At 42.3% G+C, this 61940-nt stretch overlaps 1 protein-coding gene across 1 annotated transcript; it reads left to right on the top strand.

Moving 5' to 3' along the window:
• Positions 1-27748: 27748 nt before the first annotated feature.
• LOC147434706 (E3 ubiquitin-protein ligase At4g11680-like) lies at positions 27749-47747 on the top strand. The gene is made up of 5 exons (XM_086491154.1): positions 27749-28629; positions 45043-45156; positions 45265-45397; positions 46720-46890; positions 47313-47747. The coding sequence occupies exons 1-5, from the start codon at positions 28052-28054 to the stop codon at positions 47463-47465; spliced, it is 1149 nt and encodes a 382-aa protein (XP_086347280.1). The 5' UTR covers positions 27749-28051; the 3' UTR covers positions 47466-47747.
• The last annotated feature ends 14193 nt before the right edge of the window (positions 47748-61940 follow it).

The raw sequence follows: 61940 nt of genomic DNA on the forward strand, positions 1-61940 counted from the left end.
ATTAGAAAGACGTGAAGCAGGAGTAGGAAGAGAGTGACCATATATAACTTCAAATGGAGATTTACCCGTGACAGTGTGAGTGGTGTTGTTATATGCAAATTGTAGAATATGCAGGTAATCATCCCATTTCTTAGGTTGAGAAGAAACATAAGCCTTTAACAAATCAATGATTGTGCCATTGGTTACTTCGGTTTGACCATTAGATTCAGGATGAAATGCAGAAGTGAAGTCAAGTGTAGTGCCAAGATTTTCAAATACAGTAGTCCAAAAAGCACTACAAAATTTTGAGTCTCGATCGGAAATAATCACTTTAGGCAAACCATGATGTGGAAAAACAGTCTTCAGAAACAAAAGTGCAGCTTGATGTGCCGTGAGTGTTTTCTTACACGGAACAAAATACGCTTGTTTAGAGAAACGATCAATAATAGTCCATATCATGTCATGTTTGTGCATTGTGAGTGGGAAACCAGTAACAAAATCCATGGAAATAAGTTCCCAAGGTCTTTCAGGAATGGGGAGAGGGTGTAAAAGTCCCAATTTCTTACCTGTAGCTGCTTTGATTTTTTGACAAATCAAACAAGTTGACACATACTGTTTAACATCCATTCTCATAGCAGGCCAATAGAAATCACGACATAAATTTTGAAAAGTTGCAGCAAATCCTCTATGTCTAGCATAAGGTGGTTTGTGCAATTCTTCAATAATTAATGTACGAAAAGATTTAGTCACACACAATTTTTGTTTGAAATAAAGGAAGTTTTCTTGAATAGTGTATTCGAGAAATGTGTGTACAGAATTATCAAGCATGTGCAACCATGTCGTTTTGAAGTCATCGTCATGTGCATAAGTGTCAGGCATAGTGTCAAATGAAGTTCTCGTAATGGTTGATAGATGATTAAGTGAGGGTCGTCTACTCAAAGCATCGGCTACAACGTTTTCTTTACCAGGTTGGTATTGAATGTTGGGATGAAAACTTTGAATAAAAGCGGCCCACTTAATATGTCTATCATCTATTAAAGGCTGAGAAAGTAAATATTTGATACTTTGTTGATTAATTTTAATAATCAAATCCGTACCCTAAACATAATGTTTCCATATTTTTAATGCATGTACCAAAACAGTCAATTCTTTATCATAAGTATTGAACTTTGTTTCAGAAGGTTTGAACTTACGACTTTCAAAAGCAAGTGGATGGTTATCTTGCATAAGGACTACAACGATACCTTTTCCACTAGCATCAGTGACTACCACAAAGAATGGTCTTTCAAAATCAGGCAATTGCAATACAGGTGCATTAGTCAAAGCATGTTTAAGTGCATTAGATGAGCTTTCTTGTAAATCGGTCCATTCATAAGGTGTGTTTTTCTGCAACAGGAGAGTCAAATAATGTGACTTGTAAGCAAATTTACGAGCAAATTTCCTGTAATAGCTACAAAGACCGATGAAAGAACGTAGCTCATGCAAGTTTTTGGGTCTGAGTCAAATAATGTTTGTTACGAACAAATTTCCTGTAATAGCTACAAAGACCGATGAAAGAACGTAGCTCATGCAAGTTTTTGGGTCTAGGCCATGACTGAATGGCTTCAATTTTCTTGGGGTCTACATGTATTCCCTTACTCAATACAATGTGTCCCAATATTTAATTTCAGATTGGAAAAATGAACTCTTTTCAAGATTCAAATACAAGAGATTTCGTACAAGCAGATCAAATACACGTGTTAAGTGCTTTTTATACTCTTCTTCAGATTTACTAAATACCAGAATGTTATCAAAAAATACAATCACAAAATCTTGATGGTCAATGAAAATTCTATTCATCATGCATGTGAATGTGGCTGGTGCATTTGTCAAACCAAATGGCATGACAAGTCTAAATTCATAGTGTCAAACATCATGTTCAAACATTTTGACTTGGTGATACCCTGATTTAAGGTCAATTTTGCTAAAGATGTTTTCTCCTTTCAATTTGTCTAACAGATCATCCACTCTAGGAATAGGAAACCTATTCTTAATGGTGATCTTGTTTAAAGCCCGGTAGTCAATACACATACGAAAGGTTCCATTTTTCTTCTTGACAAGAAGTACTAGAGCTCCGTATGGTGAACTACTAGGTCAAATTAGGCCTCGGTCAAGTAAATCAATGATTTGAGTTTGTATATCCCTGTGTGCGGTTGGATTTACACGATAAGGTGCTCTACAAGGAGGTTCACTACCCGATATAATGTCTATTTTGTGATCTTCTTGGCGTGAGGGAGGTGGCAGATCATGCATGAAACAATCTTTAAATTGTGAGAGGAATTCATCGTGTGTAGAGTTACGTGAAGTTTTAGCTTCACAGAAATTTGATTTACCAACACTAGATATGTTTTTTCCTGTTTTTCAAATTGCTCTTTTGGCTTGAGTGTGCGAGAGGAGTGGAATTTTTATGTGCTCGTGTTGCTTGAATGGAGAAATTTTTATTATTATGTGTGAGAGACATGGTACGTGTTTATAATTAATCAACGGGTCAAATTCATGACGAAATGGCATTCCCAAAATCATAACAAGACCATGCAATGGTGCTACCAGAAATGTTCTTGCTTGTGTAAATTCACTAATGCAAACTTCAATAGTGACTTGGGTTATACAATTAAAACGTTAATTATTAAAAATAGTTTTGACTTTGTGAGGTGATGAGATTTCAAAAGAGATAGTTGTTGTGCCAAGCATGTAGAAATGAAATCATGGCTACTACCATCATCTAACAGAATGGTGACACTTTCACCCTTAACAGTGCCCTGCACTTTAAACAAAGTGTGAGGAGATATAAGAGTACCTAAAGATGGGTTGTCATTGTTATCATAATCAAGATCATATCCCTCACTGTAACTAGCTTCCACTTCATTGTCGTCGGGATTAGCATCTTTGATGAGGTTAAGAGTAGTACCATTGGGGCGGTTGTTGTTGAAGGGTTTTTGGTTTGGATTTCTGTTAACTCCATTGGAGTAGCCATTGGATTGACCATTGCCCTTAGCCTGACCATTTGGGTACTTATCTGCATAGTGACCATACTAAAAACATTTAAAACACTTCACCTTTTTGTTACCATTAGAATTTGGAGATGGACGTTGGTTGATAGAATTTATTTTGGTTGCCTCGTTGCTGTGTGTTGTTGTTGTTGTTGTTGTTGTTGTTGCTTGTATGAGGTTGAGCAGCTGTAGGAGAATTGTCAAATTTGCATCTCTTGAAAAATGTACGGCTTTGATGTTTGTTTCTGTCAAAGTTAGTAGAGAAAGGAGGTCTCTTGTTACGGTTAGTGTTAGCAGTTTAATCAGTGTGAGAGGGTTGTCCACCTTTCTTCTTTTTTTCATTGAGAGCCAAATTAATAGCCTTTGACAGAGAATCTGGTTCAAACATATCTACCTCAGCACCAATTTGTAGTGCCAAGCCTGATATGTATTTACGCTTCAATTTCATGCGACTAACATGCTCAATAGCTTGCAATTGAATTAAACAGTTCCAAAAACGAACAGTGTAGCCCTGTACATCTTCATTTTGACGCTGTCAAATTAAATCCCATTGACGTCGTGCTTTAGCTTAATACTGTGTGGGTAAAAATTCGGATAAAAACACTTTTTTAAATGCATGCCAAGTAGTACGTGGTCTTTTCCCGTGCTGTTTGGTGGCGTTCCACCACAGTGCAGTGCTGGTAGTGAGATGATTTGATACACATTTTACCATTTCACACTCGGGAAAGTCTTCATCATGAAAATAGTCATCTAGCTAACTAACCTATGCTAGAACCATGCTAGCATCTTTAGTGCCATCAAAATCCTTGAAAGTGAAGGCTTTTCTGCTAATTTTGTTTGTTTGGGTGTCGGTGCAGATTCAGTACGTGCAAAATGCAATAATTTATCTTCAAGTTCTTGCCTTCGCATGTGTTCATATGTGAGGGATTGGTTTAGAAGTTGTTCAGCAATCGTGGGTGCCTGGAAGGTGTGCCATGATTGCGTGCTTTTTTTTGTGTTTTTAAATAGTAATGCTTAAACGGGGAATTTGGTGATATTTACAGATGTAATATGCAAAACAAGAGAGTAAAATAAATAACATAAATGTAATGTACTTAGCTGAGAAATTGCGGTGGCATCCAGTCCGGAATAGCGATGCGCTAGGAAATTGCCAGAAAAGTGAGCGATCCGACGATGCGTCTTTGAGTTGGTCAAATTTCGTGGCGCCCAATCTCCCGTATCCCAAAGATAATGACAAAACAATTGGCAATTTTATGTTATGGTCACCGCCCTATCCATTCCTTGCTGCCGTAGCGGATAGTCGTTAATGATGTGCGGCCTTTGATGGCTTCCAATTTATCTCCGTCTACTTCAATCTCTCGATGTGAGTCCTAGAAGACGGTGGAATAAAAATGACTAAAACTCGACCGTAGGTTGTGGCTAGGGGGCGATATCTCGTGCTACTGGTATACCAAGAGCCCGGGGCGGTCACTTTTTAGAATGTGTATGATATCACGTGAGTTAACCGGAGAGGATTATTAAAAGACCAAAATGTATAAAAATGTATACATACAGAGGGGGGTGGGGCTTTTTTAAATAGGCTCACAGTGTAAGTATAGTATGTCTATTGGGGTATTATTAATTACCTCTTGAACGCACGTGATATAGGGGTCTTTTGATAAGTGACTGCCCTTGGACCAAGAGACAAATAATTTGTATATATATATTCTTGGAATGTTCGGCGGCCGACAGTTTGGGGGGGGGGGGGGGGGGGGGGGGGGTGGGGGTAGGACCGACCTCTTGGAGGTGATAAAGAAGTTAAAGTGAAATGGGATGGAGGCTACAATGGGCGGCCGGCCAATATTTTTTTTATGGCTCACCTTTTATTAACTTGGTGTGTAAACCCATTGCATGAAGTATGGCAGCGTACAGACACAGAGAACTACAGTGCCGAGTAGGACTTGAGGAGGTGGTGGTCGATGGGTGCCGTTTCGGCTCACGTGCAAGGAGGCAAAAGTACTCACACGACCAAGGCGTCCAGTTTGATGGCAATTTCGAGCGTTTTTGAGGAGGTCGACAGAGAAGCTTTTCGGCGGCAAGTGTTGCTTCCCACGCAGACTCGACTAAAGGCAGTATTTCAAGAGTTCGGAGTAGTGTTAAGAGCCAGTTTTTGGGCTAAACTTTTTGGTATATTCCCTTGCATGCTTGTCGGCTCACTTCTTCTTACAATTTTCCTTCTTTTCTTCAACCTTCTATTCTTCGTGGCAAGCTTTGAGAGCTTTGCCGATTTTGAAGTGTTGTCGATATAGATTTCCTTGATCCTTGCTCGAATTCTACAATTCTTGAATGAGAATTTGCATCAAAAATTCTACATGTACCTCAGCTTTTGTAACCATAGCTTCTTGGTTGTCGAGATTGAATCTTCTTGTTTGCATAATTACTCCATGTGAATGGAACCTTCGCTCTATTACCACTGTTGGGAGAAGAGGGGGAGATCGATTGCTTAAGCTATTCAACACATGCTCACAAACATCACCATCAACCTGTCCACTTCTTTTTCCAATTTCCAAGCACACACACAGACACCTAGACTATGACACACACACACACGCGCGCGCGCGGAGAGCATAGAATTGACATAGACAAGCTTCTAGGAGTATGTAAGAGAGTTGTAAGGGATGGAGACTTGATTAGAGAGTACACAACAAATAGAACATAGCATAAGAGAGTAGAGAAGAGAATCTGCAAGAGAAAGGCCTAAATCTAGCCCCAAACTCCACGGCACGTCTCTTGTGGAGTTGGTATTTAATATATTATTTGTGAGTTTAAGGTGCCAAAAATTGAGGCCCCTCCTTGTAAATGAGTGAAGCTCATTAGTTCTTGCATGACCCATAAGGGGATTTCCCACTACAATTATTACAGAGCCATAGTGGCTTATTGAAATGAAATTCTAAAAAACTATGCGAATATAAAATGGCCAATAGTAATTGCCGGTGCCTCTTCATCAACGCCCCGCATTCCACTCTACAAAATCATCATAAGCAGCACATAATTAACCATTACGTCAGCTATCCCAATTGCAACTACCCACTACAACAAGAGGGTGCCCAGTCTCATAACAGGAATCTCTAAAGGATTAATAGGCCACCTACCTTGAGGCACTCTACCTTATTAACTTGGCACTGTTGGCAGTTTAGTACGTACTCTTGAACATCATGATGTAAGCCTGGCCAATAAAATTACCGTCGAACTAAGGCATACGTCTTATGAATACCTGGATGATCAGCACTTGGACTATCGTGACACTCAAATAACATTTGGCACCTAGTGTCTGAGTCCTTTGGCACACATACTCTACCCTTGTGGAGTAAGTAACCATCATCAATGGAAAATTTCTTCCATCGCTTAAGCTCTTCCTCAGTAGGGGTGGAGCTCTCTGTGTTGGATTTGTTATCTACGCGTGCAGAGACATGTTGCTCTGACTGTACAAAGACAGGTGAGTGTGAGGGATCCCTTTTTAACCTGCACTCCACACTTTAGCGTACGATTGATCTTGTGCACACGTGCCACATAATGACTCCAAAATTCCACTCTTTATTTTTGTGAAAGCAAGTGAATTAATATAAGGCATCCGACTTAGTGCATCCGCTACTACATTATATCACCCCTTGTGATATCGTAGCTTACAATCATGATCTCTAAGGATTTCTGCCCATCTAGCTTTATGGCCCTTCAAGTCCGTTTGAGTAGTAAACCATTTGATACTCTTATGGTCAAAAAATACCTCAAACTCGGTACCATATAAATAGTGTCGCCACTTTCGTAAAGCATGAATTATGGCATAGAGCTCTCTCTCATAGACTGAATAATTCTGTTGAGCTCTATCTAATTTTTTACTTTCCTCCTGGAGAAGTACCGCACCAATTGCTTTATGACTAGCATCAGTCTCTACCACAAACGGCTTAAGTGGGTCAACGATTGCTAGGATGGGAGTAGGTCTTCCCTCCTGAAGAAGTACCGCACCAATTGCTTTATGACTAGCATCAGTCTCTACCACAAACGGCTTAAGTGGGTCAACGATTGCTAGGATGGGAGTAGTGGCTATAACTACCTTGAGCTATTCAAAACTACATTTTTGGGCTTCTTCCGAAGAAAAGGTCTTGCCTTTTGATTTAAGTTGATCCGTCATAGGAACAACGATTTTGGAATAATCACAGATATATTGTCAATAAAATCCAACCATGCCTAAGAATATTTGAAGCTCCTCAACATTATTGGGATGTGGCCACGAAGCATGGCAATGACCTTGTCAGTGTCCATCTTGATGCCAGAATAAGATATCACATGACCGAGGTAATGTATCTCTATTTTAAAGAAATCGCACTTGCTTTGCTTAGCATACAGAGCATAAGCTCGTAGTTGTTCGAACACTAATCGTAATTGTTATTTGTTCATCTTCAGTCTTAGTTGTAAATGAGAATGTCATCAAGGAAAACCACAACAAATTTTTTAAGATAGGGACGTAAGACACTATCCATAAGTTTCATAAATGTAGCTAGAGCATTGGTTAAACCAAAAGGCATAACCAAAAATTCAAAATGCCTGAATCGTGTTCTAAAGGCAGTTTTGGAGATATCTTGCAAAAGGATACGCACCTAGTGGTATCCTGAACGAAGATCTATCTTTGTATAGTATCTCGCCCCATGGAGTTGATCAAACAACTCATCCACTCGAGGTAGAGGATACTTGTTCTTAATGATTATGGCGTTTAATCCGTGATAATCTACGCACATGCGCATAGTACCATATTTCTTTTTTACCAATAGAATTGGTGATGCCCAAGGTGAAGTGCTAGATCTAATGAAACCATGGGCGAGGTAGTCATCCAAGTGACTCTCAACCTCCTTGGCTTCTTTAGCACTCGTACAATAAGGTGGTTTACTCACCGGTTTAGTGCCTGGCAAGACATCTATACCATGATGCACATCACGTGTAGGGGGTATACCAAGCGGTAAATCACTTGAGAATACATCACTATAATCCGTGAGTAAGTGAGTTAGCTTTTGTCGTGCAAAAGGAGAAAGTAAACTAGAGTTATGCTGGGATGGAGAATCTTGTAATTCCTGTAATGTTTGTTTTACAACAGTTGCACGTTGCTCAATAGAATTAAAATTGAGAGCACTTTGCTCGTTACATTTGTTAAAACTTTGCTTATCATTAGAATTCATTGCACTTTGCATACCATTACTAGAATTCACCGCACTTTGCTCTTGAGAATTCACAAGACTTGGAGACAAGCAGTAACACAAAAAGACTTCATCTATTAAATCTGCTTTCTGCAAAATAGAAAGTTCGGCTGTACATATAAGAGGTGCAAATGGTAATTTTTCTCACCAAGCAAAAGCACATGTTTACTATTGGCCATAAAGGATAAGGAGTTGTGTTCATAACTAGTGTGCAATGTGTTTCCTAAACCATGCAGCCACTCCCATCCTAAAACTACATCAGCACGATCCATGTTCATAACTTGAAAGTCATCGTATGATCTTGAACAATAAGGTCAACCCCTTGAACTACCGTGTCCCATACTTCTTTATCATTGCCAGCCATTTGTTCGACCACATACTTGTGAGAGCAGGGAGTCTGTGTAAGCTTCAATCTACTGACTAGCTTATAGTTCAGGAAGTTATGAGTTGCACCATCATCCACTAAAATACGAACATGTTGTCCGTTCATAGTGCCATGCATGCGAATCAAATCATGGGGGCCACAGGTGGGTTGCCACATTGAAGCAGGCACACAACACTTGTGCTTTTATTCCATATGAAGAACCTCTACAACACAATGTTTAGGATGAATCTAATGTCAGGCATTGCACAATGTGCATGGCCTTTTCTTTGCTTTGCAAAGAGGAAAATCTTTCTTGTTATGTTGGTCCGAAAGACATATAAAACACAAATTGTGTTTCTTTGCACGCTCAAAATCAACAGTTTTGAGAGACCCACGTGGAGTATCTCGTGATTGCTTAGGCTTCTTAGCCTCTTGTGGGCGTGGAGAGGTAGATTGTCTCTTATTCCTCTTGGAACGTGTGGGAGATCTACCTTGCCATTGGCTCTTAGCCACATTGCTCTTAGCAAAATTATTCTTAGAGTAGGGAACATTTCCTTTCCTCTCTTGGTCATCATTATATCTTTGGGCATGATTGATGGCTTCTTCCAAAGTTTTTGGATGTTGGGTCTTGACATGAAGCCGATAGTCTTTGTCAAGACCCCTATTAAAACCCCGTATCTTTTGGAATTCATCTAGACCTTCTAGTTTTAATATGATTTCTTGATACTTCGAGAGGTACTGTGTGAGAGAGGCCAAATATACGGCATACATCCCATGCTAACCAATTCTTATCTTCTTCATTGGAGTCCAAAAACTATTTAGAGAAAGAAGCTTGAATCGCAACCCAAGACGGAGGACGAGCATCTATTGGAAATGTCATCCACCACTTATAGGCCTTGGCTTTAAGAGATAGACTTGTTTCACAACATTCTTTATATTCAGGGTGTGTCTCAATCTATGTATATCACTCTATTTGTGTAAGAACGTATTGACCGCATCCTTGTTGCGATCACGCTCTTTCCCGTGAAACTCAGGAATGGTGATATTCTTAAGTAATGCATTGCTACCCTCTACATCTTCTGAAGCACTTGTCTCTTGGACTCCTTGAGTCGTGCGAGCTTGGTTTCCTTGAATTGTGCCACTTGTGGCTCCTTGAGCCGTCTGTGAATTCATAAATTTCACATGTAGCTCAGTAAGATTTGTAACATTTGCATTGAGTGCAGAGAGGTTGCGTTCAAGTACGCTTTGGCAATTTTTCAACGTCTTGAAAGAAGCCATATCTACAAGCCCATGATCTCCTAGATCATCATCATCATGCATATTAGTGTCAGCAGCACCTGTGAAGCCCTGATTTTGATCTACGTGCTCAAAATCAAAAGTGTGTGTAGGTGGGATATCCTCACTGGCGATGGTAACCACACACTAATGTAAGAGAGAGAAAAAACCTCAACTTGTACCTTGTGAAGCATGAAGTTTGTTTTTTTTATGCTCGACGATTTGCGTTGCATGCGAACCTCGTCTTGCAAAAATTGTAGCGCTTCACGCGTCATTTGTCGTAAGAACACCTTTGTTGATTCTGAAGGAGTACGAGAGGAAGTGCGGCGCGAGAGAGAGTGCGAGAAGAAGAGCACGACGATATGGTGAACTCGCTCTACTGTGATGTGTAGAGCATAGTGAGTTCTTATTAGGTTTTTACAATAGAATATGTGTACATACCTGGCGGCCCGCCCACTTACCTGGGCGACCACATTGGGCTTTATACCCCAACAACCTCCCACTTAAAGTCCGATGTGGTACTTTAAGTGTGAGAGAAGCTACTATACAAGCTAATATACAAGAGATGTAGAGAAGTGATGTGTAGAGCATAGTGAGTTCTTATTAGGTTTTTACAAAAGAATATGTGTACATACCTGGCGGCCCACCCACTTACCTGGGCGACCACATTGGGCTTTATACCCCAACAACCTCCCACTTAAAGTCCAATGTGGTACTTTAAGTGTGAGAGAAGCTACTATACAAGCTAATATACAAGAGATGTAGAGAAGTGATGTACTACCCTACACCTAACTGCTTGCGAAAATGCGCAAAGCTCTCTGAGGGAAGTCCTTTTGTAAGTAGATCAGCAGGATTTTCTGTGGTGTGAACTTTGACAAGCTGAAGTTGCTTATCCTCGAGCATTTCCCAGATGAAATGATACTTCACATCCACATGCTTTGTCTTTGAGTGATAAACTGGATTGCGAGCCAATTGTATAGCACTTTGACTATCACAATATAACACAGGCATCTCTTCTTTGATTCCCAAATCTGCTACTAGTCGATTAAGCCAAATTGACTCTTTGCATGCCTTTGATGCTGCAACATATTCAGCCTCTGTAGTAGACTGAGTAACACAATCTTGTAATCTAGAACGCCATGATACTGCTCCACCAGCCAATGTAAAGACATACCCTGACGTAGACCTTCGGTTGTCTAAGTCACCTGCATAATCTGAGTCTGTAAAACCCTTTACACTTAGCTCCTGACTCCCATAGCATATACGCATACTCTTTGTAGATTTCAGGTATCTCAATATTCCTTTCACTACCTCCCAATGTTTCTTGCCTGGGTTTGACATGTATCGACTTACTACTCCCACTGCAAATGCAATGTCTGGGCAAGTAGCAATCATTGCATACATCAAACTACCCACTATAGACGCATATGGAATCTTATCCATTTCAACCTGTTCTTCCTCAGACACAGGACAATCTTGTTTGCTAAGTTTCACATATGGTGGCAATGGAACACTCAATGCCTTTCCCTTCTCCATATTGAAACGTTGCAAAACCTTGTCAATATACTCTGTTTGAGATAACCAAAACAACTTCTTTGATCTGTCTCTCTCAATGCGCATACCAAGTATATGACTTGCCTCACCCATGTCTTTCATGTCAAACGATTTTGCCATCTTTGACTTCAAAGCTGAAATTTCTTCCAAGTGCTTGCCAGCAATCAACATGTCATCCACATACAAAATAAGGATCAACCAACTACCATCCTTAGCCTTCTTTGTATATAGACAGTGATCGAACTCACTACGTTTGTAGCCTTGAGAAAGCATAAACTTGTGGAATTTATGGTACCATGCCCTCGGTGATTGTTTTAAGCAATAAAGACTCTTTAACAACTGGCATACCCAATCTTCCTTGCCTTTCTCAACAAACCCTTCTGGCTACTGCATGTAAATATCCACATCTAAATCACCATGCAAGAACGCCGTCTTGACATCCATTTGGTGCAACACCAAATCTAATATCGGAACCAATGCAAGAAAGCATCTCAATGTAGTCATCTTGACCACCAGAGAGAAGACTTCATCAAAGTCAATGCCTTGTTCTTGCTTAAAGCCCTTGGTAACAAGCCTTGCTTTGTACTTTGGCTGACTATCATGAGCGGTGGTCTTATACCTGTAAACCCATTTACAAGGTAGAGCCTTTTTGCCCTGTCGTAATTTAACTAGCTTCCATGTCTTGTTTTTATGCAGAGCTGTCATCTCTGACTGCATGGCCAATTGCAATTTCCCGGAGTCCTTCATTTGCACTGCTTCCTTGTAACATGAAGGCTCATTGCAATCAGTCAACATGACATAGTTCATAGATGGAACAAACCTATCAGGAGGTCACGTGACACGTCCAGATCTACGCACAATAGGTGGCTCAGGCTCAGCCACAACCTGTGGTTCCACTCTATCCTGTCCTTGCTCCTCTTGAGCCCTGACATTATGTCTTGCACGTGCAGGTCCATCTTCTTGGAAGACAACTCTTCTAATCTCCTCAACCCTCTCTGGTTTAGAATGATATTTGGATTCATTAAAGTGAACATCATTGCTGCGGACAACCTTTCTGGATTCGGGATCCCAAAGCCTGTACCCCATCTCACCAGAATTACCATAGCCTAGAAAGATGCACTTTCTACTCTTTGGCTCAAGTTTGTTCCTAAATTCCTTTGGAACGTGAGTATATGCCTCACAGCCAAAGACTCTGAGATGCTTGTATGAGGGCATTTTTCCTGACCATACCATCTCTGGCACTGAATCCTTCTGCAAAACCTTGCTAGGAGATCTATTTACAAGATGAACAACTGTTGATACAGCTTCAGCCCAAAACCCATTTGGCAGCTGTGCATTAGACAACATACTTCTGACCTTCTCTTGTATGGTCCTATTCATCCTCTCAGCAACACCATTTTGAGGAGGATTGTAAGGAGCAGTAAGTTAACGTTTTATACCTTTTGACTCACAAAAGTCCTGAAAGGCCTTTGAAACATACACTCCACCATTGTCAGTGCGTAAGCATTTAAGCTTCTTGCCACTCTGATTCTCCACAAGTGTCACAAATGTTTTCAAAACACTAAACGCTTCATCCTTGTGCTTGAGAAAGTAAACCCATACTTTCCTCGAGTAATCATCTATAAATGTCATAAAGTAAGAAGCTCCCCCTAGAGATAGGTTAGGCATAGGTCCACACAAATCACTATGAACAAGTGCCAACTGTGTATCTCTTCTACTGCTTCTATGCTTATGTGGCTGCTGTGTTTGCTTACCATACAGACAATGTTCACAGAATTCAAAATCATTAAATGAAAAGCCAGGCAAATAACCAGAACGAGACAAGATTTCCATTCCCTTCTTGGACATATGTCCTAACCGGCTATGCCACAAAGAAACGTTCGGCTGCTCGGTTACATTGATTACATTTTTAGAGACATTTGATACATAAATCATGTAAAGTCCCCCAGACTTTACTCCATGTGCTACTGTCATAGAACCCTTGGATATCTTCCACATGTTCTGTCCAAAAATGGTGACGTAGCCAGCATCATCAAGTAAACCTGTGTTGATCAAGCTCTTTGTAATTGCGGGAACATGTCTCACATTCTTCAGCATGAAAGAAGAGCCATTCTGAAACTTCAATTGAACATCTCCAACACCTAAGATCTCACACGTCTGCCCATTGCCTAGCCGAACATGATCTTTAGTGGTCACATAAGAGGTAAACCACTCCTTGTTTGGAGACACATGAAGTGATGCCCTTGAGTCTATAATCCAGTCACTCAGTGCATTTCCATCAGATGCTGTAAGAAGAGTTGAGTCCATTGTATTCTTCAAGAAGTAGATGTCTCCTGACACTAGACTGTCATCCTCTGCAATAGTGTTTATCACATTTATTTCTTGAATCTTCACTGAGGACTTGTTCTTCTCACTATGGTCTTCAGCTTTCTCTTTGCCTTTTTCTGCTTTCCATTCTCTGCAGTCTCTTTTCATGTGACCCTTCTTGCCACAATGGTAGCATTCTATGTCACTCTTGCCTTTAGCACTGCGGGACTTGCTACGAGACTGATTCCACTTTCCACCTTTGTACTTTTCTTTGGTCCTTCCCCTGACAACTAAGGCTGTTCCTTTGCCTTTGTCCATTGTCTTTCTATTGGTTTCTTCAGTAAGCAGACTTCCTTCTACACCTGCTATGTTCAAACCATGTGGAGGTGCAGAATTACTCAAAGCTGTGCGAAAAGTGTCCCAACTTTCCGGCAATGTGATCAACAGGAACATAGCTCTAACAGGTTCATCAAACTTGACACCTTGAGCTGACAACTGACTATAGATTGTGTTTAATTCATTCAGATGATTGGACGTAGGTGTCCCTTCTTTCATCTTCAAGTCAACAAGCTTCTTAAGCCAGTATACCTGTGAAGCTGCACTCTGATTCTCATAAACATCACTCAGCTTTAACCATGCTTGATAAGCCGACATCTCGTCTGCTACATTGAAGTAAATGCTTTCTGCCAAAGTCAGCATAATGGTAGAAAGTGCCAATTCATCCATTTCGCTCCATTCATCTTCGTCCATATCTTCTGGTTTTATCCCCTTGAGCTTTATAGGTTTTATCTGCTTCTTTTGTACCAACACGTGCCAAATCTGCTTCTTCCACAATGGGAAATTGGTTCCATCGAGCTTCTTGATATTGTAAAGAGCAGTGTCCTTTGATCCAGCCATAGCTACGCTTCACAGTAGTTTACTTTCCTGGGAAAAATTCGGCAGAGTTTCCCCTGTAAACTGACCTCTGAACCAATATCAACCTGTCAAATGAACCAAGAAAGCTTCAGATTCTGCAGAAATTTTGGCAGAGTCTCCTTTGTAAAATGGCTCTGGTGTACTAAAAACAGACCAAAAAACAGCTCAAAAAACCACTGTCTCTCTAACACTGTAAGCTGTGGGTAAACCTGTCCTGCACCTGTACTATCTCTGACTGTCCTGTCACTGTCCTGTAAGCATAGACTGCGACAATGCCTCAACGGCAGTAAAGCAAAGATGCAATCCCAACTGTCTAACTCACAGCCAATACATCCTAGCTGCCTATCTAAGGGTGCTCGAGGGATCGCTCCAAGACCTGTATCACCGAAAGGATCTCAAAATTCGAGAATCCCCCAGCTCAATAAAACCTCACTCGACCCTCAACAAAGGCTGCAATAAATCTGACAGTACATAGACTTCCCACAAAGTCATACATCCATAAATTTCCCACTGTATGCTGTAACCGCTGCGGCGGTTGTTTGCTGCGTGACTCACAGCCAACAAACCCTCAACAGACATACATCATCTCTGACAATACATCCCATGTGGAAGTACCTGCAATGTCAGGATGAAATCTGGAATATCAAGCAGCAAACACAAGCTAGCTGATGAACTAGTGGATGTCGCCTACAGTCTGTGTGTAGATGCGCCCGTGTCGTATGTGACACGCCTCCAAGAACTGTGAGCCGTCCTTCGATGTGTAGACAACCACAAATCAACACTCTAGGAGTGTCGATATCCTCAGCACCTGCAATCGTAGGCCGAAAACCCTAAATTTGCAGAGTCGGATCTGCACCCGCCGAGACCACGTAGTCGAAAATGGCCTGCACAGACCTTTGTCGAAGCCGAACGGTGGCCGAGATGACCTCATAATGAAATTCTGAGAACACCAAGCCCTTCGGGCTTACCCACAGGATTTGGGGCCGTGTCTTTGCCTGTTGAATTTCACTCCAATCTGAGCTGGTGACTCTAGCCTCCTGCAGTGCTGCCCCGAGCCTCGATCTGAGCTCTGATACCAGTTGAAGGAGTACGAGCGGAAGTGCGACGTGAGAGAGAGTGCGAGAAGAAGAGCACGACGATATGGTGAACTCGCTCTACTGTAATGTGTAGAGCATTGTGAGTTCTTATTAGGTTTTTACAAAAGAATATGTGTACATACCTGGCGGCCCGCCCACTTACCTGGGCGACCACATTGGGCTTTATACCCCAACAGATTCTTCACAAAAACTCATCGTTTTTGTGAAGGCTTTTGTTAACTTTGAAGCTACCTCCTTGAGGAAAAAAGAATTTTTGGATGAAAACTTGCCTTCCTCCAAGAAGTGAAAAGGAAGGGTGAAACTACTTCTTTGAAGTTCGAAGCTTTCCCTTTACTTCTAGCTTTCTTTTCAACACAAGTACGCTATCTTTCATTGTTATACACAACAAGGCTCAATAGCTTGATGGTAAAGTGTTGGCCTCTTACCCTCATGGGGTGGGATCAACCCTCCTTCATGCAAGGGTTAAGTGGGCCTTCTTGCACGTGCAACCAACGACAGCCTTCGAAGCCACGATGCCGTAGAGTTGTCGGTCGAGTTTGCCTTGGTCGCCCGCCTTTGTCGGGGGCATAGGTGGGGGTGGTTACGGTCGACTATTTTTGTCTACCTTCGCACGCTGTGCACAGAAATTTGTGGCTGCCTTCTTTACTGCACAGCGGAGACGTCGTTGTCTGTAGAACGTGGGAGAGAAGCAGCGCGTCGCATGCACGTGCAACCCGCCTTTTTCCTTTCCCAAAAATAGCTCGGATACCATTGAAAGGGTGGTGGTGATGCGTGTGCTAGTCTCTACCAACTGCGCTATCTTATAGCCTTCCCCTAGCGTACACACTGTCCGGCCGTGCCGGTGACCTTGCTCGTAGGACCCATGTCCTTACACTAAGATATGTAAAATAGCTAACATCTCGTTTTCATATATGCCAAGATTCTTTTCTTAGTCATCCAATCTCCTACTTTCATATGCTATGGCGTGCCCTTCTTGCAGCTAAACATCTCTAAGGCATTTTCCACAAACATCACGCTGGATCACTTTAGAAGGCTTTGAGAGGTATGGTAATATTAACACTGATTGAGAGAGAAGCTTTGCCATTAAATTTTCAAAAGATTCATCCTCTTTTGCAGTCCATACGAATTTAATGTTCTTTTTAGTCAAATCATACAATGGCCCTACTATGATGATATTTTTTCTATATGAAACGTCTGTAGTATGGACACATTCCTATAAAGCTTCTCAATTGTAGATTCGTTGGTGTTGGCCATCCTTTTGTTACCTCCAACTTTTCAGGGCACATTCGGATACCTGCTCGGAACATAATATAACCTAAATATTGAATCTCCTCTAAGAAAAACTCACTTTTCTTTTGGTTAATATAAAGCTTATTATCTCCCAAAACTTGAAATATTACATGAAGATGCTGCTGGTAGATGTGGAGTAAAGGATAATGTCGTCAAAGAACACTCTCGTGAAGCTTCGATGAGGTCTAAAGAGCCTCTCCATCATTCAATTAAAGGTAGCTGACACATTAGTAAGCTCAAAAGGAAGTACTAAGAATTTAAAAGTTTTTCAAAAGCTTTGTCTTATGAATTTCTTAAGCCACTATTCTTATCTGATGATAGCCACTTTTGAGATCTATTCTACTAAAGTAGGTAGACCCTTCTAGATTGTTGAATAAATTGTCTATCATTAGAATAGTCAATCTATTCTTTATGGTTATTCGATTAAGTGCCTGATAGTCCACACACATTCTATAAGTACCATTTTTCTTTTGTACTAGTAGAGCTGGTGAACAAAATTGAGATGAACTAGGCCTGACCATCCTTTTTTCCACAAGCTCTTTCACTTGCCTCATAATCTCCTCTTGTTGAGCGGGTGAGACCTGATAAGGAGGATTTTTAGGAGGTGAACTACAAGGTATAAGTTCTATGTATTGATCATTTTGTCCTCTTTTGGGAGGTAACTCCCTAGGAATATCATCTGCAAACACATCTTGACACTCATTTAGGAAGCAAGAGAATTCTAATTCGCCTTTAGTTTCATATTTTACTTCATTAGGAACACATGTATCTTCCTTCGACTCTTTTACAAAAACCATGTAACAAGAAAGAGAGCTCTTCATTACTTTGTCTAAAGCTTGAGTATGTACAAGTGGTATGGTGCTACCCTCACTATTTATATCAAGTGAAATATCCTTAACTCTATAGGAGAAGAGAACTTTTCTTTTAGGAAAATTCATAGTGACAGTCATGCGATTAAACCATGGTGCCCCTAGAATAACATTTTCATGCTTGAGTTGGAAAATAATAAATATTCTTTGTCAACATAGCTTTGCACATGGAGCCTTATCTTCCAAGCCAATGGAAGCTAAGGAACCAATTGAGCCAAAGGGCAAGAACAATGCGATGTTGAATTCTCCCAAGGCTAACAACAACAACAATAGAACAAAGGCGAGAGACAAAGGCTACAAAGGTAAAAACAAACTTTTACCTCAAGAGGTTGAGCGTTATTGTAAAGATAACAAGTGCTTCGAGTGCGAGGAGCAAGGAGATTTTTTTCTGGGTGTGTCTTAAGAGAAGTGATTGTAATGACCCTCCTAGAAATACCATGGTGGAAGATAATACCAATGTCAGAAGATAATACTACTTTAGATTTAGCAAAATTTTAGCATATGGAAGAGGAGAGTTTTCCTTAAGAGAGGACATAAGGTTGTGCCAAGCTGATTTCTTTACACAATTACGCATCAAAACTCTAAAACCCTACACATAATTTAAAGAGAATACCACAATTAAGATTAACAACCTGATTATGTTGTGCAATGATTATATTTCCTTGTATGTGTATGCTAGCTCTTTCTTTGACACTTCTCCAAAACTTTGACTACTACTCCTCTTATACCTCAAAAGTTAGCACCCGTGGTTTAGAATATTGCCAATCTAAAGAGTAGTGGACTGGGCTTAATAGTGCGAAGCTAGCACTGGTTCCTATAAGAGTCCCAAAAGACTCCATTATTAAGACCCTCCATTACCCTATAAATAGGCATGCTAATCGAAATAATAAATCCCAGTCCCATTAACCCTATTGCAATAAACAACTCCAACCTTCCTCAAGGACCTCATCTCTTCCTCGACAAGAAAAGAGAAACCTTAGCTCTAATACCAATGTCATGGGAATCTAATACTACTTTAGATTTAGTGGAATTTTAGCTTTTGAAAGGGGAGAGTTTTCCTTAAGAGAGAGCTTAAAGAGGAGATCTTAGGTTGTGTCGGACTGATTTCTTTACACAACTACTCATCAAAACACTAAAAGCATGCACATAATTCAAAGAGGATACCATAATTAAAATTAGCAACTTGATGAGGATCGGATTTGCTTTGAGCCCGTCTCCCCTCAAAAAGGTCTTTCCATCATAATTCTTTCTCAAAGAGAGCTTTGATCACAACACAACCTATGCTCTTATAGAGCTTTTCTTGAACCAAGAAGATGGTGTCCTTGAAGATTCCATGTTGTAACCCTCCTTCCCAAGCCCTAAACAACCCATTGGGGAGAAAGAACTACGGGACAAAGAGGTAGCTGAGGGTGAAAGATGTATTTTTCGATCAAAAGAATTGGTATTCCATATACACTTACTCAAGGGCAATCTCTTAGCATAGATTAGCATAATAGAATAGTAGAGATGATGAAGAAGAAGCTTTCACTTGTTTGGATTTGCATCCATAGCCAAGTGGTTGAGCATAAAAACCACCTCTTGAGCTCCCATGTGTGACATAGAAATAAAGCTTGTTTTTTTTCCACTCTTGGAACTTGAGAGAATGAAAAGGAGAATGCAAAAAAATAAGAGAGAAGAGAACTCAATGAACCCTTTCTTTTTGTATTTCTGCAAACTTGCTAAGAGTATTGAATTAGAATTCTTACCACATGCACAAATGATAAGTGGATACTGTAAAATGTGCAACTTATGCATGCTCAAACACTTATCCCCATTTGCCAAAGAGTCTTAAAATGGAGCGCTTATTGCTTGGACCAATGAGAATTGAACATTCAAAAGTGCAACTTTATGCATAAGCTAACACTTTGTATTCCCTCACCCTTCTAATTTTGCACAACTCATCTTCTCTTCCTTTTTAGTTGAAATTGGCAAGGGAACATTCCCTCACACACACCCGTAGACTTGCTAACTTTCCAAAAAATAAGTGCAAGTTGTTGGGGTGGTAAAGTGTAATGTGCCACGCCTAAGTGTTGGACAGCCGGAGACTAACCAGGAACTAAAACTGACCATTCATTCTACATAAAAATAATAAGGACTCATAACCCTAACACTATTGTGTTTGGAGTCCACCCAAACCTTTGTCTCCTCTCTTCTCCACTGTTGCACGCGTGCGCGCGCGCGCACACACACACACACACACACACACACACACATGCTTTTGCACCACACACAATTCAACTGGTATCATAGCTCAGGGATTGGGAGCACCATTGGAGCTCAGCAGGGAAGCAGGCGGAGAAGCAACAAAAACTGCAGTACATTTTAATAGATCTGTTTTGGTCTATCAAAATGTCTTCATTCAAGTTGATTCTTGAGATTTTTGACCTTTTTTTAATCCTATTCAACTTTGTAGAAGAAAATTTTCTCAAAATTTCACCAATTTTGAGATACGTCACTCAGACTGCCTATAGGTCATGAAGTACAAGCTGTAGATTTTTACAAATCTATTTTGACCTGTAAAACCAGATCATTTCATATCCATTCTCGGGATTCCCAACCGTTTTTGCTTGGTCTACAACTTTGCAGAAGGAATTTTCTACAAATTTTGGACGGTTTGAGAGATATTCAGTTCAGACAGCAGAGTGGTCTACCTTCGTCGGTTCTTCTACGTACATGTTTTTGTTGCAGACTCTTTCTACAATCTTTGTCACATACATATATGATGTAAGATCATGAGGGTCCGTTAAATCAGAAAAACTGTCATAGCGTTTACAGAAAAGGGTTTCTGTGGTTGATGTAAGATCTTATGCGGTCTATGTATCGTGAAGGAAATATGAAAAGCCTATTGTTGAGGGTCGTGGTAAGGTTTTATTGAGCTGGGGGATTCTCAAATGTGGAGATCCTTTTGGTGATACATGTTTTGGAGCGAGCCCTCGACATCCCCATAGTTTTGGCATCGACATAGGATGTATGTTTATGCGGTTAGTGCAGTATTGGTGTGCATCTGTTGACCCACTATTGTTGGCATTGTTGTCATCTTTATGCGTATGTGTTTGACAATGTTCAGTTGGTCAAAGACATTCTTCTAGGGTTGGAGGCACTGACAGTGACAGTTCTTTGAGATTCTATCTTGCCATTTTAACCACTTTGATCAGCATTTCAGTCATTGTACACATTTGTTTTGGGTTCAGAAGTCAATTTTGCAGGGGAGACTCTGTCAAAATTTTCAGTTTTTCTATCATCCTCTTTAGTGCAGCGGATCTATCACTTTTGTTTCTTGTCCAAAGTGATGGCTTCATCATCGAAGAACTCTTTGTTCAACATTGAGAGGTTAGACGACACTAACTTCCCATTTTGGAAGGAACAAATTTACAATGTCTTAGTACAGAAGAAGCAGATCCGGTCGATAAAAGTGAAGAGGATAAAGCCTGAGGATATGGATGAGTATGAGTGGCAGGAGTTGGATGTGCTTGCTGGGTCCACCATCATGCTGACTTTAGCAAAGAATGTGTACTTCAATGTGAACATGGAAAAGACTAGCTATGAGCTGTGGAATAAGTTATGTGACATATATGAGAAGCAAAGTGCAGCATCACAGGTTTATTGGCTGAAAAAGTTAGTTGATTTGAGGATGGATGAGGGCACACCCATGTGCAACCATCTCAACGAGTTCAACACGATTTTCAGTCAGGTTTTTGCATAAGGAGTCAATTTTGACGATTCAATCAAAGCAATGTTCTTGCTAGTTATGTTGCCAAAAAGTTGGGATATTTTTTGCACAGCCATAAGTAACTCGACACCTCCTGATGGTTCAACATGTGTTTATGTTGAGGGTAGTTTGCTTACTGAAGAAGTTAGCAGGAAGAATCTTGATGCTTCTCGTGGTACTAGCAATGCTCTTGTTGTTCGTGGTCGATCACAAGAAAAGGGCAAGTAGAATTAGAGAGGAAAATCTCATAGCAAATCACGTGGCCGAAAAGACATTGAGTGCTATCATTGTCACAAAAAGGGTCACATGAAGAAAGACTGTCAAAAGTGGAAACAAGAGAAAAGTAAAGACAAGAAGCAGGAAGAAAGTAATGTAAAGATTGAAGAGATCGACAATGTTTTTGTTGAAGATTTTGATGGAGACATTTATCTCACATCTGCCATGTATTCAACATTTTTGGTTGCCACTGATGACTATGCTTTACAGGATTGGGTTCTTGACTCAGGTACATTGTTGCATGTGACTCCTCACAACGAGTGGTTTAGTACATATGATGCAACCCGTAAAGGTCGTGTTCTTCTTGGCAATGATTTTGCTTACGACATAGTTGGTGTTGATAATGTGGAGCTAAAATTTTAGAATGGTTCTTCATTCATGCTCAAGAATGTGAGACATGTGACAAAGCTTACCAAAAGCCTAATTAGTACAGGACAATTGGATGACGTAGGATATTAGTGCACATTTGATGATAGTTCGTGGAAGATTACCAAAGGTTCTTTAGTGGTAGCACATGGTTCAAAGTCTGGGACTTTGTACATGCTACATGTATCCAATGTTAAAAACCATGTAATTTGTGTAACCGAGCAGCCAAGTGTTTCTTTGTGGCATCGCCGATTAGGACACATGTCTCAAAAGGGAATGAAAATCTTGTCTTGTTTCGGTTATGTTCCTGGCTTCAATTTCTCAGACTTTTCAGTTTGTGAGCGTTGTCTTTATGGTAAACAAACACGGTCACCACACAAAAGGGGAAGCACTCGAAAAGGTGAGCCGTTAGAGTTAGTGCATAGTGAGGTTTGTTGACCTATGCCTAGCATATCCATGGGAGGTTCATTGTACTTTGCTACATTCATTGATGACTCCTCAAGGAAAGTGTGAGTATATCCTCTCACGAAGAAGGATGAAGTTCTTTCAAAATTTCAAAATCTTGTCGCATTAGTGGAGAATCAATCGGGCAAGAAAGTGAAGTGCTTAAGGTCAGAAAATGGTGGTATGTCACTAAAGCCTTTCAAAATTTTTGTGATTCCAAAGGCATCAAAAGAGAGTTGATTGCTCCATATAACCCTCCACAAATTGGTGTTGCTGAGAGGATGAATCGTGAGAAGTTGTGTAGCGTGCTGTCTAGTGCAGAGTTGCCTAATGAATTTTGGGTGAAAGTGTTAGTAATTGTTGTCCATCTTATTAATAGATCTCCTAACAAGGCTTTAGATGAGAAGGTACCTGAAGAGCTTTGGTCTCGGAAGCCACCTTCTTACAAGCATCTTAGAGTCTTTTGGCTGTGAAACATATTGCCATGTTCCAAAGGAGTTTCGAAGCAAGTTGGCTCCTAAGTCAAAGAAATGTATATTTCTTGGCTATGGCAATCTTGGCGAGATGGGATTTCGGTTATGGGATCCTGAAGCTAAAAGATAGTTTGCAGCAATGGCGTATACTTCAATGAAGAAAAGATGCATAAGAAGCTTGTGCATACAGTGGAGGTCAGGAGAGTAATCTTCCAAGAAGATGGAGTTGTTCACAATAGGGTTGCCGTGCCTAATGTCAAACAATAAGGGCAGAATCCTCATGTAGTACAAGATGTTGCTGAGGGACAACCGGCTCAAGTAGTTATTAGAAGGTCTACAAGAGTTTCAAGGCCTCGTGATAGATTTACTCCCTCACTGGACTACATTATGTTGACAGATTGTGGAGAGCCTTCCTGCTACAAGGAAGCCATGTCAATGGATGACAAGGCGAAGTGGGAGAAAGTTATGCAATCAGAAATGGACTCATTGCATAAGAATCAAACTTGGAAGTTGGTTTTGTTGCCTAAAGGTAAAAAGGCATTACCATGAAATGGGTATATAAGCAGAAAATTACACCTCATGATAATAAATCCAAGTACAAGGCAAGACTTGTTGCTAAAGGATTTAAGCAGCAGTAGTGTATTGACTTTGATGAGATCTTTTCTCCGGTTGTTAATATGACTACTCTGTGGTGTGTACTTGTGTTGGTTGCTAAAGAAGTCATGGAACTTGATCAAATGGATGTCAAGACGACATTCTTGCATGGTGATTTTCAAGGAGAGGTTTATATGTAGCAGCTAGAAGGTTTTGTTGAGAAGGGCAATGAAGACTTGCTGTGTCAATTAGAAAAGACTTTTTATGTTCTAAAATAGTCATCAAGGGAGTGTTATCGTAAATTCTACTCGTTCATGCTCTCTCAAGGCTACAAACATAACGATATGAACCATTGCCTCTACACTAAGCGAGCTAAAGATGGTAGTTTGCTGATTTTGATCCTTTATGTGGATGATATGTTAATTGCCGAGAAATGTAGGGATGCGATTTCAATCTTGAAGTCAGAGTTACATGCAAACTTTGAAATGAAAGATATGGGTGAAGCAAGCCATATCCTTGGCATGCGCATTAGGCGAGACAGATGCAAGAAATCGATCTATATGTCACAATCTGAGTATATTGCTAGAGTGCTTAAGCGTTTCAATATGGAAAGGGGGAAGGCATTGCGCAATCCATTGCCTCCATATGTGAAACTTTTTAAAAATGACTGCCTTAAGTCTGAAGAGGAAAAGGCTGAAATGGAACAAGTGCCTTATTCATTTGCAGTTTGGAGTTTGATGTATGCTATGATTGCTACATGTCCTGATATTGCTTTTGCAGTGGGAGTTGTCAGCAGATATATGTCAAATCGAGGCAAGAAACATTGGGAGGCAGTGAAAGGGGTTATGCGATATTGTGCATTTGCTTTGGAAGAAAGGAAGCATGTCTAATGGGTTACACGGATGCAGACTATGCAGGAGACTTAGACAAGAGAAGGTCCACTTCAGGCTATGTTTTTGAATTCACTGGAGGTGCAGTTTCATGGCAATCTCGTTTGCAAGATTGTGTTAGCTTGTCTACTACAGAGGCTGAATATGTTGCAGCTTCAGAAGCTTGCAGGGAAGCTATATGGCTTGGTCGGATAGTGGGTGTCATAATAATCAATATCTAATTCTCCTAAATGATTTTCTCATATTAAACTGATCATTTAATGTGGGGAAGTGCCAAGGGAGAAAAAGCTAGAATATTGGTTAAGTTAGCAGACCGGCCACAGTAGGGATCCAAAGGAGGGAAAATAGGGATCCAAAGGGGGGGCCATCTGCAAAAGAGCCATGTGAAACAACGGGCTAAAAAGACCCTAAGGTTCAGCCCATTAAGACTTCCAAAATGCTAAGGTTCCAAAATTCAAAGGTTGTGTCCAAAGGTCAACCTTAGGGAAAATTGGATGCTTAGTGTGTGCCCAAAAAGTCTTTCTACATCCCTACATGGGAGGGGGCGAGCCCCAAAGCTAGGGGATGAGAGAGAAAGCCACACACACACACACACAGGCTCCCTTTACACAAAGTAAATGAGGGACACATGTCAGCTCCCTAGGCCAGATGCCCACAAGGTATGCCCAATTCCTATTGGAAGACCCTTGAAGTGGACCAATGAGAATTAGGCTAGAGTAAATCTAGTTTAATTAATTTAAAAACATTTAATAAAAGAAACCAATAAGAATTAAGTGTCCTAGAAGACTATTGGGCAGTCTCCCAAGGGGTCCAATGAGCATTCAGGAGCCCCATGGCTTGCCTGATTCCTATTGGCCAGGAGGCAAAGGGGTCCAATGAGAGTTTAGTTTAATTATTTAATTATCTAAAGCTCTCACAAAAGGGGAAAGGGGGACACATGTCAGAAGGCTATCACTTATGCTGCTTAATCCCTATTGGCTTGACCTGGGGAGGTCCAATGAGGCAAAAGCCAGACTAACTTAGCAGCTAGGGCTCGCCCAAGAGAGAGAGGGGGCTGATTTTTGCTTGGCATTGACACACACACTCTCACACTTGACCATGTGTGAAGGGAAAATACTCTATCTCCTCCCAAGCTTTAATGGAGAGCTCATCACCTACTCCAAGCTTGTGAGATAGAAGCCTACATCAACACTCTCTTGGCATGTGGATGCAAATCCAACCAAGAGCCAAGCTTCAATGCATGCTCATCTTCTCTACCAAGCTAATTACTAAGCTAAGCTATGCTAATATGAGTGATTATGTGAGGAGATGTACTTCTTTCTCGTAAGATACTTCTTTTTCCTCTCAATCTACTCTCATACCCTGCTAGCTCTCACCATCTTCGAAGGTGTGTGAGGTCTTGGGTCTGAGAACGGGGATAATTCAAGTTGTGTTTGATTAAGTGTTTTGCTTGGTGTATGAAGCTTCCATCTTCATTGCACTAGCTCGTCTTGAAGGAACACAAAGAATTGTATTGTACAATGTCTCTCTTGATGGGAGAAACCATAATACAAAGCCTTTTGGAGGGGGGACCGGCTCCATGCAAATCCGGTCCTCAACTGTTGTCAATAGCTTAATTGCTCTCTCTTTTGAAAGTATTGTCGATGCTATCTAACTAGGTGTTATGCTTTTTGTTGCTCTCTCCACCCAAGCACTCTTGTAATTCTCATTAGGAATCAACTCTAATGAAATGCTCACTATGTTCATGCTAATTTCCGCTACACATAAGATTTTAGGCCATTAAATGTTACAGTGGGAGACTTGGGAATCACTGTTGAGATGATTATGTTACATTGTGATAGCCAAAGTGCTATACAAATGGCAAAGAATCCAGTGTTTCATGCAAAGAAAAAGCATATGGATGTGAAGTATCACTTCATTCGTGAGGTGCTTGCAGACAAGTGATTGCAGCTTGCCAAGATTCACACGAGTGAAAATCCTGCTGATCTTCTAACAAAAGGCTTACCTTCAGAGCGGTTTGCCCATTGTCGAGCTCTCATGGGCATTGGGTAAATGATTATGGTCACTATCTACCTATATTTTAGGTATATATACATTATCACCCCAACTTAAAGGCATATTGTCCTTTAAGTGGGAGGTTGTTGGGGTGGTAAAACCCAATGTGCCATGCCTAAGTGTTGGGCGGTCGGAGACTAACCGGGAACTAACACCGATCATTTATTCTAGTGCAAGTCAGCTTTACCTTTTCACATACAATCACAAGTTTACTTCTTGTCCTTCTATGCAATTTAAAAAGCTAGCCCACCCACCAACTTGCTAAAGGTTGGCCTATGGAATTGGTTTAGTTTTGAATAAAGGCCCTTCTAAGGGTGCATTCAGATTGCATAAGAGTGCGAACCAAGTGAATGCGGTTTTGAGTGCCATGCCATTCACATCAGAAGCTCAACACTGCCAAGCTATGTGCGAACACAATCCTCTTAGCGAATCAACAACAAACTCTAGGTTACTTGGTCGGCTGCATCGTAAGGGGGCCAAGATATCGAAGCCCAGCCCGCAATTGGCGTTGAAAAGCATGTGGACATCTTGTTCGTTCAAGGATGCAAGGCCGCCCATCCTGGTGGTAAGTTCATAAACTCTCCATCTTTTGTTGAGCGGATGGAAGCATGCCACCTTTGTGGTACATGCCTGCACAATGTTGTGTTTCGGGCAGTGTGAACCAAGCCTAATTTAGACGGCCCTCCATTTTGGTAGGCCTATGTGAAGACCATCTTACATAAGAGCGGATTCACATAGTGCCCGCGACAATGTTTTGCTGGCGTGTGCAAATTTTGTTTGCTAGAGAAAACGCTGCCCGTCGATGCTCAACTCCGCCAAAATGGCAAAATTAACAAAATTCTGCCCTTTTCTCTCTACTCTCTCTCTCGTCCTCTTGATGAAATGGAGCATATGGAGACAAACGTCTCCAGGTGCTGGAGACTATGTTGAGATTGCATACATCAACGGCCCAAAAGGTACAATTGTAAGTTGAGACACGAACTCTGGTACTATTATTCCACTAAATCCAAAATGAGCCGGCAGTGCCAACAAAGCAAACTAATAATGCTATTTGTCTTTATCAATCCAAATCCCTTACTTTGATGGTTCTGTTCGGCCCCTCGCGCAGACCGGCATCGCATTATCTGTTCGACTAGCGCGTATAGAAATTCAGCTACCGTCCTGCAGAAACCACGACTTTGACAATCAGCTTGTTTTTCTATATACAAGACTTTGGAACGTTTGCATTCCGAATTGGGTTCCTCATTTTTTCTGTTGACTTTTGAGTCTTTGCCCCTAATATCGTGTACCTTGACCTCGGCATGGCAAGCACTCAGGAAGCGCAAAATGTCTCAACTTCTGATGTATCTATGGATTCATCTCCTTTGCTAACAAGCTCGGGAGAGACTAACGATGACTCTGATGCTTCTGAAAGGACCTCTACAACAAGAAGAGGTACAATCTCTACAGTGTTTAATCTGATACGGAGAAGAAGTGGCCGCAGATTGATGCGTGAACCCTCGGTTCTAGTGAGAGAGACAGCTGCAGAACAGCTTGAGGAAAGGCAAAGTGAATGGGCTTATTCCAGGCCCATTGTAATTTTGGATTTCCTATGGAACCTTATTTTTGTCATAGTTGCCGCAGTGGTACTTTTGATGAGCACACAAGAGAGACCCAGTAACCCCCTCAGGATATGGGTGTTGGGCTATGCAGCACAGTGCTGCATTCACATGACATGCGTTTGGGTTGAGTACAAAAGGCGTCGGAGCAATGGCAGGAGCCGTAATGACCCTGAAGCCCCTTCTTACACATCCAACGAAGGTGATTTCTACTCTGATAGGTTTCCAGTTGATGATGATCATGATCGGAATTATGATGATGTATTGGCTTCTCAGATAAGGTGCACACCATTGACTTTCAAGGTTTCTTCATGTATGTGATAAGAATAAACCATGAACTTTGTTCTCAAACTCATCTTGATGCTTCAAAACCAAGTGAAGGCTGTTTAATGATTGTCGCAGAATTAAGTTTTTAGAGTATGTTTTCTGGAATTGGGCCATGGAAGGGTGGTTCAATAGCATGGAGCTGAGTTTCAAAGAGTTTTAACGTTGTCAATGGAAGGTGGCTTAATAATGATTATGCTGTTGTAGTAGGTTTTGATCAATCACTTGTAGCAACTAGTATTTGACCTATTGACCACATCAAGGGGAATTTTTTATTTAGAGAAGAAAGGAGTGGTGAATTTGCATCTTTTTTCAAGGATTTGTTTTACTGTTAGGATCGCCTTCTTATTGAGAGCCTAAGGGTGGTGTCTTCTTTGCCATGTTTGTGAGCGTATATTCTATTTGCATTCACCATTTCAAGTTCACTGAAGCTCTTCTCTACAAAGCTCTACAATGATTGGGGTTCAATGATTAAGATGATCGAGAAGAAGCAATTGGCATCACCTGGAAATCTACTGAACGAAATTATAAGAGGAGCTCCAATCCAAGTGCACCAAGACCCCAACATAAAATAGACGAGAAAAGAAAAAACCAAACCCAAAAGACAACAGGGAAACATGAAAACAAAACCAGAACCACAGAAAGAAAATTCAAAACGGAAGAAAGCAAACAAAAAACACCTTACCTGACAAGCTTCACATACCCACATGCACTCACACACCCACCCTCTCACCCCTCCAAAAGCAAGCCTAGCATGAGAGGACGGGAGCTAGCACTTTCTGGCAGAAGAGGCAGCAGGGACTTGACATCCAATAGTGCACCTTCTCAGCAAGACCCCCCCTGGCAAGACACATAGCGTTTTCAGCCAAGGAACAAGTCAGTGTTTTCAGCTTTGCAAGATCTCCTAGCGTTTTGCAACTAGCAACAGTCTGCGACAGTAGAACTACAGATCAGCCCTAGCGTTAGCAGAACAACACAGATTCAGCCCTACTGTTTTTGGTTTGCATATCAGCCTCGGCATTTTGCAGATTCATCGCGACAGAACCGGCATATGCATTAGCGTTTTGCATTTTCAGCATCAAGACACCGCAGTAGAAGTCCCAAACCTCGCAGATCTCACCTTCCCACAGCAGATGCTCGCCGCACGGTCAGATGAACGAGCGTCTACAATTTCAGCCCGGAAAACGCAGATTTCAGCATCTGCGTTTTCAGCGCGTCGTCGTCGCATCGTCATCATTGACTTTGTCACTGACATAGAGTCAGAATTCAGTAGATACCAGATTTGCAGATTTCAGCCATTAGCGTTTTCAGATTTCAGCCTGTCTCGTCATCGTCCTCATCGTCATCGACATCGTCGGTAAGTCTAAGCATTGTAGAGATTTGTGCAATCAATAGTAGACCGCTCTCGCCATAGAGAGTAAGGCCTTCGGAGCAGGGTTTGACAACATTCTGGTGTCGTATTCTTCTCTCTCTATCTCTTAGTCTCAGTACCTTCATTCACAATGTTTATCCACTTTGTTTGTGATCATTTGCACTCTCTCACTAAAGGAACGGAAGGCTCTCCCTTCCGTAAGTAAAAGGAACCTTGAGCACAGTTCGGAGCACTCATCTTGAGCAAAGTTCAACATTCACTTCCGTTGCACCTTACACCCATTCCGTATTTTTCATACAGAGGAGATCCGGACAGTGTTCTCCCGGAAAACCTCCCTTGTACTCGAAGTGATAAGTATTCTGGATTCCCGAACTTCAGAGCCGGAACCCGTTTCTGAACATAGTTTTCGCTCTCGAAGTACCCGTCCTAGAACCTTCTCCTGCACCTATTCAAGTTCCCTTTGAGGCGTAACGATGCAAATTCTCAGGACGGAGGTGGTCAATCGAAGGATGCCCTCGCTATGATCAAGGAACAGATGGCGACACTTTCCACAAATCTCGCATCACTCCACACTCGCTTGGATTAGGTGCAGACACAAAACACTTCTCAGAGTCGTCCTACGACTTCTCGGACGACTAATACTACTTCTCCACCACCTTCTTCCGAAGCTTCAGTGGATGAACCAAACGAATTAGATTCAACAGATGAGGTAGACAATCGTGAACTTCAATTTCTTTATAAAATTTGTAATGCTGCACAGAAGAAGAAACTGGATATTAAACTGCCTGAGCCCTATATTTGTCACGTGACACATCCAACCCTATGTGTCCGTGGACAAGCTGCAGCATGATCAGGGTTCAGTCAGTCCAGTGAGTCTAGATTTAGAAGTGATCTGGCACTTTTGTGAGTCTATTCGTAGACCGTGCATGCCCAGTCACTTGGTATAGATGCTTATCCTCTGGTTGCACACAGCATGATCATCAGTATTCCCATCAGAATCCATTAGAATCAGTTAGGGGATTTTTCCAGTGCATTTAGCCTATTTTTCCTATTTTTGACATTTTTCACTTATTAATTTAAGTGACTTCCCAACAAATGTAGGTAGGGCAATTTGGGTAAGGAAATATATAAGCAAACCAAAGCTAGCATTCTTTGGAAGATGAGCAAGGAGCACAACAAGCCCTCAGGCAACAGGTACTCCCTCTCTCTCAGCAAGAATCCATTAGCGCTCACAAGCACCTGGCGTTTTGGTCAACCCCTCATCGCCGACAATTCAGCCTAGCGTTTTGTAGCATCGCCATCAACCCCTAGCCTGGCGTTTGTAGCTTTGCTTCATCGCTATCATCCCCCAGGTACCAGCATTTTCACTAACGCTACAAGGAACATCAGCGTTTTTCATTTTCAGCCTCATTGGAAGCAGATGGACCAGCGTTTTCAGCTATTAGGAAAACAGTAGATTCAGCACTAGATGCATGCAAGAGATCGTCATTTTCAGCCCTAAAAAACGCAGCCAAAACAGCAGTTTTCAGCCACCCGAAACAGTCCCAGATTTTCAGCCATAGCGTTTTTATGGACAGCAGATAGAAGACCGCAGATTTCAGCCCTTAAGTCGTCGTCGCCATCCCCGTCGTCGTCACCGGCATAGTCCCAAGTTGCATCAGTTTCCATGCATCATCATTGTACCACTTTGTGCAATCACAAGTAGACCACTCTCGCCAACGAGAGTGGGGCCTTCGGAGGAGGGTCTTACAACGTCTCTGGTGTCGTATCTCTCTTCTCTCTCTATCTCTCAGTCTCATACACTTGCACGCAGAGTGTCCATTCACTTTGTTTGTGATCATAGCATTCTCTCATTAAGAACGGAAGGCTCTACCTTCCATAAGAACAAAAGGAACCTTGAGCACAGTTCGGAGCACTCATCTTGAGCAAAGCGCAAACATTCATTCCGCTGCACCTAACAATATTGGTCGCCGTGACAAGCGTGTGCTGGACCAATGGTTATTCAAAATGGAGGTCTCTTGTCCAACACGGACTTAGTAGAGAGTAAAAAAGTTGCACTTGCTAGTTCTTTGCTCAAGGACACAGCAATTCTTTGGTGGCAACGACGGGTTGCTGATGGTAAAGACACACCTTCTTGGGATAAGTTCCGGCGTTCTACTCGCAAGGTGTTCGAACCTGCCAATGCGGATTTTCATGCCCGGTCCTCTCTTCGCCACCTGGGCCAGACTGGTTTTTTGGCCACGTACATCACAGAGTTGCAGAGATAGAGAGTCTCAGCCCCTCTGATAAACTACACAGTTTCATTGATGGGATTGAACCAGCTCTGAAGGACATTGTGCACAAATACAAGCCTACCACCTTGGATGCTGCAATAGCCTATGTGGAGCGTCTTGGCGATAATCGGCGCACTACACGGAATTTTCTCCCTGGTGACAGATCTTCAAATAGCGCTTGCTTTTCACAGCGCAATCGCAGAGAAAGTTATAGCCAAATTTGCAGCAACAATCTCAATTGGGACAGCAGGCAACAGAGCCTTATTCAACGCCAAGGTTCCATTCTCAAGATCAGCAATCTCAAAGAAGATCTTCTTCAAATGTTCCTCAACTTGATCGTGGTAAAGGACGTGATTTTTCTCAAGATCGTTGTTCTAATACTCAACAAGGCTCTTCGTCAAATACTTCTTCGACTTCAAAGAAGAATGGATTATGTACAATTTGTGGTGGTGAATATAGATGGTATCAATGTCCAAAGAAACCAAATCCATCTAATTTGAAAAGAAATTCCAACGCGGAAACATCTTTGAATTCTGAACCACCTAAGGATAAAGGAAAATCTGTGGTCAATACGATTCATTTCTCAGAGGATACGACTATTCTTATGAAGCATGCTCAATGCAATTTTTCAGTTTTGGAGCCTCTCAAAGCAAGTGTTGAGCCTTCTTGGAACTCTCAATGGTCGCTCCATCAATATTTTGGTGGACAGCGGATGCTCAAATAATTTCGTTAGCACTCAGATAGTTTAATAGCTTCATATACCAACTCTGAAGACATCTCACTTATATGATGTGGAGTTAGTAGATGGATCAATTTTAACTTGTGATGAGACAGTTCGACAAATGCAGTTTGATATTCAAAATTATGCAGACCAACTAGATTTCGAAGTCACGCCTTTATCTTATTATGACATAATTCTTGGTCAACATTGGTTATTCCAATATGATCCAACAATTAGCTTTTGAGGACATACTATCAACTTGTTCAAAGATGGACGTGAACTGATTTTACACGGGTTTTATCATACGGAACGAGTGATTTAAGCCTCACGTGTACTAGTCAAACGACATGATACAGTGGATTATGAAACGAATATGATCTTCGATGCAGATGCCGAAATTATTGTTGATGATTTTTTGAATTCATGAACTTCTCCTGAATCAATTGAGGAAGACAAAGATGATTTCAAGCAAGAAGTTTTTCCAAGTGATACTTCATGTACAAGACAAAGATAAGGACATAGTTACAGATTCTGAGTCAGAAGATGATTATGCTTTCTTTTATTCTTTGATGGATGATGATATGCCAATTGCAAGTTATGAAGTGACAGTTTCTGAAGACGATTCTGAAGAATTTTGGGATTCATTATTGGAAGATGATTACAGGACGTGCATGTCCAGGCCGATCATAGTTGCATACCCTTTCTTGCACAGGGCCGCATCTTATCACTTAGGCATTTACTACATGTGAACCAACTCTTAGAGTGCATTTTAAGTGACTTTTCATTTACCCTTTGTGAGGATTAGTGGTGCTAATCCTATAATTAAGATTTAAAACTTCATACTTAAGATCACAAAGGTGCCAAGCTCAGTCCTAAGCTACAGTCCTAAGCTAATGACTCATGCTAGACTGTAGCAGAAGCATGTCCATGTAGCGCAAGTGAAGTGCGCACATGACATCCCCCCCTGTTAAAGGTGAGGCACAACTGCCGAACTTCTATCTTTGGGTTCTTGCTGTACTTCTTATGTTGATTGCTTCTGATGCATGAGGATGCATAAGCCGATGAAAACTCCTCCAGCCTGGTGAATACTACGGATGTAGGTTTGTTGCGCTGTAAACACCGATCACACGAGTTACTAGGTAGGCTTACTATTGTCCCAAAATACCAGCCTTGATGTTGACTCTGTCTTGCAAGCAAGTACTACCACTCGAATAGTCCTGTCGTGAAAACATTGCAGGTGAAGCTGAAAGGTAAGGGTGCTCGGAGGTATTTCCAAGCGTTGCTTGTCGCATGCGAATGCGAATGCAAAAGAGGTTTAGGAATAGAAAAATAATGCTAAATTTGCTTTATCTGATAGAAAAATAATTCTAAATGAGTTATTGGATTTATAAGCGAGAGGGTTTTCTCGCTTGGAACACCAAGGAAAAATAATTCTAAATGAATTATTGGAATTTTAAGTGAGAGGGTTTTTCTCATTGGAGACATCCATATACAGAGTATTTCTAGTGCGTCATTCAGAGTAATGACGGGAGCACTATGAACGGGAATACCTGTAAGGCCATCAGGAACGAATACTTCTGATGCGTCACATTAGATGGGTGACAGGGAGCATTGGGAAGAAGTATCCGACCATCCGGGAACGGGCATCTCTGATGCGTCATAGGATGGGTGACATAGAGCATCGCGAAGGAGATTGTACCATAAGTTCGGTAGGAAAAGACTAGGTGATGGATATTCTTGATGCGTCACAAGGTGGGTAACGGGTGCATCGGAAAGGGAATATTCATAGTCAGGAGGAAATTCCGAACTGTGTTAGAATTGTGCACAAGGATGAACAAGCACTTGAATGAAGATGGGTTCAGAGGAAACTTTGAGGAAATACAATTGCTTTCTGAGAAAGCAGGTTGCTTTTTGGGAAAGCAGATGCTTTCTCGCAAGGAAGTCTACGTCTGCATTGCAATTGTGCATGTGATTGCATCTAGGGACGCTTGGGAAGTGCTATGAAAGCAAGGTTTTATTGAGTTTTTGGGCAGATTCAGACTATTTTTAAAATATGTCGGCCGCCCACTTAATAAGTGGACAGCCACCTGGAAAATAAAGCAGCAAAAACTAGCCAACGTTCTCTCTCTCTCTCTCTCTCTCTCTCTCTCTCTCTCTCTCTCTCTCTCTCTCTCTCTCTCTCTCTCTCTCTTTCTAGCGGAAAAGCCAAAAAAAAAAAGAAACTGCCACGATCTCTACGCGGGCAGCCTGCGCTCAGCTATTCCTGTAGTGGCCAGGGAGCTATAAAAGCATCACATGCCCTCTCTCAGAGGAGGAGTTGCCAACGCTAGTAAGAGGAGACTCTGCCGTCAGAAGACGCAACAAATCGCGAGACTACGAAGCAAGGTCGCCTTTTCCCGTGCAAAGAGCGAGAGGTATCAATTGTGGATTCGCCATTCGAATTGTTGTCTCGTGTTTGTGTGTATTTACAGGTGTACTTCCTCTTCACGAGGGAGTAGGAGCGGAGGAAGACATGAGCCTCTGTAGGAGAAAGCGCTCTGAGGAACTAGAGCCAGATCAAAGGTTTCGTACCCGAGTTTGGGAAGTAGATGCACGGATCAGAGAGAGGTAGTCTCTCAAGTTGTGATTCGGAAGTTGAGATTGACGACGAGGTGCTAAGGCTGATAACGCTGATGCAATGGGGGGCAAAATTGCTGGACAGCCACTGTGCTTGAGAGGAGCAGAGCAATACTTGCTTTGGCCACAGAGCAAGGGGGCCCTTGAGGGTTTGGGACTCGACATTTAGTGTCGACCTCGTCGTCGTCGTCATCGATATAGAATTCATCAGTACCTCGCCATCATCGTCGTCATCGTCGACATAGAACCCAGCAATACCTCGTCCTCGTCATCATTGTCGACATAGAACTCGTGTCGACAACAACGACGACGACAACAGCATGATGGGTTCTATGTCGACGACGATGACAATGACGACGATGAGGTACTACTGGGTTCTATGTTGACGATTATGACGACGACGAGATCAACACCAAATGTCGGGTCCCAAACCCTCAAGGGCTCCCTTGCTCTGTTGCCAGAGCAAGTATTGCTCGGATCCTCTCAAGCACAGTGGCTGTCCAACAATTTTGCCACCCATTGCATCAGCGTGTCGACGACGACGACGAGGTACTGATGGGTTCTTTGTCGACGACGAGGAGGTACTGCTGGGTTCTATGTCGACGACGACAATGACGACGAGGTATTGCTGGGTTCCATGACGACGACGATGACGACGAGGTCGACACCAAATGTCGGGTCCCATGACCTTCCTACTAGCTGAAAAACGCAGCCTCCAACAGGCACTCCTCGTGCTCCGGATCCAATAGGCATCGGCAAGCCTAGCCTTGGATACCATGTCAAAGTGCATCGAAAGGTGTGGTGACAAGGGAACACGAGGGAGAGAGAGAGAGAGGAGAAGGCAAGCCTAGGCTTAAGAGAAAATTGTGTGTGTGTGTGAGAGAGAGAGAGAGAGAGAGAGAGAGAGAGAGAGAGAGAGAGAGAGAGAGAGAGAGAGAGCGAGAATCATCAGATATGAAAAACTGGCACCAAAAAAGCTGTTTCCTAAAAATCGCCTAGGATTTGCCGCGAATTCTGGGATGTCCATACAAGTGCCATGCCATTTATTTTGAGGTTTCAAATTGGTCCCACTTCTTTTCGACCACTTTCGAGCACTTTAAACAGTTCCTCTTTCATTGGAAGGCCACGTCATCACATTTCTGACATACTGAAACGAACGACGAGAGTGGATCTCCCGGCTACACGGACCGCCTACAGGCACGCGTCGGACAAACCACCCGACCATATCCACCATCCGGCAGGTCCCCCCGTGCTGGGGCCAGGGTCCGAGGATGTAGGCGTGCACCTGTAAGACCGAGCGTCCCATACCACCCGGCCTCACCTCCTCGAGGTGACCTCGCGCACTCCTATCCTCGCGGGCTAACCATTGGCACTCTGCCAGTGGGGGTCGATAACTGTAAATGAGGCCTTGGCCTCCCTTTTATAATAATGGCCGGCTACACTGGCCATGTTCACACTACATCCGCCCAGACACTGGACGCCCATCCTGACAACGTCTGGGCTAGATCCCTTCTCCTAAGAGCGGTACATAACATACTTCTCCCCTTAGAACCATTGATGTCCTCATCAATGAAGTGGGGATACTGAGCTTTGAGAGCTCTAACTGGTTCCCAAGTAGCAAACCTTTCAGATTGACCCTTCCATTTAATTAAGTACTTGTCATAAGCCTTTTGGCACGAATGACGGGTACGATGATCTAAGACTGCCTCTGGTTCTCGAGGAATATACTCAGTTTGCATATCTTGCCATACATTTTCCTCGATAGGCACAACATCATCGGCTTTGCCCAATTTCACTTTAAGGCGGCTGACATGAAAGACTGGATGTACGCTAACATCCGAAGGAAGAGCCAGTTTGTAGGCAACTTGGCCAATTTTCTTTGTGATCAAGAACGGACCACAATATCTAGCTAAAAGCTTATAATACTTTCTTGTTCGCATAGTCTTGGAATCCTTGGGTATCTTTAGATAGACCCATTGTCCCACATCAAGAGTCCTTGGAGATCTCTTTTGATTAGCATAAGTAGCGACTTGATCACGAGCCATTCTTTTACTATCTTTAGCCAATTCGAGCATTTCTTGCATGTCATACAGGAAATCACGAGCTTGGCGTTCCTTGAATTTCTCTAAGCCAATAGCAATTGGGGATTTAGGCTCAAATCCATACATCAGCATGAACGGGTTAAATCCAGTAGCAGAATGCTTGCTACTATTATAAGCAAACTCTAACTGTGGAAGATACCTTTCCCAATCAGACTGCCTGTGAGAGACATAGGCTCTTAACATGTCCTCTAACGCCTGATTCATCCTCTCAGTTTGTCCGTCGGACTCAAGATGGTCAGAAGACGACATACTCAACTTTGTCTGAAGATGAGCGAACACATCTCGCCAAAATCGGCCAATGAACTTAGTATCTCGATCATTGACGATACCCTCTGGCAGACCAGCTTATAAAGCTGATCGACAAATAAAACCGCCAGCTCATGGCTTTTTACTGTTGACTTCGTTGGTATAAACTTCGCCATTTTCGTGAGTCTATCGACCACAATCCAAATCGCGTCATTGCCCCGACTAGTATTTGGCATACCAACGATAAAGTCCATGGAAATACTCTGCCACTTGGCATTTGGGATTTCCAATGGAGACACTGAGCGCATCTCTTCACATAGCTCTCTATGTAAGAGCGCATTCTTGGCCAATAGAAATATCGCTTGACCAAAGCCAAAGTTCTCTGGATACCTGGGTGCCCAGCGCTAGGAACATCATGGCATTCGCACAAAATCCTTTGTCGAATCTCATCGATTTCCGGCACACAGACTTTACCAGTTTTGAACAATAGTCCACCTCTAATGGAATATTGTCGCTGTCTCTTCTCTCCAGCACGACTCACTTGGGTCTCCGGATCACCCAAGCCTGTACGCGAGTCATGCCCCGCTTTGACCTCGTTCCATATCTTACCAAAATGGCTATCAGAATAACATAGCCCTCGGAGAGAGAGATAGAAATCGGTCGAGATTTCAGCCATAGACAAGGCATTAACCTCAGGAATCCTGCTGAGCGCATCGGCAACTCGATTGCTGGATCCTTTTCTATAACGGATCTCAAAGTCAAACTCTTGCATAAGCTCAATCCATCTAGCCTTCCGGCCTCTGAGATCACCCTGATCACAGATATAGCGCAAGGTGTGATGATCTGTCCATGCAACAAACGTAAAGCCATATAAGTAGTGCCGCCATTTCCTCAGGGCGTGGACTATGGCGTAAAGCTCCTTCTCATACGTTGGATAACGCATCTCAGCGTCAGAAAGTTTCTTACTTTCAAATGCAACAGGATGTCCATCCTGGAATAATGCCGCACCAATAGCATAATCACTAGCATCCGTTTCAACCACAAACGATTTGCTAGGATCCACAATGGGCAATATTGGCGCAGTAGTTACCAAGTGCTTTAGTGTCTGAAAGCTGTCGTCGAGACACTCATTCTAGACAACAGGGGGGTTACCTTTACGATGAGGACCCGAAGTCCTCGGCCCTTTCACCCCTTCTTTTAAAAGTTGCGTAAACGTAGCAGCAACTTTAGAGTAATCCTTGATAAACTTGTGAAAGAATCCAGTAAAGCCTAAAAAAGACTTTACTTGGCGTATATTCTTCAGAATGGGCCAATTTCGCACTTTATCCAACTTTTCAGGATCAACGCGAATTCCGAGTAATGATGTGACCCAAGTACATAAGCTCTTTCTTGAAGAATAACACTTGGAAGCCTTAGCATAAAGCTTCTTAGTTCTCAGTACTTCAAAAACAGCGCGTATATGCGCTAAGTGCTCAGACAAAGTTCGGCTGTAGATCAAGATGTCATCAAGAAATACAACAACGAAGTTGCCTAGAAACGTTCTCAGCAGATCATTCATCATTTGCTGAAACATAGCTGGAGCATTGGTCAAACCAAAAGGCAAGACCAAAAACTCGTAGTGACCATAACGCGTATGAAAACCTGTCTTAGGAAAATCTTCCAATTGAGATCCATCATCTAGCGCACAGTTCATGCACTAATTGTACTTTTAGCACCAAAGTGTTTGGTAAGCACGATCTTTTTCGTTTCCCCGGGAAGATCAATGGTCACGACGTGACCGTACTCCTTAATAATGGAAGCTCACACAATTTTGTGGATGAAAAATTGGTGTAGAAACTGAGCCTACGGACGTGGGACAGTGACCATGAGTATCGCGTGAAGATGGCTCGTAGCAAGGGTACAGACATATGGAATCGGATGGTTCCAGATTTGTCGCTCGAGCTAGCTGATTACAAAGAGAACCTGGATTTCCACATCGTGCGCCTGGATAGAGCAAATGTTATTTTAGGAATTCCATGGTTTTATGATAAACAAGACTCATTGTATATAGATATGTACATCACTCTCTTGTTTTTGTTAAGTAGGACATGCCTCATGTATCTTTGTCGCTTTGTAATCAGCATTCTGTAAAAAATGGTTTTGCAATACCAGTTGTTACTGCTTTGGAAATGTATAAAGATACAAAGTCTTTTGATGTTGACTTTTATCAATGTGTATCATCTGCTTGGTTTGATTCATTAGTGCTTGGTACTTCTGTCACTGAATTTCGTAAAAATGTTTCATGTTCTTCTGTTGAACTTGGGGATTCCGACGAATTCAACCTTATCCGAGAAATCATGACTGATTTCAAGGATGTTTTTCCTGATGATCTACCTCCTGGCTTGCCGCCTTCGAGAGGAGTAGATCATGGCATTGAGTCGATGGCTGGTAGTCAACCCTTTTCAAAGCAATCCTATCGGTTTAGTAAAACCGAGGAGGATGAGATTCAACGACAGCTGAAAGATTATCTCGACAGGGGTTTTGTTCGGCCAAGTAAATCCCCGTGGGGAGCGCCGGTGTTACTTTCTTGAAAGAAGGATAACACTATGCGCTTCTGCGTGGATTACAAAGGATTGAATAAGCTTACTGTTAAGAACAAGTACGCTGAGATGATGGATTTTAACTTGAATGACACCAGAGTTACCTGAGATCTCGTGAATCTAAACCGAAGGACGACCTTGCGGTTTCTATGTCTTCTTCTTCTTGGGGCAATCCTTGATTTGGTGACCTGTCTGGCCACATCCAAAGCAAGCCCCCTTCTTCACTGCATTAGCAACTGAAGCATTTTTGCCTTTCTTCTTCTCCTGAGAAGATCTCAACGGTGATTTGGACTTGTGCTGGAATCGGGGTCGCTTCCTCAAAGCGCCCTCACCGGATTGATGGTCTGCAGTTCTTTTCTTCTCATAATTCGCTCCATTTATCAAATGGAACGTCCTGGCCTTCGCCATTGTATCCTCGACGTCAGTCGGGGCTTTGTCCTTGCTTAACGCCCAACGGTAATCTTCATGTAATCCCAGCAGGTACATGTGCACAGCGTACGTAGAATCCACCTTGCAGAAGGTGAGCACCTCTTTGAAAGTTGTCGTATACTTATCAAAAGATAGAGCTTTCATTGAAAGACTTTGCAGTTTGGCGTAAGCTTTGAAAGGATCCATTTTGGCAAAATCCCTCTTGAATTTCACACAGAAATCAGGCCGCGTCGTAGGCTTCTCTGTCATGTCGCGCCACATGGTAAGCGCCTTACTGCGCAAATAGAGAGGAATTGTCTGAATCCTCCGTTCATCATGCTCCCCATGGAGGTCAAAATACGTGGTCCATTGATGTAGCCAATTATTTACAGTTAATTCCGTACACTTTTTCTCTTCCCCCGAGAAATTTGTAGTTTTGTACGGAATTGTGGCAGTCCGAACCACCCTGTGAACGCCCAAAAACAGCAATCTGCGTCCGCAATTACTGGAGATGGGTTTCGCCCTCGGAAATTCGTGCAGTCGTGGATTGAGCTGTATTTTCCAGAGCGGTAAGTCGGGAACTAAGCCCTTGCACAACCCCTTCGAGAGAGGCCAAGCGAATGTTCGTCTGAATGTTCGTATTTTCCAGAGCGGTAACACGCTGGTCGAAGCTCTGGAAAGTACTTGTAATCCATGTGTAGAGAGCATGCGTGAATGGAATTTGAACATTACCTGGTGCGTTATCACGCTGCACATCCGAGCTGGAGGAATCCATGGCGAAGTCCGTGAAAATTGAAGTTTTCACGCGAAAGTGGGACCTTTGCTGCACTTTTCGCTAGCGAAAAGTTGTACTGTGAGTAGCTCTACGCGTCGACGTGAGCGGCTGAAGGCGAGTAGGTGATGGCGGGAGCGCGAGCAGGTGGGAGAGAGCAGGCTCGAGAGAGGAGTAGGAGAGCCAAAATGAAGTTTTCTGCAAGCTTTTGTAAGTTTCTGTAAGTGGGTTTTTTTAAATAAAACACAGGTTTCAGACCATGCTTTGAAAAAACCCCAAGTGACCTGGCCACTTTTTAAAAAAATCACTTAGCCAAGTTTTAAAGAGGTCACTTATAAAATGCAACAAAGAGAGAGGGTAGCGTAAAAAAAAAATCCAGCGCTGGGAAAATTCAGCGGTAAGGTGTGGACATGTGGAGAAGAATCCAGCCCCCCGTGCACCCAACGTGCGTGCATGTGGCCACCACGCTCACGAGCGCCAGTTTGGAGCCGCGTTGGACAGCCAGCTTGTCACGCTTCTTTTCTACAGCCTCAGCGCTAACAGAAGAGCGACCACTCATAGTCCAGGAGGTGACTCTCTCTCTCTCTCTCTCTCTCTCTCTCTGCACTTAGCACAAAGGAGCATTACAGAGAGAGATTTGAAAAGATATTGTATGCTGAATTTTAATCTAAAACCAGCAAGTGAATGATAGACACTGATTTTCATCGAAAACCAGTAAATTCAGTAAAAATCCTCTGATTTTCAGCACTTCCACCTGCTAGATGGCTGAATTTTATAAAAAATCAGCAGAAAACACATTAAATTTCACCTGCAAACATGCTCATGAGAAGAAAATAATCGATTAAATGGTTACTTCATCAAAACTTGCATGAAATAGTGATTATCCGACTCTAACCAGCCTGTAGCTATGCACACGGTCCTTCGTGCAGCCAAGCCGGCTCTAATACCATGAAACGAACGACGAGAGTGGATCTCCCGGCTACACGGACCGCCTACAAACACGCATCGGACGAACCACCCGACCATAGCCACCATCCGACAGCTCCCCCCGTGCTGGGGCCAGCGTCTGAGGACGTAGGCGTGCACCTGTAAGACCGAGCGTCCCATACGACCCGGCCTCACCTCCTCGAGGTGACCTCGCGCACTCCTAGCCTCGCGGGCTAACCATTGGCACTCTGCCAGTGGGGGTGTCACAAGGCGGGCACCACGTGACAAAAGAAAAGAGCAGACTGAACAGACTTTTAGCACTTCAATAACAACTGAACTAAAAGAGAGAGAAGACACGTGACACGGAGTGGCAGAATTCCACCCCAGAGAGTATTGGCCCCAAACCTTGGCGCCCTTTTCGGTTTTTCTTTATATTGCATCAACTCAATACAAGCTGGTACTCTAGACTCTGCACCTTCTCCAGGAAGCATGCCAGAGAATGAGCCCTAACCTCATATTTAAAGGCCCTTGGCCTAAAAAGCAATTATAGTGAAAAGCCTTAAAACTCAAAAGCATCTAGTCCAAAAGCAAAGCCAAAAAACTGCCAGCGTAAATCACGGAAATCCGTACAGCTGCCACGTCATCAGCCAACGCAAAACGCGGAAATCTCCCTGTTGCCCTTAGGATTAGGGTTAAGGTTTCTACAGTTTTAGGGTTTCTGGCAGCAGAATTAGGGTTAGGGTTTTCAGAATTAGGGTTTGCAGGTTTTAGGGTTAGGGTTTCCAGAATTAGGGTTTCAGCAGTTAAGGTTTTTGGCAGAAATTAGGGTTAAGGTTTCTGCTCTCAGGCAGCCCCGTCATCACTTTGTTACAGTTTAGGCCCCTCGGCCACATCTGTAAGTTGGCTCCATTCTTTAGGCTTTGACATGTCAGCAGTTTGTTACAGGGGGTCGATAATTGTAAATGAGGCCTTGGCCTCCCTTTTATAATAATGGCCGGCCACACTGGCCGTGTTCACACTACGTCCGCCCGGACACTGGACGCCCATCCCGACGGTGTCTGGGCTAGATCCCCTCTCCTAAGAGCGGGACATAACACATACCCCCTCTTGAAAGAAGAGCAATCGCCCTTGATTATGCTTGCAAAACAGACAAAGGACAAAAACTAGCTCAGTAGACACCGACTCTATACTCCTACCTAGTAGATTGCACACATCTTGCACTTGCACAAAGACACCAGTCACTGAAAAATCACATCGCATCTTCGTCGAGATCTCAGATAAGAATCACACCCAGACCGCGTTGATTTACTCACTGATGTCTTGATCTTCTAAATCTTTTCACTATCAGATTCACATTCTTTCTCACGTTTCATGCAGACATGGCAATGACCATCCGCACAAGGCAGGTTGTTTACAAAGCATGTATCCCACAAATCAACCACTTAGCTCACATTGAACACTTGGATGCAAACAATCAATCTAGTCATCTCATCTAGTCCAGAATTGTTGGTGCACATAGGTTACTATTCAGTCATCTCATCTAGATAGAACTCTTGAGGCACTATTACAATCATGTCTTATCTTAACCATCACATCCAGATCTCAACGATTTCTAGTAGATGTCTAGATGCACTAAATTCATCATATCAATCATCAAGCAAAATGTTGCGGACATTTCATCTTCTCCACATATACAAAAACATTACACACATGAAAGAGCTCATGTAAACAAGTTCAATCTAGGAAATTTCCAATTTAATGTACATCTTTTCATAGTCATTCTGTAGAATACTTTTAGCTTGTCAGTGTCCCTGAAATCAATGGAGAAATTAGTGACTTTATTCAACCTATGCAATCTGTGACAAGGGAGTGGAGCGGCTCCTCTTGTGCAGCACGTAGTGCACCAGATTCAACCTGCTGATTCGACGTGCACTTAAGGGAGTAGTACAATTACAAGGTCTATGTCATCTTCTTATGTTTATGTATGAAAAAATTATGAAACTTTGATGTTAGTTAACCGATGGACCAAACGTTTCGTACCAAAACTTGAAAAATCCCAAACCTTTTCTTGTTAGAATGGGCCAATGGCATTTACCACTCCACTACGCCAATAGCGACTCTATTTAATATTATGGCCATCCTTTGAAGCCGTAATCACATGAAACACAATATCAAAATAGGTAACTCTGTTCAGTTGTTGCTTGCAGTATTTGTCGCAGTTTTTTATTTGAATCCTCCTTAGATTTTTTCAACAAATAATGTCATTTGATTAGCATGTTTTTGAGCTTCTGGTTTTGAGGCTTTTGTTCGGGTAACTTGCTGGTTCTAATTTACCATTCTCAACCTGGGTGCAGTGCTGCTAAACGGATAGAATCTGCCAACACATCATTTTCTTTTGTATGGTGGGTTCTCGGCTTTTACTGGAGCACGACAGGGAATCAATCGCAAAATGCCCCTTTGTTATTCTGGTACAATCCTTGTTGTGTTTTTAGCCTTTGCAGGACATACATCTCAAGTGGTGCTTCACTTGGCTTGTTGTTTTTGCCAGGTGCTGATCTTTTTAACTTGCTTAACAGGCTTTGTGCAGCATTTCTTGCATTCGACGTCTTTTTTGTGGTATTCTGTGTATCCTTGGCCTGCATTATTGGGGTTGCTCTCTGCTGCTGTCTACCCTGCATCATAGCCCTTATGTATGCAGTAGCTGAACAGGTAATGCGGAGCTCACAGTTAAATTTATTCATATGTGAGTTGGTGTGTTTTTTCCTTCTCCCAATCACGGTTTTAAAGCCTATCAATGGGCCCGTTAAGTCGTCATGATCAGTATGTAAGTTTTTGGCTTCTGGGACTGATTATATAAGGTTGCTAGAGCTTGTGGTTAAAGGGTGTGGCAGATGCATTTTTGAGTGCCATCTTTGAAGCAGGGAACAAGATTAGTTCTCTACTTTTAGGTGAATGCCTTCTAACTTGAGAATTAGTTGACCTGTAACATAGTTCCAGACAACCTAGTACCACTCCAACCTGCATGTTATCATGCTAAGCTCTAATCCATTTCTAAGCATGCCATAAAAGATTTATTGCATACATTGTAACATGGAAACTTATTGTACAAGTACAAGGGGTCTATCATAGCAGGATGGCCCATGATTTTTGCTTTGGCCTTCTCAATAGCTGCCGCAACAGAGATTTCACATTATTCTAACTTAAAAGGAAAAGAATAACTTCAGCGAGTAGGATCATGGAGTGCTGGGGTTTGGGGAATTTTTTGCCTCCCATTGGCCCTGTACATAGGCAACTGTCACAGGAATTGCATCTTGCCCTTCACTGCAAGTTGCAGAATGCTTCAAATGATGATGTCAAGTGCTTCTTAGATGGAGAGGCTTAACTTGGAGGTCAATTGTTCCATCTGTGTGGGTTTGGAGTCTCAGTGCTGATCCCAAGTGCATATTTTGGGCAACTGATGGATCTACACATAAACATCAGCAAAGTTCCAGCATTAAGAGTAGCGTGTCCTCAATCATGCATCACCTGTCAGCTTCAATATATTTAGTGAAAGCTTTATTCTCAACTCTGTACGGTTAATACCCATTACTCACCTCAAATGAGCAATTCTAGATTAAAGACTTGAGCTTCTCATGCAAAAGGTTGTTATCCAAAAGGTCAAAGGAACGCCTATGTTCATTTGGCATGTTCATGTTGTGAGCATTCAAATACCGATTTCTTCTTCTTGAGTGGATCATAAGAGGAGGGTCCCTCTGCTGTTCAGTATGCATTCCACCCTGGTGGTTGTGAGGAAATTGAAGGTACACTTGAGCGTGGGCATGATGGCATGTGGCCTATTGATAGTATCGTTGGAAGGGAGATTGTAGATGCATCCGTGTGGCACCTATGTATGGAAAAAGAGGGGCTTATCATTCATTCAAATCAAGAAAAGCATTCTGGCCTTAAAGTTATACCAACAATCTGATTGGTGATCTGTGCTTGGATCCTGTGCATGTTTGCACCAGAGTCTAACATGTTGATTGCTTTGACAGGAAGGTGCGTCAGAGCAAGAGATCAACATGCTGCCAAAGTACAAGTTTCGACGCAGCGGAAGCTTCAGCAAAGCAGGAGAAGACTGTGCAGGCCCTTTTGGAGGAGTAATGAGTATTCTTGGTAGTACACCAGGAGCCAAAGAGGAACGTGCTCTGCCTGCGGAAGACACGGTAAAGTATAAGGAAGTCTCGTATATCTGCATTTTTTCCATGTTTCAAATTTATCACTGCTGCATTTGAGAGCATCTCTTTGGTGCATAGAAACAAGATTTTACCCTTCGTGCCTGCCTCTCCTCTTTGTGCCAAAATGTCGATCATTTTACTTGCTTGTGGACAATGAATCTGTTGAAGCGGCAAATGACTCTGCAAACCTTGCTTTTGCAGATAATTTAGATTCTTATGCATTTTAACCATTAACCGCTTCTTATTTAATACGGAATCATCTTAGGATTGTAGATTCAATGGCATAGGAGGCACAATTGTGGATGGATTTACATTCAAAGAAACTTTGCCGTTACATTAAGCACATAATATTGGTTCCAATCGCCTAAATGCTGTGGAGCTTGAATTTATTCTGCACCTCTTTTTGGCAGGAATGTTGTATATGTCTTTCGTCATATGATGATGGGGTTGAGATTCGGGAGCTCCAATGTAGTCATCACTTTCATTGTGCATGTATAGATCGATGGCTTCGAATGAACTCAACGTGTCCTCTTTGCAAATTCAACGTCTTGAGTGACAGCTAGAAGCATGAAGAAAATATCAGGTACCCGTCACCCATGCATTTGTGCAAAGCTTACTGCTTTTTCCTAAAGATCTTGAGCGCCACACTCAAAATAAACTCTGTGTGAGTGAGGACGCGTTGTCATCTTTAAGAGACGATCCAGTCATCCTCAATGTAACTTATTTTGTATGGAATTCCTGCCCTTCGATAGGGGTTGTATTTTTAAGGCCTCACAACTCACCTTTTGTAGTTGGTTCATAGTGCCCCTCTTTCAGAAAATTCAATATCGATTTTCTTTTGGCCATTTTTGTGACACATACAATGTGAAGCTTTTTCGGGTTTGTCAGGGCAAAGCCTTTGGATGTAACATGTATTAAAAATACAGCGTAGCAGTCTTGTTGACCTGAATATAGTTCATGAGCTCTTTTTGCTCTGTATTTCGATATGACATTGGTTTTTCTTTTTCCTAACTATTTTTGTCTGAATCATCTAGTTGTATATCAGTAAACATGCAGGTAACACACGGAAATTTTCTTTCCAATTCGACCAATTTATTATATGTTTTCTTTCTGTATGCAGTGTTGCATATGCTCCATCAATCTAACTGTCTTGGATATCAAAAACTCAATATGCAGACATTGTGTGCGCAAGTGCATGTGCGCGTCTGTCACAGAATGCAGTATAGCTTCGAACTTGAGGCCAAGACTGCTCAGATAGATCTACGTTGTCTCTTGGAATTGTTCCTATGATGTTAAAAGTTCTCTTCTCTTTTGATTATTAGATAAACCCTTGCAACTCTTCGCCAGCACATTATTGCATCGGGCTGTAGGCTATTCGTATAAGTGTGGAAGGAGGGATGCACATAGATCTATCCCTTGTAGTTGGCTGGTGTAATTCAAAGTTCTTGCGGAGGTTTTAAAAAGATATCGGTTGAAGCAGGGTAGACCAATTTTGCATTTATAAAGAGATAGTACTATTGGCAACGATATCATCAGAGTGAAAATAATAAGCCCTAGATAAGTTTCACTCGAGGAAATGAGGGACAGTAACCTATGTAGGCACATATGTAGAGAGGTTGTGAATGCCGTCACATATGGAGTTTTTGGTGGTTGTACAAGAATCTCCTAAAGAACCTGGTTTGAGCAATGCAAGTGAGACCATACACGATACTGTATACCATGGGTTTATGACCCAACATGAGAAAGTGAAGTAGAAATGTTCATAAAGGTTGGATTACCATAATCTAGAAGAGGGTTGGCGCCCTCCTTACTGGTGCGTGGACGGGGTGGCAAAGGCCACTTCTCTTCAGCAAAGTTGCGAAGCAGGCTCAGGAAGGGTGCACGAGTCGCCTGTATACTTGTACATTTTTCTCTCGCGTGCTCCTGCTGGCCTGGTCTGCGCTTGCTCCTGCTCCTGCCCACTTGCATCCTCGCTCGCTCAGCCAACCCATCAGAGATTGCTATGTATGGGGGTTCAACCCTGGCCTGGCCTGGTCTGCGCTTGCTCCTGCTCCTGCTCCTGCCCACCCGTGTCCTCGCTCGCTCAGCCAGCCCATCAGAGATTGCTTTGTATGGGGGTTCAACCCTAGGCAGCCAGCCCTCTCTCACACACACACACACACACACACACAGCCAGTCAACCCTAGGGAAAAAGGGAAGATTGCTTTTTATAGAGATGGGAGTGTGGTCATAGTGGAGGGATGCTCCACATGACTGTGCAAGACATACGGGACCACATTAAGGATGTCTTCTTGAAATTGTAATAGGTCACTTCACCTTGATGTAGGGGCATTTGAGGACAACTTTACTAGGAAAGACTGTCTTCTACACAGAGATGTAAGGGCAAGCCCAACTTGTGGCACCATATGGGAAAGCCCTCTAGCCACCTAGGAGGAGATAATTGATGACATTGTCCAATAATAAGAGGGTGCAACCTCTCTAGCCAGTGATTGTAAAGCACAAAGCCTACATAGAGGCTACTTTCTAATTAATCAATTGCACTTTGAGTCCTATCATTGTCTCTCTCTCTCTCTCTCTCTCTCTCTCTCTCTCTCTCTCTCTCTCTGCTCTTGCTTTTGACATGACCTAATCCTAATCACCATCTCTCTAACCCTAATCCTAACCCTAACACCATGGTTGAGCTAAGGCTTTACCCTCCATAGGTTAATGCTAATCATTGGTGATTAGGGAGTACGCTTCCGCATCAACTAACCCATCAAGTGGTATCAGAGCCGGCGGTTCACTCCTAGGCATCAATTTGTATGCTAGATTGCACCGGCGCCCTCTCTCTCTCTCTCTTAGCCATTGTAATTATTAATCTAAAAGCTTCTTCGCATTGCATACCATGCTCAATACTAATCGCATTCTATTCTTTTGAACTCCATTAGTGATGGCATACGTACTATTGAAGTGCCACTATCCATGTTGATGGAATAAGAAAGAGCAGATGTGGTTAGAGCTTCTTGCATCATTAATTAGAACAATTATCGCACCTCGTTCCACTCAATTACTGCATTTTTTTCAAGCATATCATCTTTTGCTAGCATTCATTTCCTTTCCTGACTTGTGTGTGCTACAAGCTCTATTGACAGGTTTTTGTAGAGCCACTAAGCTCCACATTTGGAGCCTATTTGCCCCTTCTATTCCTCTCGAGCGTTTTTCCCTTTTCTTGTTTGTGTGTATATGCTTAACAAGCCTAATTTCTAAGCTCAAATCAACTAAAGTCGTGTGGGCTTGTGGTATAAATCAATTGAGAATTGCTATGATGTATCATGAGACATTGAACCATGGTGATGAATCAAATTGAGCCACCATGATGTATGATGTCGATGAATCATATGAGCCTAGGAGTACACCATGACATGAACATATGAATCCAAAAATACAGAAAGTCTTTGGAAAAGCCCAAGTTTGGCTTAAGGGGGCGAGTGTAACGGTAAACCCAACGTGTGGCACCATGTGGGAAAGCCCTCTAGCCACCTAGGAAGAGATGACATGGTCCAATAGCAAGAGGGTGCAACCTCTCTAAACAATGATTGTAAAGCATAAAGTCTATATAGAGGCTACTTTCTAATCAATCAATTGCATTTGAGTCCTCTCTCTCTCTCTCTCTCTCTCTCTCTCTCTCTCTCTTTGTGCTCTTGCTTTGGGCATAACCTAACCCTAATCACCATCTCTCTAACCCTAATCCTAACCCTAACACCATGGTTGAGCTAGAGCTTCACCCTCCATAGCTTAATGCTAATCATTGGTGATTAGGGAGTGCAATTCCGCATCAATTAACCCATCAAGAGACACATCAGCATTGAGTCAGCTTTTGCCTCATGTGACAAATGGAAGATTGCATGCAAAACAGGAACCAGATCTGAGCGAAGAGGTGGAGGTTTGTTGGGGGGGGAGGGGGTTAGCAGTTTTGCTCAAGGAGGAGCTACACCCACTCTTACAAATTGTCCAAAGAGATGAGCAAGCTAGATATAGGTGGGTGAGATTGAGGGAAGCAATTGGCAAATACCTCTAGATTGCTATATGCTATTTTTCTCCCAGTACTTCAATCTATGTGATGTCTAGAGGACAATCCCCTTTCTCGGTTTTAGATGATGACATATGGGAACTTTCTAGGTAAGGAGATATCATCCTTTTGGGGGACTTCAATACTCGGATGGGCCACTCTAGACAATATTCTATGAGACTATAGACGAAATGTTGAGAGAGCTAGATGTCGGTGACATTGGCCTGGCTAGATGTTCCCAAGATGAAGAACACATGTAGTATGAAAGATACTTGATAGATATGGGGATTTACATCAATTGGTTACACTAAATGGCTTATAGAGATTCCCAGCACCGAATGGTTTCACTTGTTTTCCGCATAGACATGGGGCAAGCACAATTGACTATGCCATGACTTAGCCCAATTTTATTCCTTTTATTCAAGACTTTACAGATGATCATAAGCATGTTGGTATAGTAGTGGACCATGCGCTTCTCACATTGACTATCTCTTTTCAATTTAGCATAGCTTAGGTGGCACGAGTATCTACACTTACTCGCTACACCTTCATTCCGAAGACAAATGGTGTTTACACAAATGGGATTTACAGACTATTGTGCATAGAGGAGCCAAGAGGGTCACTAGAGGAACTCACGTAGATATTGACAGAGACATTGCATGATGCAGCAACATAGGCATACCCACACTCAACCAAAGCACAAACGACGGTTTGGGAGCATGCCCCAAAATAGTTGGTATGATGATGAGTAGAGAGACGAGAGTGAGACTTTAGAGGGAGGTACTCTTGGGTGTCACCACTTATACATTCACAAGCTACCATCCAACACTTAGTGCGACAGAAGAAGAGGGCCTACCTTGCTCAGCTAGAGTGGGACTTGTACCAACTATTTTTGAGTTAGGACTTTGGTGAGGCACGGAGACTTTTTCATGAGCACTCCCCACCATCAATCGTTACCTCTACTGAGACTTGGGGTGAATATGCAACATCTCTCTACACAATCCCGGGACAGCCACCTTTACCAGATCCTCTAGGATGTTGGATTAATCACAAATATAACCATCTATATATATATTGACATGTGTTATCTCTTGTCATTTGTAAGAGAAGTGAAAGATTGGTTATTATGTCTAAGAACATAGGATGTTGGATTAATCACAAATATATATTGACTAGTGTTATCTCTTGTTATCTGTGGGAGAAGTGAAATCTCCAACCCCTCTAGACCAAACCATTGCAAAACAATGTTGTGCTTGTTGCCATCTACATGGTAGATATGGGTGTGAACACACTTAGGACTGTTGGAGCATTTTTTTTCCTCACTAGGAATTTTTTAATCCATTGTGCTTTGTATATACGCCCATCACTTTAGGGCTATCTTACCTTGTATTTTCACACTTACTAATACACCCTCTTTTCATGTGCCTTGAGCTTCTTCTCCATGTCCAAGATGTGAGTGTTAGGTAAAGGCGGCGTGCCTCACCGTGCTTTGTCAGTGTCCGGCCGCCCACATTTATCTCCTTATTTTTTATATATACAAAGAATAAGGATCTCTCCCTCATTCTCACATTGTGCGCATACAGTGAGATTTGGGAGCTCCACCCACATCCTGTGTACTCTCTCTCTCCCCCCTTCTCACTCTCTGCACACGCATCGCATTCGTGCACTCACAGTGAGTGCATAACTACAACCCCAACTCCAACAATTGGTATAAGAGTAGTTTGCATCCCCTCGGGCATCGTCACCAACACCCCCTGCTCACTTTCTCCGATTTGGATGGGCTTTGGTAAGTGTTGGCAATTTTGGCTCATTTCACCCTCCATTTTCACTATTGCATAGGCATTTTTGTCCTTTTGTGCAAATTTTTTTCCATTATAAATTTCTAGATAACAAGTCTTTAACAATCTACTATGGTTTGTGCTATATAGCACAAACAATTTCCCTTCAATTTTTACTCAGTTTGGGCGTTTTTTACATCAAATCTAGTCTTTTACTATGACTAAGAGCAATGACATTTTCAAGTTGTTGTCTGTTGATAACAAATTGGATGGAGACAAGTATCCATTTTGGACTTAAATGCATCATGTATTTATTTCCAAGGGTGTATGGAACATTGTTAACATTTTTGATGTAGGCCCAGCTTCTATGGAGAATGTTGCAAGTTTTAGCATTGGATGATTGCTATGCAAGATGAATATGATGCACTTGCAAAGAACGATACTTGGTCTTTATGTGACTTGCCTTATGGCAAGAAGGCCATTGGTAGAAAGTGGGCTTATAATCCAAACTGCAATGGTAGTATTGATTGCTACAAAGCAAGTCTTGCTATAAAAGGTTATGCTCAACAAAAGGGCACTGATTATGAAGATTTTTTTGCTCCCACTTGTCATATGACTAGTGTTTGTTTCATTTGTGCATTGGCAACTTATTTTGGACGGGATGTGCATGAGTCAGACATTAAAAATGCTTTCTTGAATGGTGACTTGTATGAAGAACTGTATGTAACGCAGCCTCATGGTTTTTTCAAGAAAGGGTAGGAAAAGAATGCGTGTAGATGTAAGAAAGCAATGTATGGTTTAAGCAATCTTCTTGTACTTGGTATGAGAAAATGGACAACTATTTGACTTCCCCCTAGACTCCACGCGAGATGCCCTTGAAAGCAAGCTCCTACCAGTGACTCTGTCATTGACACTATTGCACTTGTGTGTACGGAGGTTCTGGCAGTAGAGCGGTTGCACTTAGCAGAGGTAGATTTCCAAGCAACGCAAGCCAAGGTTGTCATTGCAAGGACGCCTATTCAAGTGTAGAATCCCCACTTTGATGAGCCAAAATTTGTGGATGCTGTGAAGTTGTGCATCAACTTGGATGCCAAGGGCAATAGAGAGAAGGACAAGGAGAAGGAGGTAAATTCTATCTTACTTTCAAAGTTTTTTGTTCTCACCTTAATTGTTTTTTTCTTACCCTTGATTGGTTTATGGTAGAATGTCTTGGAGCATGATGAGTTTGCAGCACGAACGGGAGGCAAGCGGATGGCCTTCGGACCACAGTCCTCCCTTTCTTATTACATAGGAAAACTTCCCCCTAGTGATGTTTTCAATGTATAAATGACTTCACTCACCACAATCAATTCATGATGTGGTCTTTGAAAGCCTTGAGCAAAGTGTTCTGCTTCAGCACCATCGGCCAAACTGCTCATCGTATCTTCCTAGTGTGAAATCCCTAGCATGCAATGCATTTGGCAGTGGCTTCCATGGAAAAGTACTTGCCCAAATAGGGATACACATCTCTGTTGGCTCAATTGAATCTGAGGCAATAGCGCACCTCCTCTTGGTCGGGGAGTTCCTTAGAGAGATGCCAAGAAATGGCCAAGAAAATAATGGACTTTTCAAGTAAATGATGTAAAATCCTTGTTTCAAATTACTAATGGAAATATATGCAATTGCCTCTCTATCTTGTACATTCTTTTCATTTACATTTCAAAGTTTAAAAAAAATCATGAACTTGTGTTGTTAATTGCTAAGGGGTATCTTTTTCGCTTTTCCAAACTATTCATTCTAACTAGTGCCGCACTCAAGGGGTAGGGAAACAATGATTGCTTGGACACCTAAATTTCAGCTAGATTTGAGCTTTTCTAGTGTCCAGGGGTGCACACAAGGTTAGTACAAGCAAAAAGGGGGGTGACCACAAGGGTGCACAAAACAACCAAACATGACCCCCTTTTTGCTTGTACTAGCCTTGTGTGCACCGTAGGACAATGGAAAAGCTCAAATTCAGATGACCATGCATTACTTCACCCCCTCTCCTTGGCAGTGCTAGAGCCAAAGATAGACGAAGTGCATGAAATTTGAAAATCAAGCAAATTTTGTGCTTTTCTAGTGTCTAGGGGTGTATACAAGCCCACAAAATTCCAAAAGGGGGGGTGGATACAAGGGCATGCAAAACAACCAACCAGGGGGTCCTATTTGGCTATTTTGTGTGACCTTGTGTCCACCCGCCCTTTTGCATTTTGTGGGCTTCTGTGCACCCCGGGACATTGGAAAAGCACAAAATTTTCTTGATTTCATGTGTTCAACTATAAATACACTCCCTTTCCCTCTGACACTGGTGGACCTGACGGTTGTACATTAGACATACATCATTCAACTTAAAAATATTTTGAGAAGATAATGAACTTAATTGATCATGGACACACAGAAGGTACAAAACTATGAATCCTTCGATCATGAACAAAATTTTGATTACAAAGGTAGGGTGGGTAATACAATAAAGGTGAGTTTCACTTTGACAAGTGCTCAAAATCTTGCTTCAAACAACATGCAAGGTTCATGTCTTTTGGTTGTATAGTCACTCTCTTCGTATGTATGGCATAGAGGTTGGTATCCTCGAGCATAGAAAAAATGATGTGGGTATCCACAGGGAAACTCACACAGCTTGGAGAAGATGAAGAAGCTCAAGGCACACAACAAAGAGTAGTATTGCTTTGTGCACAATGGAAAGATAAGTTAGCCCTAGAATGATGTGCGTATATACAATGCACAGGGAAAAAAAACCTCCTAGTGAGGGAAAAAATGCCCCGGTGGTCCTAAGTGTGTTCACACACATCAATACACAAAAGGGAAGGTAACGAATCCCCCCTTGGAGTGATGCGGTGAATGAGAGTTGGCACATAGTGAAGTGCGCGAGGGGGAGCGTGTGTGAGTGTGTACAACAATGGAGAAGAAGAGACCTTGTGTTTGCAGAGGCTAAAACTCACTCTCAATATGTGAGTTCCCTTATTCTATTATGTACATAATGAATAAGTATAGTGGACAGGCACCTGGCCTAACCGGCCACATGGGGATTTACCCCAACAACCTACCACATAAAGGCCAATGTGATCGTAAGAGAGGAAAGAAAACCGTACAAAACCTATCCAAGGCAATCACAAGTATAGCCTCAACCAACACCCACTGGCTCACTAAATCCGTGTGCATCCAGCTCTAATCGTAGAGGAAGTATAGAGTGATCGACTATATACTCCTCACCAAAGCCGCACACATCCTGCAGGTATCTCACCATACGCTACAAAGTGCCCCTATGCTCAAGGACAACATCAATCACTGCATGACTAACTGCTCCCACTGCAAATGCACCTATCACAAACGCAACCTCGGGTCTCGAGATCAATATCTCGTACATGAGACTCCCAAATGCTGATGCAATCCTGGCAATCTCTACCAATTTGATCATCTCAGTCAAATCTGGCTCAGAACTCCACTCATGGAAATCACCCTGAAACCCGAACTCCGATCCCTATAATCCATCCTCGTATCCATCACATGTCACATGCGCACCAAGAGCATCTATCTGTCCTAAACCCTGTGCGGCAAGAGCAATGCCTAGCTCCAACTCACACGTATCAGCCTCTGGCCTAAGCATATCCATGAATGGTTGAATCACGGCTGAATCCTCAACACTCAAGCCATCCATATCTGTCATCCTATCTACGAATGACATGTCCTGCTGCACAATTGGCTCAACATACTCACAAATTGGAGCATCATGCAACCTATCCGCCGCAAAAGAGACATGCCTCGTCTCTCTGCATGGTTGCGTACTCATGAAGATAGTTCCGTCTCGCACGTGACGTACTCGCATTGCATGAATCGTGTCAACACTAGCACCTCTCACTATCACTAGTTGTCCACCATGCAATCTAAAACTGTGCATTTTCAGCACTACTTGGCATCCACTATCTCGTAACTGACTCACAAAGATCAAGCTTTGCGTCAAACCTGGCACATGACGTATATATCGCAACACGTATGATGCACCACTCGACAATAATAGTCTAACATCTCCTGCACTAACTATGTCATGCACTGAACCATCAGCTAGACACACACATCCAAGCATACCACTAGCATATGTGCTAAACCACTCACGACTCGGCGTGACGTGAAACCTAGCACTCACATCTAGTATCCAATGCGAAGGTAATGTGTCGTCAAAAATCGACATAAGAAAGTCAGGAGTAAATATGGAAGCAAAGTCAAAATCTCCATCATACGTAGCCACATATGCTACATCTGCTCCCACATAATCCAAAGTGATAGCATCCCTCCTGTGCTGTCTCTTGCGTTGTCTCATCCATCGAAAACAACACCTACATACATGCCCTGTATGACCACAATGCCAACATGTAGCATCTCTGTGTCTGCAAGATCGTCCTTGACTGTAGACATCTCTCTAGACTCATTTGTGCCAAATGCATTGCATAATCTTTTTCATAACTCTCTAGATGTACATGCATCCAAACTAATGCGATAGACAGACTCACCAATGTGTGATATGATCGTCGAACGTCAAGCTCATCCAAGTCCTCCCACTCATCGTCAGTCATAGACTCTGGGCTAGCATCCATGCCCTGTAGTGGTGACACTTGGCCCAATTGAGTCAATGCATCATGTATACCTGCTTTCCAATGCTCAAAGTTTGAATCATCAAACTTCGTATGAAAAGCACAAACCCTGACAATGATGTACATGTCAAATCCATGGCAATAACCTGTGACAAGATCAAGCACAAATTGATCAATTGACAATAGCCAAAGCACAAAGCAACTGCTGAGTGCCAAATGCAATCAAAACACAACTGCAAACCATGCACATAAATAAATAAACTTGCAAGAAGAATCTGGTAGAGTTTTCACAGTATTTGGCTATCTAATCATAATAACCATACATGCCAAAAACGTGTTCAAAACCATGAGCAAATCGTGTGCAAAATTTGCACTCAAGCTTACATGTGCTGCCCCAAAGTCTCAACTCCCTAAACTTCAAAAACAATCCTGTATTCTGAAACACAAAGTGAATCAACCGCACTCTTCAAGCGAGGCATATACTAGCATAAACCTGGATGCAAACCAACTAAAAACATGGTACAAATTGATGCTCAAAACAGTTAAGAATCAGTCCATATATGCCATTGCAAGGCCAAGAATATCATCCACCAAAAAGCGCACATCATGTGCATCCACATGGCAATATAAACGAGCATCAAGCATGCACCAAATGTGTATCAAATGAGTATCCAAATCAGTTAAAACTTCAGCTCACAATTATGCTAAAAATACTTGCAAAACTCTCTGCAAATCCGTGCACCACTCTCTTGGAATCTACTTAATTGCATAAGTCAATGCACATAACTTGTGATGAATCCACTATAGAATCATGAGAGTCCACAAGAATGCATACATTCACAAAGTATTCTCAATGTATGTGCATAAATTTGTTAAAAATCTCAACTCACACCCTCTTCATGAGAGAAAAACATCAATGCACAAAACAATAGAATGAAAAAGCTCAATCCGAGCTCTCCGAATGTAGCAAATCACCAGAATAGGCATACATAATCTTCAACTTTTTGAACACCCTGCCAATCATCCCATATCTCTCAAACTGTTCGGAATTTGTAGAAACTTCCTTCTGAAAAGTTATAGACCATGCAAAATTGTCAGGAAACTTAGGAATGGACCGTAAATGGGTTGTTTTTACAGGTCAAAATAGACCTGTAAAAATCTGCAGCTGTGTATCCTAGACGTGCAGGCAGTCTGCCAAACGTACAACAAAATCAGTACTGAATTTGGAAAAATTTTCAACTGGAAAGTTGTAGACCACGAAGTTTCCAATAAGGGTGTGAGAATCAAGCTAAAAATCTCATCTTTTTCTCAGTCAAAATTCTACTGCAAAACAATGCTGAAAATCTAATAGCTTCACCACAATCTCCGCCACAATGTTGCCGTGCTCTTCGCAATCGCCATGATCTCTGATACCAGTTGAAGTGTGCGAGCGGGAGCATGTGTGAGTGTCTACAAAAATGGAGAAGAGAACAGAAGAGGAGACCTTGCGTTTGCAGGGGCTAAAACTCACTCTCAATATGTTAGCCCCCTTATTCTATTATGTACATAATGAATAAGTATAGTCGGTAGGTGCCTGGTCTAACTGGCCACATGGGGCTTTGCCCCAACACATAGAGTATAGGGAAGTGCCGTGCTTTGAGGACACGATCAATCTACAAAGGGGAGTAAGCCCAAAGCTTTGAACTTCTCACAAGACAATGCCTTTGTGAAAAGATCTACGAGGTTATCATGTGCTGGCACATAAGACAAGATGATCTCTCTTGTTGACAGTCTCTCTCTAACATAGAAGTAATGCACCCTCAATGTGATTTTGTGTGAGCATGAAAAAATTGGGTTCCTCGCAACCGCCAACGTGCAGCTTACAAGGAAAATGATGCAGCAGGAGAATCACACGGTGTTGAATTTCTTGGAATTTTTTCCTGACTCTCCAACTTTTCTCTATGCCATCCCAGTCAAAGAAGTTGAGTTACCTCGCTGCTTTCCAGCTCTTTATCCACCTCACACTAAGCTAGCAGAACAACAAAAATATCTGGAGATAGCAAATGGGCTTCGAACATGGTATGCGGAGGCAACCATGGAATGGATGGCATGGAATTGAGTATTGCAAGATGCACTACAGAAGACTGTGGCCAATGATCTATTGGATGTTCTCTGTACATTCAATTATTAATGGGCCAGTGGAAAACTTAAATCAAATGGCTCATTCAAATCACGCATCAACTATTCCGGCTGACAATTGAGGCCTGTGAAATTCTAGAGAAGGAACTGGCAAGTAAGGCAAGCTCTGAACCTCAATTCAGAGAAATGGATGAGATCTTGTTTGAGGCCCGCATCAAGTGCAACCAGCCATCACCTCAAGGATGGATGCATACTGCTTCCTATTGTCTCACAAACTGGCTAGGACTCGTTTAACAAGGGCAAAAGCACTATGTATGATGCTGACACTAAGAGTTGGAATGCCCTAACACCCTATGAAGTAGAAATGATGATTGTCAGGAACGACCACTTGGAGAAAGAGGCACTGTTCAGACTCATCCAGAAGGAACGAACTAAAGTTACTACCTCAGAGGCATCACAAGCACCATCCAAGAGGAAGAAGGCACCTAACAAGAAGAGGGTTCGTTGACACTGGGTGAGTTAATTTGCATCACACGCTGGCCTTTTGCAAGATGAAGTCGATCCAATGACGACATCAGCATGCACCTTTGGAGTCGTATTCTGACATAGGAGAGTTGGGTGCCCAAATACGAAAGAAGCAACAAGCAATTGAGAATCGTTATTTGGAACTGTTATTGAGCAATCGGAAAACACTTTGGAAGCCGTCACTTGGAAATTCTGGTATATAGCAAAATTCAAGAAAGGAGAGGAGGAATGTAGAAGGCAGGAACTACCTCCAGCAGGACTGGCGGGCGGATAAAGCTTCCAAAAGCGATAATTAACGAGTTACTGCAATACCTAACATTGTACAGTAAGTCAGTCGGACGACCTATAAATAGGACCCGTTACTCATTTTGTACAACTAATGACTCCCTAGAATCTTTAGTTGTCTACATCTTGAGCAACTCCATGCAATTCCAGTTCTAGTTTTAGTTACAGTGAACGCCGATCGAAGATGGCATAAGCTCAACTTCTCCTAGTTGACCACCTTTGTAAATATGTCTGCATGATTTTCACTTATATGTATCTTTCCTAGCTTTAGCTATCCCTCTTCCAAAAGAGTGCATATGAAGTGATATCTCACCTCAATGTGCTTTGTCCTTGAATGAAAGGCTGAGTTCTTTGCAAGATGGATAGCACTTTGGCTATCACTATACAAGACATACTGTCTTGTTTAAATCCAAGCACTTCTAAGAATCTGTGAAGCCACAGAATTTCTTTGCTTGCCTCCGTCATTGCTGCATACTCTGGTTCTGTAATAGAAAGTGAGACCACTTTTTGCAGCTTTGAAGCCCAACCGAAGCTCAACCCAGCCATGAAGACATAGCCACTAGTGCTCCTTTAAGTATCTTTATCACATGCCATATTTGCATCAGCATACCCTTGAAGAAAAATATCAGTTCCTCCAAAATACAAAGCATTTGTAGTTGTTCCTTTCAGATACCTAAGTATCCACTTCACAACTTGCCAGTGATGGGTTGTCCATGAACCTACTTACAACTCCCACTGCATGTGCAATGTCTGGCCTTGTCTAGACCATAGCATACATAAGAGAACATTTCGATGCAGCATATGGAACTTTAGACATATAGGCTATCTCCTCTTGTGTCTTTGGACACATATTTTTGGTTAGTTTAAAGTGACCAGCCAAAGGTGTAAAAATTGTTTTTGCATTGCAAACCTTTTTAGTACCTTCTTGATCCTCTTGAGATAGCTTTTTTGTCTTCTTCGTCCTGTCCCTTGATATCTTCATACCAAGTATCCTCTTTGCAACACCTAAGTCTTCACTGTCCTCAAGCTCCATGTACTCATCACCTGTTTCTTTTGTTTGTTTTCTTTCCAACTAATCTTTGTACATATTTTGTTCATTGAAAATTACATCCCCATTTTTATAGATTTTACCATCTCCATAGGCGATACCCAAAGTCACCTTCTCCATAGGTGATAAAGAAACACTTTTTGGACTTTGCATCTAGCTTTGACCTTAGGCTTCTATCTATGTGCATGAAATCCTTGCACCCAAACACTTTGAGAAATGAAAAGTTCGTCTACGCCTCCTCTGGAACTCCCCCATTTAATGCCGTTGAGGGTGACGGGTTGATTAAGTACACATGCGTACTTATTGCTTCCGTCCAAAGCTTAAGCGGTAAGCCTGCATGTAGCTGCATGCTTCGTGCTCGCTCCATGATTGTCGTGTTCATCCTTTTTGACGTGTTCATCCTTTCTGAAATCCCATTTTGTTGCGGTGTCCTTGGGGTTGTCTTTTGCCTCGGAATGCCATTGCTAGCACAAAACCTTTCAAAAGCTTGGCTACAATATTCGCCTCCATTGTCGGATTTGAGGCATTTAACCTTGGTACCTGCTTCATTCTCCACAAAGACTTTCCACCTTTGAAATATGGAAAACACATTGGATTTATTCTTCATTACATAA

This window comes from Adiantum capillus-veneris, chromosome 19 (assembly GCF_014529385.1).
Source record: "Adiantum capillus-veneris isolate H3 chromosome 19, ASM1452938v2, whole genome shotgun sequence".
In the NCBI taxonomy this organism is placed as follows: domain Eukaryota; kingdom Viridiplantae; phylum Streptophyta; class Polypodiopsida; order Polypodiales; family Pteridaceae; genus Adiantum; species Adiantum capillus-veneris.

Excerpts from the sequence above, each read along its gene's own strand:
- LOC147434706 (XM_086491154.1), top strand. The coding sequence starts at position 28,052 with ATGGCAAGCACTCAGGAAGCGCAAAATGTCTCAACTTCTGATGTATCT. Across the intron at positions 28,630-45,042 it reads GTATTGGCTTCTCAGATAAG|TGCTGCTAAACGGATAGAAT; the intron begins GTGCACACCATT and ends ACCTGGGTGCAG. Across the intron at positions 45,157-45,264 it reads AATGCCCCTTTGTTATTCTG|GCTTTGTGCAGCATTTCTTG; the intron begins GTACAATCCTTG and ends CTTGCTTAACAG.